Here is a 72,089-nt window from a genome sequence, read left to right as displayed (position 1 = left end):
CATTTTCATTTTTTTTTTCTATTTTGACTTCTAACAAGTTTTTTTCTTTGCTTCAACTTATAAAAATCATTGTTTTAGACGATGCATATGTAGAAAGCCTATTTGGTTCTAGTAGTTACTTTAATAGATTTTTATTTTCTTTTTCTTTCTATAGTGAAGATATTTGCACGTAATGACAGATCACAACCATATTATTAAAATCTTGTGGTAAGAATGAGTTTTGTTCTAGTGCTCGAAAATAATATTTCAAAGATTTTATACGTTCTCCATTACTTGTGTGGATAAGCCTTATATTATAGAGTACATAACTTCGATCATAGGGATAATTTCTAGTCGTATAGCTTCATAATAATTCTACAAAGCTTCCGCATAATTTCCTTTGGATTGAACCGACATCTATTACGGTTATCATTAAATTGAAAGAATCTCCATTCCAGAACCGTACATGAGAATTTCACCTCATATGGCTCCTCCCTTAAGTGCATAATGAGAATAATACATAGAATAAAAAAATAATTTAATGATGAAAATATTCTGATTATAAATTCAGCAATGCTAGTGTTTTTATAAGAAATCTCTAGCCAACCTTCCTGCAAGAGATTCTTTCTTAACATCAAGCCTATTGAGACTAGATTGAAATGATAAGATAACTCCAACAATTTCTTTGTTTTTAATGCCTCCTAATTTACAGGAATTAGTCATTTCAATAGCCTTCAATGGTTATACGGATATCCAAATGAGGTAGGAGATGGATGTTTGTTGTCCCAACCATTCTTTTAGTCCCAAGCCCGCTAAGGAAAGGCTGACTTAAAACAAATTTTTCATGTTGTTGATTCCTAGGTGTAGCGCTTCGTCCTCTATGCTGCCTATTAGGCGCTGGTAGAGTAGGATTGACCCGTAATACAAAACCTCTAGGCGTAACCTTTCGCTTAATACTAGAATCAAGAATTGAAACATAGCATCTGAGGTTTCATTAATCGAGGATACACGATAGAAGAAATTGTTCGATATCCAAACTTCACCTTCAAAAAAAATGTTCTCAAATCATGTGTTTTTCTCCTCGTAAGACTGAGAGAAATGAATATATATAAAATAAAAAAAATCAAATCGCACCATCTCTATAATAGGTAAATACCTTTTTTTCTCCTGAAGTTGTCGAAATTACTCTTAATAAGATATTGACTACAACTGAAAAGGTCTTATCAATAAAATTTCCATTTATACGTGATCTAGGCTTAGGTAGCAATCCATTCTTGAATTCTTATCATTAACTCTCATGGGAAAAAGATCCGACAAAGAACAGAATTGTATAGTATGAAATAACATAAAACCTTATTTATTTATTTTAAGAAAAAAAAAAACAAAAAGATATGAATGCTCTATTCCACTTGTTTCTTTTTGACAAGAATCACTAAGAAATAAGAAATATTTCAATGTGATTCGATATCATACTAATGTAGTAGTATAGGAACTATTTCGATTTCGGTGAAGTTACAAATTAGAAGAACTCGAGAAATTTTGATTGAATCATGATACAAATTACAAAGAAGAAAAAAGATCGAATAATCATTCTATGATGAAAATAGAATAACTGATAGTTTTGTGTACATCATGGGTATACACTATACAATCAAATCTCAATTTGTTTATTAATTTCTATTCTAAAAGAGGGGTAGGTATTTGTTGTTGAGAACTCCAAAACCGAAAAGGAATTTGAAAAATTTTCTGGTATGGAATCATAGTCTATATAATTAGAATTATGATTTAAGAGTAGCCATTAATTATAGTCTAAAAGATATAGACCATCAATCAGTTGATTCATTCTAATACATTGAATTAATCCGTTATAAAAATATCAAAAAAGGAAACGTTGTTTTTACAAACATGAATTGAATTTTTTAAACAATTTTTATGAAAATTTGTATCTTCATCCCGGAGCGTCGAAGGAAAGAAAAATCATTCTTTTCTTTGACGTTGATGAAAATTTTCTAGTTAAAGTTAGAATGGATTGGTCGTACCTAGTCCAATAATGGAATATCAATCAACTTCAAAGATCTAGTCAATATAAGAAAAATATCATCATGACTCCAAGGATCACTAGGAATAGGAGGGGGTGGGTACATACCTTGAAAAAAACGTCTTGACCTTGTTCGTTTGTCCTCCATAGGTGTCTTACAAGGACCTTCCCTTTAATGAATCAACTTGGACCAATAGGTTTGATCCATTCTCTTGGAAGGTAACTCCGTCTCTCGATCCATGAGGTTAGATGCTTCACTCCTTGTCATAATGTGCCCATGACCCATAGGAGTTTGATTAGGTTCCTTCTTTGAGTCAAGTCTTCATCAACCTTGGAATCCTTGAATAAGAAATCATCTAGGCCTTCAAACATATGCCTTTGAGAGGCTTTCCTTGAATCCTTCTTTGGAGGCATTGTCTTAGGAACCTCATTCAACTCAATCCTTGGATCAACATCGTCACAAAGCTCTTTTTCTTGAGCTAAGTTATTATCTTTTTCCTTAGGTTCTTTTTCACCTTCATCCTCGACTTGATTGGGTGGACTTTGTTTTAGTGAAGCTTGGGGTAGTTTAGAGAAGGCATTTTGAGCATGTCCACTCAAGGGAGCTTAAAATTTTAGTGGATTGGAATGAGTGGAGTTAGGGAAGTTTAGACGATCTATCATGTTATCCATACTCTTTGTAAAAGAGCCTTCCATTCTTTAAGTCATAAAGCACACCTTAAGGTCAAGTGAATTTATCTTAGCGTCCATGGAATCAATTTTATGGTTGAAAATTTCAATGGCCTCTAAAATAACACTTGTTGAGTGGTTATCCATGGTTTGTGAAGTTTCTTCTTCTGTAGCCATTGTACCTCTGAAGAAAAACACTCACAAAGACAAAAAACACGTTAGCATTAGAGAAATTAACCTCACAATCTCTCGACGTTCACATATTTGGTTTATCTCTTAATTGGCGTCGCAAATGTTGGTAGATCATTTATACTCCAGTGAGAGTACTTGGAAAAATTGTGGCTTGAGGTTGGCATAGATTCTTGTTTGAAATTCAAAAGAGAAACTCAAAAATAACTAATGTACTTGAATTAAGAAGGTTCAATGAAAACAAAAGAGAAAAGCACACAAGAACCGACAAGAAAGAATCAAACTCTAGAACCAATTAATCAACTAATAAATCAATCATTGGTTGTTAGTTAGTGTTTAAGAATCAAAATATGAAATTAAGAATCATGAAATGAAGTTAGATTGATGGAACATTGCAAAAAGTTTGTTAAAATGGGTAATTTGAGCTTGGAACAAGATGAAGCGGATCGGAAGCAGACTTAGCACATATGGGGGCATCTCCAATGCATAAACTACTATTTTGGGTTGCCCTTAACCTGCTTTAGCAGGTTTGACGCACCTCCAAGGCAGATCAGATAAACAACTTACACAAGGGGTTGTGGTTCCCTTTTGTCCTTTTTTCTTGGAATATTCTTTGGATTTTCAATGATGCTCTTATACTAACACTTTTGTACACTTTTTCTTTATACTCTTTTGATCAAACAATAAATTTTTGATGAAGATTCAACTAGAAGATATGAATCTTCTCAAGAACACCAAGACTAATTTTGAAAATCCAAAATGCACAACTTCTTCGTTTTGACGCGAAATTTCACGAAATTTTAATTGTAGTCTCCCGTCAACATGAGAAACACATTGCAATCATCATTAGCCTTCAAAACATCACCAAAAATTCTAGGTTTTCAAACCCACTAGTATGTTCTTCAACCTTCAAAATTGTAAAAATAGTGATTTTTTCAAACTTCTCCAAATGGCACCATCTTTTAACCCTAAGCTTCGTTCAATGTTGTAAACAATTTTTCAACTTCTTCAACCTCAAATTCAAACCAAATATTTGTAGATATAAGAACCCATTTATTCAAATTTTAAGACAGCATGGTGGGTTCTTCCCAAATGCACTTCCAAACACACTAAGTGACCAAGTTTCAACCTGAATATCGCTAGATGGACTAAATCTAGTGTAGAAATAATAAGGGCTCAAAAATATATTTTTTTAAGGGGGGGGGGGGGGGTTATTCCTTAAAAATATATTTGACACACCTTTTTTTTTTTAGTTTTTGAGATAACAAACTCAAAATTGACTTCATAGAAATAAAATCAAGCTTGGCTCTAATACCAAATGATAATAAAACAAGCAACGGAATCAAAAACTAAACTAGGATATGAAGAAAATAAAGATAAAGATAGATAGACACAATGAATAAATGAATGAATGAATAGCAAACTAAGGGTTTATTAAACCCCTAACCCTCTATTCAATATCACAAAACACCTAACTCTTACGTAGACCTCAAGGGAATTGGATTCCCAAGCAACCCACGTTTCTAAACAAGGTATCAACACAAGCTAATCCAAGCTTGCCTCACACTTTTTTAAGTATACATTCATAATTCATCAAAAACTATCTACTAAATGAAAGAAGGGCCTATTTATAGTCTTGGTTAAATTACTACATCTTATGGGTCCAAAAGTGATCCAGTTGGAAAGAACAAAGCATGGTAGTCATTAAGCATTCACTCAAGCATGCTGGGCGCATATCTCAAGAGCACGTGGGGCTGTTTTGAGCTACTCTAGCAGATCTAGAGCATGTTGGGCCCATCTCCAAAGCGGATGGGGCGTGTGTCCTCTTTCGGGGCATTTCTAGCCCCGTCTTGCTCTCCCTTGGCCTCTTAAACGTATCTTGACCCTTCTTGTAGGTAATTTTCATCCCATTGGCTTATTTATAGCACCAAGGAGTCGTCAAACACCTCGAGATCCATAAGCATCCTATCCAAAACTCCGGAGGCCATTTGAATTGTATCATCATAAGAAAAAATTCTCAGTAGGGAACTTCTTTCCCAAATGGTTTCTATGTCGTGCGAATTCAACTTAGTTAGAACTTGATACATATACCGTAACTTTGATGAAAAAAAATAATATTTTAAGTAAGGTGGCTTTTATTGAATGGGTATGAGTCTTTATTAGTAAAGATCCAATAAATATATATATATATATATATATATATATATATATATATATATATATATTCAATTGGAAATAAGAATATGAAAAAGGTTTAGTAGGGAATGTCTTTTCTGAATGGACCCTATGCAGTTCAAATTCAAATTAGTCAAAAATCAATACGTGTACAACACACTGAACGAGAAATAAAAAATAAAAATGTGACGATCCTCTTCGTAGTTATGAATGACTCCTATGTTTAAAATATCATATCCAAATTCTTCTCGTTTGGAAGTTACAAATTTCAGGCTAGGCTAGATTCGATCGATTTCACAGCGAGATATGGCCTAGAAAAATCTAAAAATAATTTGAACTGGGGGTATTATTATTTGTCTTTTTTATAGTTAGCTAAGATGATAAGGAACCCCTAGAAATTTACGGAATCGAATTTGGGTAAGTAGAACTCTCAAAATTGATCTTAGCGTAGGACATTGTTTGAAATGTCTTAGGTTTAAGGTGTATTGCACAATGTGGGATTTTTGGGCAAATACGGACATTTTTTCCCATTGGTGCCGCTATAGTGGAGGAATTTTCACTACAACGGTGAAATTCACAAATTTATTAAAATGTTTTTTCAAAATAGTTTATTATTCTGAAACTCATTTTGGGGCAAAGAAAGGGCAATTTAGGGCGAAATACACCAAAATTTTTTTCTTGGTTTCGTTAAGATAAGGAATTCATCCCCCGTTAACTTTTATTAGATTGTTAGGTCTTAGAATTATTAATTCACGAAGTTCAAAAAGAATTTTAGGGTGGATTTTGATTAATTACTAGTGTAGGGGAAAATTAAGGAATAAGTTAATGGATTTTGATTATTAACATTTACTTTATCCTTGCATTTCGTTAGTTCACTAATTAATTCATGAAATTGATAGTTTTAGGTGAATTATGATTGAAAAGACCTAGAACGAGAAGTGAATGATAATGAATTTGATCAAGGTGATGGCACTGTAGTTTAATCCGGTGTTAACTACTTTGTAGTATGACTTGTTAGTGCATGTTGTGTGGTATGATCATGGTAAATGATTTTTATGGTAATTATATGATTTTGGTCTACTTGCTAAATGTGGAATATTAAGCATTTTAGAACGTTCTCACGAGCTGTTGGTGGAAACAGGTTGGTAGACACTTGTGTCTGAAATTTTAGTACATGAACGGTAATTATTCCTTGCATGTCATGGCTAGAGGGTGGTTGTATACCCCTTAGCATGTATGTACGAGGGTCAGGTGAGTTTCATGGTTTCATGAGTGAACCGGAGAAATATATTGGTATACATAATAAATTATTATGACTTATTTTTGGCTTGGCTTGGCTTGACTAAATTTGATTTGGTTATAATATGTTGACTTGCTGGTTTGATTCGTAATTGTTTGTTGTTACTTGTTATGTAAGTGTATGTTAAGCAATGATTAACTTATTGTAGTATAACTTAGTTATATGTTTATATTCTTATCTTGAGTTGGCCAAATGACCCTACCAGTACACTGTTGTTCTTGTGTGTTAATACTAGACCTACATTTACTTTTGAGGGTGTAGCGTATATTCCAACGACCCCTATGAGACCTCACAAGTGATTCCAACGATTGACTCCAGATTTTAGGGTGAACAGCATATCCGGCCTACCATGGTTTCTTTCCTTATTGACATAGTTTTCTAGTTCTGAACTTATGTTTTATTTCAGTTTTGGAGTTGCATCTCCTTCTTGACATGCTATTTGTTTTGGTACTGATGACTTTCGGGTCATAGGAATAGTTTTTGCATAAGTATTTTTTTGCCTTCAGTTATACTTATGATTTGATTTTAGATTGGATGACATATTGATAGATTAGTTCTGCTTATTTCTTCTAAGTATGGATTATGGAATTATTATTCGAGATAATTAGTTCTCCTATTGGATGAATAGAGTGGGTGCTACTCATGGCGGATTTAGATTTTGACAAAAACATTCTTAATAAGGAGCATTTTTTTTTTCAGATGGGTCCTATAGGTGCAAATTTAAATTAGTTAGAATTCAATACATGTATCACAGCTTGGATGAGAAATTAAAAAAATTCTTAGTAGAAAGTGAATTTTCCAGATAGACCCTACACAGTGCGAATCTAAACTAATTAAAATCCATTATATATACCGCAAATTAGACGGGAAATAAAAACCCTATGTGGTGTGAATCGAAATTAAATTAAATTGCATCTCGACATCAACACTATTTCATAGAGGTATGTAGACACATAAAATTTATTGGATCAAATTCATATAAAATTTGAATTTGATCCATGTGTTATTGGGTTTAAACTTATTTTGGGCTAAAAAACATAATAAGCCTATTTTATTCTTCATCAAGGCCCATCTCACCATGAAGCCCAAACTCATCAAGTGATGTGGCATCCCAGTCAAATCCAAGACCAATGAGACGCCGCCACATGTACAAATGATGTGAAAATCTCATTCAAATTCAACAACCAGTCAAAAGACACCAAGTGGCAAAGTGACATGTTTCGGCCAATCACAAGAAACTAGGCCTACCCCTAAAACTATAAATAGGGGAGTACCATAACATTTTACAGGAAAAAAAAGAAAAAAAGAGGACATTCTGCAAGCATTGGAGGAAGCCTCTGCATTGACTATACAACTATTCAACGAATTGAATGACGGAGTTCTGCCTAGAGATCAACTCGACAAGACGAAGTGCTATCAGACAATTCCTGGAGATCCAAACACATTTCTAGGAGGCTCAAATCATCCTACATTCAAGAATCACGATGCAAAGACCCTCGAATCACGGAAAAACTTAGGAGAGAAGAATCGAGAGAACAACGGAATTGTACCCGCAAAATTCATTTATATAAAAAAAAAAAATTTAATTTTATTTTATTTTTGCTTGTAGTTAATTTTCAGCGTTAATGAAAATTTGTTGCGAACAAATTGGCACGCCCAGTGGGACCAATTCTGCTCTTCATCTCTTCCTCCTACAAGTCAAAGGAAATCACATATTCAACTACTACAATGGACTTCAGAAAAATCAATGAAGTTTCGTGTAAGAAGTCTACTACTGCCACGTCTAGTGAGATCAAACTTGTTGGCCCCATCAATCGACACAATCTCAATGCTTGTGCTTTGGATGGATCCCAATACTTCACCATTTTGGAGATGACAAAAAAGAGAATCTCAAATTTCGGCAGTAACTACAACCCCTAGGGGAAACTTTGCATCAATTTTATCAGATGAACTGTCTGAAACTAGATGCAACTTTGGAGAATCTAAAAACTTAATGAATTCTCCAACTTCAACGAAGGTCAACACCTTCATGGTTGATGCAATTGACTTGGACGAGAAGTTTGCAATGATGGAGCAAACCATTGAAGCCTTGAAGAAGTTCGTTGATGAGAAAGATCATCAAATCGCCCGAATTATGAGCAAGTTAGATCTCTACAATCCTGGAGAGTCAAATTATAATCTAACACCGCGAGGAAAAGTTGATGGTGAATCTCTCATCAAGATAAGTGACAATTACTGAGATGATCGATCTGCTTCAGTGGCTATTCTAACAGTTCAACAATTGCAAGATATGATTGCAAACACCATCAAGGCACAATATGGCGGTCCGTCACAAAGTTTTATAGGATACTCAAAGCCGTATTCTAAGCGAATCGAGGGGTTACTGATGCCAATTGGATATCAACCGCCAAAGTTTCAACAATATGATGGAAAGGAAAATCCAAGACAACACATCACTCATTTCGTTGAGACTTGTAGCAGTGCTGGTACACATGGCGATCTTCTTTTCAAGCAATTTGTTCGCTCCTTGAAAGGCAATGCTTTTGATTGATACACAGACTTGGAGTTTGGATTAATTGATTGTTGGGAGCAACTAGAAAGTCAGTTCCTAAATCTCTTCTACAGTACCTATCATATGGTCAGCATGATAGAGTTGACAAACACAAGACAAAGTAAAGATGAGCCTATACTGGATTACATAAATCGCTGGAGAATTTTGAGCTTTAATTGCAAGAATCAACTTTCTGAAACTTTCGTGGTTGAAGTTTGCATTCAAGGGATGCGTTGGGGCCTTGTGTTTATCCTCCAAGGAATTAAGCCTCAAACTTTTGAAGAATTAGTTACGCGTGCTCATGACATGAAGCTAAGTATTACAAGCCATAGAATGGCGTCACCTATTTTTGATCCTAGGAAGAAAGTCACAAAATTTGAAGACTCATCTGAAAACCAATTTGGGGAATCTATGACGACAACTGTGAGTTTTACGAAGTCCCCTACAAGACAAAAGTTAAAAGAGGAAACTCCAAAGCTACAAATACGAGAGGTAAAAAATCAACCAACCTTGAAAGAGTTACAAGCAAGGATATATCCTTTTCCCGACTCTGATGTTCCTGAAATTCTTGATGAGTTGTTAGCCAAAGAAGTCATTGAACTTCCTAAGTCAAAGAGACCTGGAAAATTAAACAAAGTCGATGATCCTAAATACTGTAAATTTTACCGCATTGTTGGTCATCACACGATAAAATGCTTCATCCTGAAGGAAAAGATCATGACATTAATGCAAGAGGGAAAGATCATCATTGATGATGGTGATATAGTTGACGCAAATCATGTTAGCACCAAACTGCACCAAATGAAAGGTTCAATTTCAAAAGCTCTACAAGCCATGCGCTCTGTGGAATCACCAAAATTTGAAAAAATCATCATGCTATAATTTGGGAGCTTTGACCCAATTAGGGTTCCAGCCTTGAAGAAAACAATGAACAAATCCATGCAAAATGACTTCTCTAATAGCAAGAAGGGTGATACTTGGACATTGATCGCTCGCAAAAGAAAAAAATGTCAAAAGGCTTTTAAACTCCAACTTTCAAAAGTCGATACAAAATCAAGTGCAAATCTGTTTCAGCCAATGGGTGCAATAAATACCAAACTGAAGTGCAACCATACCCTATTACAAAGGGTTGGAAGGAAAGTTACATTACAAGAATTCTTTCCCAAAATGCTCCTTGCTGCACGAGCTTAAACTGCAAGTAAAAAATGCTCCTTGTTGTACGAACTTAAACTGCAAGTCAAAAATGCTCCTCGATGCACGAGCCTAAACTACAAGCTAAAATGCTCCTCGATACACAAGCCTAAACTGAAAGTCAAGACGCTCCTCGACACACGAGCCTAAACTGCAAGTCAAAACGCTCCTTAAGGCACGAACTTAAACTGCATGTCACTCCTGGCCCGCATGAGTCTAAACTGTGAACGGCTCTAAAAAAAAGAAAGGAAAAGTATGAAGCTTGAATGCATATTTGGAGTCCTTTGAAGATGTCGTCTTGAAGCAAAAGGATTTTTCATTATCTCTCAAGCAATAAAGTCTTCTCAACAAGAAAAAGATTTGTGATACTTTGAATATTGCTCTAGTGTGACCTTCAACATATTGCCGAAGTGATGCGGCCCCAAAACTTGAAATAGATGATGAGATTCATGAAGTATCTAAAATCTGAGGAGAAATAGAATATCACAAGATTTAGGCTACAACTTTGGAAAAGTACTTGAGAAAATATAGAGGTTATATGCTGATGGATTTCACGCTTAATGTAGATCTGTGAGTCTACTTTCCAATGCGAAAAAATAGAACCTGATTCCGATACTTCCACGTCAAGATATGGAATTTATCATGACGCTGCGCAAAGCTGAAATAACCAGTAAACCAAGATTAGAAGGCTGTTTTTGGAGCATATCTGGGACGATTCGGATCCAACCTAATTATGGTTTCTGCGTGAGATGTAACTTTGCGAGTCTACTTTCCAATGCAAAAAATGGAACCTGATTCCGATACTTCCACGTCAAGATATGGAATTTATCGTGACGCTGCGCAAAACTGAAATAACCAGCGAACCAAGATTAGAAGGTTGTTTTTGGAGAAATATCTGGGATGATTCGGATGCAATCTAATTGTGGTTTCCATGTAAGACGTAGCTCCATGAATCTAATTTCCAGTGCATAAAATAGAACCTGATTTTGATACTTCCACGTCAAGATATAGAATTTATCGTGATGATGTGCAAAGCTGATGAAACTTGCAAACCGAGATTAGAAGATCGATTTTAGGGAAATATATGAGACGATTTGGGTGCAATCTGATTGCGATTCTCGCGTAAGACGTAGCTTTACGAGTCTAGTTTTTTTTTAAAAAACGACTCCTAATTTTGATACTCCTACATCAAAATACGGAATTTATCATGACGCTGCGCAAAGCTGATAAGATAGGACATTGAATTCCATTTTTATGAATCAAACAACTCATATTTTTGTTCTCCCATCAGAGAATAAATATTTTTGTAGACGTGTGACTAGTACTTTCTCACCAAAGTCAGAAAAGGCTACTCCCTGTGTCAATATTATCAAGCTGGATGACACCATGTACGTGCTCCTTGAAAAGAATGGGATGCTCTCACTCAAGCCTCTTTATCGCCGAGACCCACGGATGAGATGGACCACATGCTTGCTTTGCAACAATGGACTGTAGACACTCAGAACTTTATCATCACAAGGTCGCAAGAATGACACCAAGTACAAGATCACTAAAGCTAAAATGGAAAACTTTTAGCGTCGTCAAGGATAAAATCAAATCATTCCAAGTCACTTTCTTATCAAACAGTAAGGAAGTAGTGCACTAAATGGTTCAACATCAATCATGTCGACCTTTTTGGTCTAACATCAAGACCATTTGCATAAACCTGCACAAAAAAAATAAAGATGTAACACATCTACAGTACTGACCGGATGAAGCTTCTCGGTTCTATGTGGATTGATGTCAACTATGTGAAACTTCAATCTGTCGATAAGTGTTGGTACCAAAAGTACGATGCTTCAATTTGGCATGATCAACATTGGGAGAAACAAATACCTTTGACATCATGAGAATGGAAACACATTCATGAGTACTTCAAGTCTCGTCGCCAAGTTTCGGCAAGCCTACATGTCGACCAACCTTGAAGTAGGGGGCATATGTAGACACATAAAATTTATTGGATCAAATTCCTATAAAACTTGGATTTGATTCATATGTTATTGGGTTTAAACTTATTTTGGGCTAAAAAAAATAATAAGCCTATTTTATTCTTCATCAAGGTCCATCTTACCTTGAAGCCCAAACTCATCAAGTGACGTGGCATCCTAGTCAAAGCCAAGACCAATGAGATGCCGCCACATGTACAAATAATGTGGAAATCTCATTCAAATTCAACAACTAGTCAAAAGACATCAAGTGACAAAGTGACATGTTTCGGCCAATCACAAGCAACTAGGCCTACCCCTACAACTATAAATAGAGGAGTACCATAACATTCTACAGGAAAAAAAAGAAAAAGGAGGACATTCTGCAAGCATTGGAGGAAGCCTCTGCATTGACTATACAACTATTCAACGAATTGACTAACGGAGTTCTGCCCGAAGATCAACTCGACAAGACGAAGTGCTGTCAGACAATTCCTGGAGATCCAAACACATTTCTAGGAGGCTCAAATCATCCTACATTCGAGAATCACGCTGCAAAGGCCCTCGAATCACGGAAAAACTTAGGAGAGAAGAATCGAGAGAACAACAGAATTGTACCCGCAAAATTCATTTATATAAAATTATTTTTTTTTAATTTTATTTTTGCTTGTAGTTAATTTTCAGCGTTGACGAAAATTTGTTACGAACAAGGTAGATAGACCGTCTCGGAAAGACCCTCAGTTGGATTTAAAATTTTTAGTAGTAACATGTTTTTCAAATGGAAACTATGGTGCGAGTTCAAATTAGTCTATAAGCACACACAAATAAGATAGGAAATAAAAAATAAAATAAAAACTCTAATTTCCAAGTTTCCATGAGATTTCTCAAAATCTAAAACCTTCTTCTATTCTCCATTATTATAGCAAAAAATAGTCTGTAGCCCAAGAAAAAGACGCTCACTCAAATTCACCAAAAGAAAAAAATCATCAGTTTAAGAATAATGGGTCTCTAACCCTAGAATCCTCTCTCATCGAATAAGGTATATACTAATTTGATTAATTCTCTGTTTTTACTGCATTTTCTTCTTGCTATTCTTCGTTTTTTCTCATTTAATTTGATGTTTATTACTCTAATTTCATCTAGTTGTTCGTTCTTTTAACCTTATGGGTTCTTTTTTTGCAATTGATTACTTGCTGTTTCAGTTATTTTTTTGCTTTGGTTGTTTGTTGTCAATTATTTGCTTTTTACCCTTTAACTAGAGGTATTGGGTTCTTGTCCCGGGTTATAGAGTCGGTTTTGTCAGGGAGTACTTTATCCCGGGCTTCAATGCGGGTACCGGATACTGAACACATGTGGGGAAACCAAAAAAAGAAAAATTAGCTGACTTTTTTCTCTCTTTTAACTAGAGGTCTCGGGTTTGAGTCCCCTATAGAGTTGTTTTTTGTCAGGGAGTGGTTTATCCTCTAATGTGGGAATTCCCGGTGCGAATATTGAATTTGGTCGGACACTCGGACTTCAATATGGGTACTGGATACTGGACACATGGTGGGAAACAAAAAAAAAGAAAAGAAAAACTATTTGACTTTTTTTTTCTTAACTAGAGGTCTCGGGTTATATAGTCATTTTTTGTTAGGGAGTGCTTTATCCTCTAACGTGGGAATTTCCGGTGTGAATTTTGAATTTAGTCGAACTTCAATACAGGTACTGGATATTGGACACATGATGGGAAACCAAAAAAAGAAAAACTATTTGACTTTTTTTCCTTAACTAGAGGCCTCGAGTTTGAGTCTCGGGTTCTAAAGTCGTTTTTTGTTAGGGAGTGCTTTATTCTCTAATGTGGGAATTCCCGGTGCGAATATTGAATTTAGTCGGACTTCAATGTAGGTACTGGATACTGGCCACATGGTAGGAATCAAAAAAAGAAAAAGAATTTAACTTTTTTTTCCCTTTAACTAGAGGTCTCGGGTTCGAGGTCTCATGAGTATGGAGTCATCTTTGTTATACTAATTTGATTAATTCTCTGTTTTACTGCATTTCTTTAATTTGATGTTTATTAGTCTTTTTTTTTTTTGATTATTGTGGTGTCTGGCCAGTTTTTGTGCACCTTGACTAAATATTAGTGTAATTTTTATCTGTTCATTCTTTTAGACCCATATGGGTTTTTTTTTTTTGGCAAATTGAATAGTTGCTGTTTCAATTCTTTGGTGCTTTGGTTGTTTGTTGTCAGCAATTTGACTTTTTTTTTCCTTAATTAGAGGTTTCGGATTTGAGTTCCCTATAAAGTCTCTTTGTTAGGGAGTGCTTTACCCTCTAATGTGGGAATTCCGGTGCGAATCTTGAATTTAGTCGGGCTTCAATGTGGGTACGGGATACATGGTGGGAAGCCAAATAAAAAGAAAAACAGTTTGACTCTTTCCCGCTCTAACTAGAGGTCTTCGGGTCCCCATGACCATGAGTAGGGAGTCGTCTTTGTTAGGAATACTTTACTCATTAGAATAATGAGTGTCAAACCCTAGAAACCCCTCTTCATCAAATAAGGTAATACTAATTTGAGTAATTCTCTGTTTTTACTGCATTCTCTTCTTGCTATTCTTTGTTATTTCTCATTTAATTTGATGTTTCTTAGTTTTTTCTTTTGATAATCGTTTTGTCCGGGCTAACTTTTGCGCACCTTGGCTAAATATTAATTTGCGCACCTTGACTAAATATTAATGTAACTTCTATGTATTTGTTCATTCTTTTAGTCCCAGATTGGTTCTTTTTTTGCAATTGACTGGTTGCTGTTTCAGTTTTTTTTTTTTTCTGCTTTTGTTGTTTGTTGTCATCAATTTAACTTTTTTTTTTTTCCTTAACTAGAGGTCTCGGGTTCGAGTATTCCTGGGTATAGAGTTGCTTTTTTATTAGGGAATCTTGAATTTAGTTGGACTCCAATGCGGATGTAGGATACCAAACTTATGGTGGGAAACCAAAGAAAAAGAAAAACAATTTGACTTTTTTTTTTTTCCTTTTTAACTATAGGTATTGAGTTTGAGTCACCATGGGTACGGAGTCACCTTTGTTAGAGAACGCTTTATCTTAATGTAGGACATCAAAACATGAATTCGAATTCAGTCGGGCTCTAATAAGGATACTGCACACCGGGTGGGAACCCCCCAATCCCCAAAAGAAAAAAAACAATTTGGCTTTCTTTTGTCGTTTTTGCCTAAAATTCACATTGGTGTTTTCGTATTTCTTTGTAAGGAGAAGGTTATTTAGCAAGATTAAATTAGAATTCATGATTCAGGGTTGTGTTTGGTTTCTATATGGCATTGTTTGTTCCTTGTGGTTCAATGTTATCAAAAGCGAAATACGCAAAAAACTCTAAAAGCATTTAGCACAAATAAAGTGTGTACATTAATGAAAAAGGTGCTAATAGCGAAAAAATTATAAACGTGTATGCATGGTCCAAGATTATAAGCATGAATAATATATATATATATATATATATATCTGAAAAAAATTATGATAAAGTGAAATATCAATGTGTAGTGTCGCATCTTCAGGTAAGAATAACGCTCATTAGTAAGGAAAAGAAAAGAAGAAGGTTAGCTGCTGTATAAGAAAAGAGAAAGAATAGGGGGCAAGGGGTTAGCTGAAGAAGAAGTCCTTGGGTGGAGGTGGGTTATGGAATAGAGAAGTTTAAGGTGAAGGTCGAAAAGTAAGAAAGAGAACTTCTGAGTAGGGAGAATCTTTTCTGAATAGGTCCTATACGGTGCAAATCTACGTTAGTCAGAATCTAATATGTATACGGCAAATTGGATGGAAAATAAGAAATGCAAAAAGTTATTAGTAAGGAGCGTCTTTTCTGTATGAGCCCTTGCGGTACGAATAGTCAGAATCTAATCTGAACCACATTGGATGAGACAAAAATAATGAAATAATTCTTAATAGGGGGGAGGTCTTTTCCAAATGGGCTTTATGCAATGCGAATTCAAATTAGTCAAAAATCCAATATGCAAATTGTAAATTGGATGAGAAATTTTAAAAAAATGAAAATATTCTTGGTAGAGAGTTCTTTTTTTCTTTGAATGGTCCCTACACAGTGCGGATCCAAATTAGTCAGAATCCAATATATGTACCACAAATTGAATGGGAATAAAAAATGAATTTTTTTTTTGATAGGGAGTGCCTTTTTCAGATAGACCCTATTCAATGTGAATCTTAATTAGTCATAATCCAATATACACAAATTGGATGGTAAATAAATATAAAATAAAGAAAAACTATAATTTCTATGAGATTCTCAAAATATAAAACCTCCTTGTCTTCTATATTATTATTATTTATGGCAAAATACTCTATAACCCAAGAAAAACATACTCACTCAAATTCACCCAAAAAAGGAAAAATCATCAGTTTCAAAATAATGGGTCTCAAACCCTAGATTGCCTCGTCATCGAATAAGGTATGCTAATTGATTCCACTTAAAGTTCTGTGTTTTTACAACATTCTGTTCATGTTATTATTTGTTTTTCCTCATTTAATTTGATGTTTTCTAGTCTAATTTTTATCTATTTGTTCATACTTTTAGATCCAAATGGGTTCTTTTTCTAGCATTAATTAGTTGCGGGTTTTAGTTTTTTTTTTTTCTGCTGTAATGTTTGTTGCCGGCCATTTGACTTTTTTTCCTTAACTAGAGGTCTCGAGTTTGAGTCTTTATAGTGTACAACCACCTTTGTTAGGAAATGCTTTACCTTAATGTGGGACTTCCTGGTTCGAGTTAAGATTTGTTCATGCTTCAATGCGGGTATCGGATACCGAACCCCTGGTGGAAAACCAAAAAAAACAAACATTTTTTTGGGCTAAAATTCACCTTTGTGTTTTTGGATTTTTTTTTTTGAGAAGGTTATGTAGAAAGATTAAATCGATGTTCATGATTCATGATTCTGTTTGGTTTGTATCAACCGTTGTGTGTCTCATTGCAATCCTAGTGTTATAAAGAATGAATAGTGCAACAAATCTCTTAATGCTTTAGTCACAAATAAATAAAGGCGCAAATGGAGAACAAAATGCAACTTTGTATGCGTAGTCCAAGATTAATAATTGTAGGCACGAATAACAAATATACAAACAAAAGAAATTGAAGAAAGTTATGATAACATGAATATCAATTGTTTAGATTGCACTCATTAGGAAGGAAAAAGTGTACCTTAGAGCCGTGATGATGACTCTTGTAGTTTTTTGTTCTATCACTATATTTGTAGTTTTTGTTCTTGGATTCTTGTTGATATATGTTGTTTCGGGTAGATTCTTGTAGTATTATATTGTGGTAGTATTGTCCTATCACTATATGTTGGTGTGTTACTCCTTATTGCCTTTTGTATGCTTTTTTACATTTTTTTTTTTTGGATTGTATTTGTCTTGAGCCGAGGGTTTACCGAAAACAACCTCTCTAACTTCACCTTTGAGGTAGTGGTACGAACTGCATACACTCTATCCTCCTCAGATCTCACTGTGTGGAAATACACTGGATATATTATTGTTGTTGTACTTGAGCCGAGGGTCTATTGGAAACAACCTCTCTACTTCTTTGGAGGTAGCGGTATAGACTACGTACACTTTACCCTCACCAGACCCCACTTTGTGGAAATACACTGGGTTTGTTGTTGTTGTTGTATATTGTTGTTGTTGTAGAGCCATGATGAAAAAAGGCAGCCCAATGCCTTAAATTCCTGTGGATCGCACGGTTCTACCACAAGGGTCTATTGTACACAACCTTACCTTGCATTTCCTTACGAGACTGTTTTGTGACGACATTGAAATGCCCATAAAATGACGGGAAGTTCTCAAACATTTTGCGCCTCGCTTTAGCCTTCAGGGCTTAAGCGCACCTTTGACAACAATTTTTTTTTTTTTTTGTGGCTAAAATTCACCATCGTTTTTTTTCTTTAATTTCTTCAGAAGGGTATGTAAAAAGCGCAAAACAAAACAAAACTCAAACTTTTTTAGCAACAATAAAGGGTGTGCATTAATGAAAAAAGGCACAAATGGAGAAAAATATACAAATTTGTATGTGTAGTCCAAGAAGATTAATAATCATAAGAACGAGTAACAAATATACGGACAAAGAAATTGAAAAAAAAATTATGACAAAGTGAAATTCAATTGTTTAGATTGCATTCATTAGCAAGGAAAAGAATGCCTTAAAGCCTTGATGACTGTTAAAGAAGAGAAAAAGTCCCACATTGGCGGTTAATAAGATGGGTGGTCTCTCTATAAGGCTTGGACAATCCTCCTCTCTCAGAGCTAGCTTTTGGGATGTGAGTTAGACCCAAGACCTAATTTTATATGGTAACAGAGTAGGACCCATGTCATCCAATGTTTCCCACGTTGATGGTTAATGAGATGTGTGATCTCTTTATAAGGTTTGGGCAATTCTCCTCTCTTTGAGCTTGCTTTTGGGGTGTGAGTTAGGCCCAAGACCTAATTTTACAATGACAACACTGAAATGCGCATAAAGCGAGGCGAAACGCTCAACACGTTTTGCGTTTTGCTTCGGGGCTTAAGTGCGCCTTTGCCAATACTGTTGCAGTCTAGCTGTGGATGTAAAAGTTTTATCTTGAAGCAGAACAAGAACTCTTAGAACCCAACAAAGGCTAGAAGCTTGTTATTGTCGTCGTTGTCCTTCTTTGTAGTTGCAAAAAAATAGCATTTAGTTGTCGTTTGGTTACATGTATTAAATGAAGCACTTTTTGGAAATTAAAGAATTTTATTAATTACGAAGTGAAGCTATACAAAACTAGGTTTGGCTTTCTCCAGGAAAACATCCTATACCAATATGTGGCAAAAAGAGTGGACCCTTTAGAGGGTTCAAGTGGATAGAAATAACTCTAATTTCCATGCGATTCTCAAAATCTAAAACTGTCTTCTGTTGTTTACTATATATTGCAAAATAACAGACACACTATCAGTCAAATTCACCCAAAAATTTCACTTTTAGAATGGTCTGAATACCTAGAAACCCTCTTCATCGAATGAGGTATACAGATTGGTTCCCCTATAAATTCTGTGTTTTGTGTTTTCTCTTCATGCTATTCGTTGTTGTTCCTCATTTAATTTGATGTTTACTAGTCTGATTTATCTTTTAGCTCATTCTTGTAGCCCTAAAAAGGTCCTCTTTTGGCATTTTAGTTGTGGTTTGAGTTTTCTGCTTTGGTTGTTTGTTGTTAACTATTTGGCTTTTTTTTTCAGTTTTTTTGGCTAAAATTCACCTTCATGTTTTTGGAATTTTTTTTGGGTTAAATAACAAGATTAAAATGGAATTATTGCTTCAGGGTTGTGTTTGGTTTCTATCCGCTGTTGTTTGTTTCCTCGAGTCAAAGGCGCAAAAAAACTCTTAAGGCCTTAAGCACAATAAAAAATGTGAGCCTTAATGAAAAAAGGTGTAAATAGAGAAATATGTTTCCGTAGTACAAGATTAATACTCATGAGCACAAATAACAAAAATATGGACAAAGAAATAGAAAATAATTATGATAGGATTGACTCATTATAAAGGAAAAGTATGCCTTAAAGCCTTAATGACGACACAGAAATGGCTGTAAAGTGAGTCAAAGTGCTCAACATGTTTTGCATCTCGCTTCAGGGCTTAAGTGCATCTTTGACAACACTATTGCAGTCTAGATGTGGATGTAAAGGTTTTATTTGAAGCAAAGCAAAGACTCTTAGAACCCAGCAAAGTCTAGAAGCTTGTTCTTGTACTTACTTTTTTTTTTTAAATAACATTTAGGCGTCGTTTGGTTACATGTATTAATTGAAATATTATTGATACTACATTCTACTTTAACAATTTTTGTAAACAACAACATACATAGTGTATCCTCACATAATGAGGTCTGAGGAGGGTAAAGTGTACTCAGTTCGTACCCAATACCACTACCTTAGAGGTGAGATAGAGAGGCTGTTTTCGGTAGACCCTCGACTCAGAAAATACAGTCCGAAAAAGATGTAATAAAGGTACAAGAGACAATAAGGAGTAATACAACAACAAATAGTAACAAAGCAGTACTACCGCAAAATAATACTACATCCACCCGAAACAACATATATCAACAAGTATTCAAAGAACAAGAAACTACTAGCGTAACCCTACGACTTTAACAATTTTTGTCCTCATACTAAATTCCACTTTTAACAATCAGTGGTTGCTTTTCTAATCATTGTATTGATAATACATGTATCAGTTATGTAGTACTTGGCGTATTATTTTATGCCAAAATTGATGTTGAATAACAATGCACATATAAAGAATACATCTACTAGAAGTAGAGCAAGTAACCGATAAGCATCCTTTGTATTATAACTCGGTTACTTGTTATAATACTTATGAACTACTTATTAGAAGATACCATATTTATTTACTCATTTTTATCACTTTCATACAATATTTTGAATTCCTTTCTAAAAGTATTTTTTTGAGGTAAAAAAACTGGTTTATCATGCGCTAAACATTTTTAACTACATGTGTTAATAAACCTTTGTTTTTTTGATAAAGTAGCTGGTATTATTAGAAAATACAAACGCTTATCCAATGAAAAGAAGAACGAATTGTCTCGAAAGGATGGTGTATTGGTTGAGAAATAGGAATAACAACTTGGAGCCCCTGGTTTTGGTCTAGTGGTATGAGCGACACATGTGATGTGTGGGTTATGCACATGGTATAATTTAGAATCGTGCTGCAGACACAAGTTCATGAGTAGAGAAGGGTAGAGTGGCAGACCCATTATCCACTTAGTTTCGACCGTGTTCTATTAGTCTTCGGGAATTTCTCCCTTGTTAAAAAAAGATAACATGGAAATCTCAAAGTCTAAATCCTGACTATAACACATGGTCAGACCCTCTCTATTTCAATTTTGGTGCGTTGAATTTCCTTGAGACTTGTGCTTGTGGGCCGAATGAATTGCCCAACGAATTAGTCAAAGTGCATTTTAGTTGGCTTGGATGCCATTCATATAAAAAAGATTCAGATTTTAGTATGATTAACCAAGCGTCCATGAAAAATTCAATCGTTAGTGTTTATTATTTTTCAAATAATAATTATTGTATTCTAATCCTACTTAATTTATATGTGAACCAGACAACCTGTTTCCTTTTAATCAAGTATAAAATTATATTAAAAGGGCAAGAAACAAGCCCGTACACAAAAAAGTAGAAAGCCTCATAAAAAGAAATGATATTCTATGAAAGACACCCAATCTTCCATACATATAGTAACCTCGAGGATGCTTCAAAAGAAATAAGGGATAAAATAATATTCTAGGGCTGTGCGAATTAATGGATAAATCAATATCCTGAATCAATAATTAGATTATTAGATTAGTAGTTTGGGCTATTGGTTTAACATTTTGGCTATCAGTTTGCTGTTCTATGTTATTGGGTTAGGGATTTGGTTCTAGGTTTAACCACCCAGGGTGAACCGATTATTCGATAGTATTTATTAAATTATAATAATTTTACCTTTCATTATATAAAGTATCTTAGCAAGAAGATGAATCGGTGTCAATGAAAAGTGATGGGAATGTTATTTTCAAATCTAAATTAAAGTGGGTTGCTGTAGTTGGCTAGTTCTATCGGCTCTGTCTTATCACCTATTTTTTCTAGCTAAACAGTCTTATGACGTGAAATTTTTCGTGATGATTAACCCAATAATCAAACCGATAACGATCGATAATCGATTAACTGGTGACCAATTAATGATATCTTAACGGTTCTTTAACGGTTTTATCATGTCTACAAACCGACAAACCAATAAGTTGAACCAATAACTTTCAAAATCGAACCGTACCGATCGATATTTAGCCCTAAAATATTCCTTAAATATACTAAATCCTTCTCTGACCCATCAAAAAAGTTCTTAGTCTCTCTCTCCATATGGTCCATATTAGTGCTATAGCACCAACATCCATGCCCTTGCTTCTTTTTTTCCGTCTACTAAAGGTCCAACTGAACATTGTTTTCTTGTATTGTGCCTGCCCGCCTAACATCTACTCAAAGTCCAAATCATTTCAAAATTTTCCTCCACAGGCAAGGTGTTGTTCGACGATGTAAGAGGAGGTGATTCATAGCTTCTCCTTGAGTTTTTACTCGTGAAACATGAAATACCAATTGACACAAGTAATCTTCCTTTCTTCCAAATCTCTATCGCCAAGTTTCACCCCTTCCTCAACAAGCCATGTAAAAAAGCACCAATTGACCAGCTGAGCAAAAACACCAACTGACACAACTAATCTTCCTTTTCCTCCAAATCTCTACCGTTAAGTTTCACCCCTTCCTCAACTAACCGAGCATAAAAACACTCCTTCCAAAGTGTCGTAAGGATCCATATCGAGATATATGGAAAGGTCAACTCTAACCTATTTGGGAGCTTCTCATAATATGATTAATAAAAAAATGCCATTATTTCCTTTCCTCTAGCTCCATACATCATGGCTATTCGGTGTAGTGTTTGGTAGTCATGGGCGGCTCGACATAATTGGAGGCCTAAAGTGAATTTTAAATAGAGGCCTAAAATTTTAACAAATCTCATATTTATTTTCATTTGAAGTCTATTTTTCAACATTTTTAGATGCAAAATAATTGCTTAACTTTTTTTTTTTTTTTTATAATTGATTGATTTTTTTTTTCCAAATAATTTCTTTTAATTGCTAATTTTAGGTAAACTTTATCAATGTTAATATTGAAAAACATCCTTCCACTAAGGCAATCATTACATGAACTTTTAACATAATTCTGTAAGCAATACATTGACAAATTTTAGATAAAAATAATAGAGTTACAACGATAAAAATTGATTCAAGAAGTTGATAATTTGATATACCCCTTCTTTAATATGCTTGTGGCATTGCTTCAAAACCTGAGAAGAAACCTAAAAATAATTTGCAATTCACTTTGTTCTACAGTTTTTGACTATTGACCATTCTCTTAACAAAGTATACTCTAACTTATCTTAGATTTGAAGAAACAAAATACAAAAGGAGTTAAAGAGAATAAAATAATGTGAGTGTAGGTGGACAAAATGTAAGAAGGCAAAATAACATTTTCTTGATTTCTTCTATTTGAAAAAGGTTAAAGAGAATAAAAATAATAATAATTTTTTTAAGGAAATATTGTACTCCCTACGTCCCAATTTATGTGAGTGAGTTTGACTTGGCATGAAGAATTTGTGGTCTAAAATAAATCTAAGAAATTTGTGTTGGCTATAAATAGGGCTGCAATTGGGTAGGTTGGGTCAAATTTGGGCGGGTCAAGATAACAAGGTCAAGACCCAACCTGACCCAAATTTGTTTGGGTCAAACTATATTGGGTCAAAACGAGTTAGATAGCGGGTTATAACCTAACCCACCCAATTTTTACTAAGATTTAAATGCTTTATTTGATCTTTTAATTTTCTTAGTACCGAATAAAACTATTTTTTCTTTATTATGGCTATATATTACATTTAATAAAAAAAAATCTTTGTAAAACATTTTAATAAGAAGCCTTAAAAATCAATTTGAGTTACATATCAACTCAATTTTTAATGGTTTGGGTTGAAATGGATTGAGCTAATAAATGGGCGGGTCAATAACCAATCCAAACTTGAACGGGTTGGGGGGGTTGAATTTGATTTTGCCACTCCTAGCTATAAATCATTTCATAAAGGATAAAATTGGTGTTATAAGGTCAAATTGTTACTAAATATACAAAACGTGTCATTCTTTTTGGGACTGGCTATAAAGGAAAGTACAACAACAACAAACCCAGTGTATTCCCACATAGTGAGGACTGACTATAAAGGAAAGTGAGTCATATAAATAAGGACAGAGGGTGTATTTTTTATCGTAAATAATAAATTTTCTATTAGAAAAAATGACACATATTTTACTCTTTGGTAAAAATTTGCTCCCCCCTCGCCCCGCCAAATCTTGCAGATTCCTCCTAAACCTCTTAGAGGAGCTAAGTGTCTCAGACTCTCCAAAAATATTGCCGCACCCATGTCGGATCCTTCAAAAATACACTATTTTTAGATGATTCGACACGCACCTAAAGACATTTTTGAAGAGACTCCATAATTTTTTCTTTATTGGTAATGGTGGTGCCTGGGCTAGCTTGTGTGCACCTCAATTATGTCGTGGGGTATCTACGACCTCCCAATAGAACATGTACTGGGTAACTTTGTCCATCAAAGTGTAGACGTATGGGAAGAAATCAACTAGTGTTTTTTGCCTTGGCTGGGACTTAAATCCTCATGGTTCTTCTCGGACTTTATTGACTACTAGTCCACACCATTGGTTGCCAAAGTATTAATTAGTGTCGGAATGAAATAGAAGCAAAATAGATATAGAAAACTCTTATAGTTGACTGCAACTAGTTTGGAATTAAGGCATTTTAATTGTTGTATTTCCTTTCAATTTTGGAGTTCATAGGTACTTTCAACTATACTGAGGTCCAAAGATTGACAAGTTTTACGTAGGAATTCCTCATAGGTAGAGACTACGCTTTATTAGACCTCCTTGTGATATGGCTCTTACTTTCTGTGGCTCAATTCCCTATGAATGTTATGATCAAAAGGAAGTGTAAAAGCTAAAAAGGTTCCTGAAAATGCTGTACTTTGAGTTGAGGTATACCATAAGACAACTTCGGGAATTATGCTACATCTTATTTGTTTATCTTGGTAGAAATTGGCTCCCTTGGAGTATCTAAGGGGAATGTATTGTTTTTTTTTTCTTTGGGAGGGGGGGAGGGGGGAAGGAAGATAATTACTCAGATAAAGCTTCAAACATGGTATCCTTAATTTCTATTTTCATTCATAGTTTAAGTTCTCTCATTAGTTCTTTTGTACTATTTCTAGCTTTTTGAAGTGCTTGGTAGATGACTTTTGTTTGTTTTCTTTTGATCGTTCTCTTATGTTATTGATTTATTTTGCTAGTGACTAGGATTGAGCTATAACTGTTGCGAGAGCGGATACTGTTGGTAGTGGTTTGATCTACAAGGCATAACAATAAGAAGTACGAATTTCATCAAGTCAGAAAACTTTCGCTTTATTACTACTCAAGGACAGCTTGGATGGAAAACAAAATACTCCCATCTTCATCTGGAGGCTACGGCATTGATTCCTTTGGGACAAGTTTGAGTAAAAGGATATCTAGGCCAGTTGATTTGCCTGAATTTTCATGGCCTCCAGAACCTAGATTAGAAGAGAATGGTCCTCTCTTATCCACCACAGAAGAAAATACTCGGGACTCAACTGTAAACCAATCAAATTCTGCCAAAATGGTTGCTCTTGGAGATTGTTTCCAGCACGATCAATTTAATTATCAGAACAGTACTGAAGGATATAAATTCCCTAGTAATAGGAACCCCCAAGAAAATGGAGTTGATGGTATAAACCCTAACCCTTTATGCATGCAGTTGCAAGCTACACAGCACCAGCATCCACATTGGAAATCTGATGTCCCAACTGGGGAGATGCCCGAGTCACTAAATTGGGTATCAAAGACAAGTAACATGCCTGCACAAGCTGACACTGGGAGATCCTCTTCAAAATCCGATAATTCGTATACTGAAAAATCTCAGCTTCATTCTTATCAGGGAGATTTGGTTTCTGGAAACCCTGCTGTCAAATCTTGGATGCCAATGGAAATGCATAATGTTTCCACTGGAGTTGTGAGAGAGGTTGGAACAGTTGAGCAGATCTTTTCTCAGCACCATGCGTCATATGCCTCTTCTCATGGAAGAAGTTTTCCTGAAGAAGCCAATAGATTTGGGAATCCTTGTGTTTTGGAACAAAGTCTTCAGTGTTCAAACAGGACTGGAAGTAATAACCCCTCATATGGAGACATTCTCTCAGGGGTCTTGGCTTTGACTAACCAAAAGGTTGGTGGAAAGTCATTGCATAATGAGGCTCAGAGTTCCGTTGGTTCTTTTGATATTCGTGTAGACAATTTACTTGAAAGTAGAGGAAGAAGTGACGTGGAAGCTGATAAGAAAAAGGACCTGGAAGCAATAGATAAGCAGAACATCAAAAGTTCTTTGACAGATGACCTTTCCTCTAAACATGGCCACTCTCCATCAAATTGTGTTCAACATGTTGAGTCATATAAGTCAAACCGTAGTTCTCACAGATTAGATGAGAAGAGTAGGTCACGGTCTAGTAAAATGTCTCCTGCGGCTGAAAAGCTATGGGATGGATCTCTTCAGCTAAATGCATCTGTTACCGTGTCTGTGGTGGCTTTCTTCAAAAGGTCTTTCCATTTACTCTTTTGTTTTGGTTATCAACATTTGCTTACAACTTTTAAAAAACTGCAAGCTACCTTAGAAGTAACACTGTTTCTCCTTTATAATATTGAGGGGTTGTCTTTTTAGATTAATTTTGGCAAATTAAATATTAAAGATTCTCCACTTTCTTGGTTAAATAATGTCTGAAATGCTTCTCTTTTGCATGTTGATCTAGAGTAAAATTCCTGATGGAACTTATTGTTTTCAATGTTCTGCAGTTGCATTTCTACATTGCTTCCTGACTGCATTTCGTTTTGATGAACTTTCCAACCCAAAAGCCAGACTTTAACATATAACACAATTTTCAATAGTTCACCCCTCTTAGAATTTGATTTATATTAGAATCATGGCACGGTTGATACATGTTATATATGTATAAAATAATATTCTGCTGTTGTTCACTTCAGGCATAGATAACTAAATTCAAAGTGGAATGACATCTTAGAAAAAAAATTAAGAAAAATAAGCAATAAAAGAAAAGAAAGAAATAATGGGTTAAAAAGCAGAGTGGGAAAGTGGACTCTCCAAAAAAGATATGCTAGGAGATTGGGACTAATTTATTGTTTAGAGTTTTAGGAGAGACAAAAGCTAGGGTTTGGCGTTTAACAAGCTCTTCCTAAGCTCATGTGGATTCTGACCAACTAAACTTTTGCTGATATATACTGTGGACCTACCCAAGCATAATTTAGTTAGCTGATTCCAAAATGATTTTGCATGAAGCGGAAGCTTCTGGAATGTTGAGATTAGAAGCTGGAGTTGAGAACTTGCTTCTGTTAATCAGTGATGCATAAGCAAAAAGGAAGCTTGAGATCTGGACATATTTTGGAAGGTAAAAAAGAACTAATAAAGTGCCAGGCAAGTGGATTTTTGAGGACGTTGAATACATGCTGAGATGTGGAAGGGATTTTTAACTTATAGGGTAAGATTGAAGAGAGAGATTTTGAATCGGGGAGAACAAATAAAGAAGAGAGCATGAATAGAAAAAGAGAACGATTAAGTCGAAGAAATGCTATCATTCATAATAGCAGCAGAAGAATTACTGGAATCGAAGAAAAATCAGATTTGGATAAGAATTAATAAGGGCTGGTAAAAAGAAAATAAAGGAGAGGGGGAGTAAGGAAGAGAGTTGGAAAATTTCTCTACTCTATTAATGATCTATAGCATCATCCTATGTTTCGCAAAACAGTAGTTAATCTAGGTAATAAATACTAAAATCTGAGGATCATTGATCACCTTTGCTTCAACCCCTCTACGACTTTCTCAGGCTTGATGTTGTCTAGTATGTCAATTAATTTGGGCCTGGTAGACACCACGAAAAGTTTATGTAGGTGATAAGACTACTTAATAATTAAGAAAGTTTATACCTCAAAAAGAAAAAAAAAATGAAAACAGAACCTAGTCAATTGCAGGTGACAACTAATCTATTTGTATCCAATTCTTTGAAACACAGAAACCTCTTTGGTCTTGGTAATTGAAAAGCGTAAGAAAAAACTTGTAATTAATTATTTCAGGCCTCACTGTTTTAACTATAGCTGATTTGCTTGAGACCAGTCCTCAAAACTCTGACTGTAAAAGTTGATTGAACCGAATGAAATCAGCTGCTTTTCCCAACTTTCTGAAAGTGTCCCTGCATGATCCGGTTTGATTGAACCAAAAATAATCAGCCGCTTCTTTTGCAATTTTCTTTGAACTCCTTCAAGATTCAGTTTTTTCGTCAACAAAGAGAATTGCCTCATTCAGAAGGAACAACTTTGGGTTGGGACCTAATCTCACAATGTTTTTATCTTATCTAATCTTTCCTTGTTATATATCGTAATAATTGTAATGAAATACTAGTAGATAGAGAGATAATAAGAAAGGAGCATGACACCCTCTTAGTAGGACAATAAAGTCTTTATGTGGTCTTATCGGTGAGTTGATGAGCTTCGTAATATTTGAAGGTCAGAAAATGTTTTGCTGCCTAACATTTCTTCACACAAGGTGACGCAGACCAATATACTTCATATTTTGTGCGCACTTGTTCCCTGCAAGAATCTTGTATCAACTGAAAATGTTTTTCGTGCCTCAAGTCAGATACACAATATCTTTCATCCCAATCCGCTATAATGCACACTTTTCAAAAACAATGTAGTCCTGCTTCCTCAGTTTCAATTTATGTGCTTATTTTCTTTTTAGTCTGTTTAAAAATGTATGACATTTTTACGGATATTTTGGTATATTATACACATCTTTAGTTTAAGAACACATGATTCGAGAACCTTCCTCAAACTCCATGCATAATCAAACTAAGACACATAAAATGAAAGGGAGGAAGGATAATATATGAACTACATGTTGAACACTATCCATCTGAGGTTGACTCAAGCTTATATGTATATGGTGCTAATTTTGGATAATTTATGTATACTTTTTTTGACAAGGTAATAATTTTATTCTTGAATTAAAAAACCCCATATACAAGTCGTACAAAAGAAATCATCCATACACAAAGGCACCTCATGGGTAATACTGAAAGTACACTAGAAACGAAAGACATTTTGCGATTTACAAAATCATTCTCAACACCCTCAAAAGCTATCATGTTCCTCTATTTCTACAGAACCCACATAGTGGGTTATGGAGCAACATCCTGTGCTCTCGATCTTCTCTCTTTGAAGGCCCAGCTATGCAATACCTCTTTCATTGTTCACAACATCACCCATTGTATTATGAACCAATTAGGACCATTGACCATAAATGCGTAGTGACCTGATAATGCACCAAGAGATGATCTGCATCTTCACTTGAACATTTGCACGTGAAGCATCAATTGACGTATGTGATTCTCCTTTTTATATTTTCTACTGTCAGCATCACTCTCCTTCCTACCAGCCACACAAAGAAATACACCTTGGCACCCTGGGAGTCCAAATAGAAAGATGTGGGAAATCCAATTCCCCTCTCCAACACACACTGGTAATGTAATAATATGATTTAACAGTGAACATACCATTCCTACCCTCTCGCTTTCTCCAAACATCAGAAGTATCATACTATGCCCTCTGCCTCTATGGTAGATCAACTAGGTGAGGATTCTTTCTTGATCTCAAATGACAATGCACTCTGTATATACAATAAATCAACCAGGATGACTTATGATTACTTACTGCAATTTAAATATTCCGACTGAAAAAAATATTGTTGACTGTGCGATTGTCTCATCTAAAACACGTGAAATTTCTTTTTGATAATTGGTGGGGTGAGATTCGAATGAAGTACCTTTGCCTTCTTTGAGACCAAGTGAAACAATGTGACCATCTAACTTGAATCTTAAGTTGTTATTCAGCAATTATGTTTTCTTTAATGAGTCATTTTTTTTTTGACACCGGTAACTTTGTATATTTCTCCAAAAGCTGTACATAGATATATACGTCAACTCCATGGATATTTAAGTTTACAATTTGTGTGAATATAGATAGAAAGTGATTTATGCATCCACACTTATTATGATTACTATCTCTTTTACTAGATCAAGAACCGTTAATTTTTTGAAATTTTTCTCTCTTCTTCATCAATGTCCAATTTATAATTTTCAAGAACCCATCTTTGTATCTCTAATTTTCAGGACTTTGAACCAAATGTTATATATACCCCTCGTAAAACCCAACTAAACCCTCATAATTTCTTCTTATTCCTTCAATTTAATCATCCCCAATGTCAGTTTTTTCTTCAATCATTACTTTGGGATTTATTTTTTGCTTCATCCAAAGCGGAAAAGCACCACTCTCATTCATCCAACTCCGACGACGTCGTTGAGCTACCCCTTTTCCCTCTTTCTCCTGTTCTCTTCCCTAGTTCACCTAACTCCCGCTGCAAATCTTTGAGTTCTGTTTCTGTCCTCTTCAGACCTTTGTTTCAACATTGTTTACTTCAAAAAAGAAAAGGAAAAAAAGGCTGGAAAGGGGAATAGGAAAGAGTATAATTAAATAAAGAAAAATAATTTTTTTATTAAAAAAAAGTACTATTACGTGGCGAAGTGCGTGCACTTCACCACCTCGTATAGATTTGGGTATGAGTTTTTGAGGAGGTATATATTTCACTTTTAAAAAGTTTAGGGGGGTAATAGGACCCTCGTGAAGTATAGGTGTGTAGTTGGAAATTCGGTAATAGGTTGGGAGGGCATTTGACTAATTTCTCTTTAGTAAAATAAGCACTTTTGGGAAAAAATAAGCTTGACCAAACGTGCTATAAGTTGTAGAAACACAGTCTGCAGTAAGGTTATCACTCACCATTCAAGTGTGTAGCTTGAGCACTTGGTCCACAAGCATTCAATACACATCCTTCAGTCAATATAACCACACAGCATTGGTTATCAAAACAGAATATAACCACACAGTATCTATCTAATGTCAATTTTTCGAGAATAGCATCGTCATATCCCTCTTTGCCGTTTATTTTGATCTGAAGTAATGTATTAAAAGAATCCCACGTTTCATTTTACATTCAAAACACAGCTCTAAAATTTTTTGTTGGTTTTCCTGGAAAATTATTTTCCATGCCTCTTACAATTGAAAGATATCTGGCCCCTTTGAGTTTGATAGTTGGTCAGTCAGTCATAAAATCATACAAATCTCAATGTTTAAATATGGAACTATTTTAAGGTACATCACATATTCCAGTTCATCATGAGTGCAGTTAAGAGAAAAGGGAAAAAAAGAAATTGTGTCAGTGCCTCAAAGGGATGTGTATTAAGAGCTTGCGTATCTGGTCTTTTATATTGGAGAGATCCCTAGAATTCCTGTATGGCGCCTTTATTCATATGAAAAACACGCTGAGCTTACTTCTAAATTGTCCACCTGAGTAGATTTGGGAATTATCACACTCTTCTATTGTAGGTAGTGGCTCATGGTTATTTCATTCATCATGTGCGTTCAAATTAATTCAAAATGTTCTTGAATTGTGTCTATTTGACTCAATGTAGTTAACTTAATTCTAAATGCTGACAGATTTCCTTAGATATATTTACTCTTTAGTCTTTACGGACTGTTTATATGATGGCTCTTTCAGTATGAAGTATGGCAGGCATTTTCTCTGTATTCAGGAAAGATTCGCATCTTTCATGGTTACCTATTTAATAACGTTATTTAGCTGCCGCTACTATTGTGCATAATCTATCTGGCTTTTCACTTTCCATGCTTTTGTTCATTATTTGACTTGCTCTTGCACTGATCCTCTTCACATGCAATGCTGATAGATCTATTTCTGTTCACTTGATTTGTAGCATTTAGACCTGCATGCATGACAAGCTGTTTTCTATCTCTTCTTTGATGATTTTTGTAGTCCACTGAAGTCATATTTTGTTGATCCGATGAATGATAAATTTTATGTAGTGGTGAGAAGTTGCTTGATCTCAAGTGGTCTGAATTTGTAGAAGTTAAAGGCAGAGTAAGATTAGATGCATTCGAAAAATTCATCCAAGATCTTCCTCGTTCACGCAATCGGGGACTAATGGTAAGACTTGTTATCTTTGTTCTGTTACTTAAATTGGGCACTTCAATGCTGAGAGTTAACATGATTCATTTGTGATAGATGCCTGTAAATTTTTCAAAAAGAAAAAAAAGAAAGAAAATATGCACTTTCCTTTAAAATTTCAGCTGAAAAGGAGAAACATGAAATGGTTAATAGAAAATTGGAAGAAGACATGAAACATTACTTTTAATATGGGATGCCTTTCACTCGTCTATGATTACTCACTTCCTCCCTTGTTATTGAAAAGAAAAAAGAGAAGAAATCACCTTATTGGCTGGCTGCCTAAGCTTGGTTTTCCAAAAATTGTAGCTCACTTGTTGCTGACACTTATCTCTACAAATGTTCTTAAGTTCTTGAGACTGATGAAATACAATACTCGACCCTGCTTGGTACTGAGGTTTAGTTATTGTTGTAAAAGAGGACGATTATCTTCTGGAAAATATTTTTCTAAAAAGCTTTTACACTTATTTACACAACCAACATTAGGATATAGCTTTTGTTGATGAATATTTCCCTAGAAACTTCTTATGGCATAAAAGTTAGGGCATTGATCCAGTCCTATATATCCATGTGCTTTCTTAGCCAAATATTAAAGTATCTGCTATAGAATTAGGTGTATATTCTGGAATTGGAAAAGAGGGAAAAGAATGTTAATCATTCAGAGTTTTTTGACTTAATTAACATGTCTTATATTTTAAATTTGAAAGCATGCTTATTGTTTTACTGGTGATTCTGCTGATTTAAGCAATCATGTTAGTTTGTCTCTCAATGGATTGAAAATGTCTTTCAGTATATTCTTTATGATTGGAGAATGTTTCTCAATATTTTTCTCCAGTATAGGAGGGTTTTAAATAGCCAACTTATAACAGAAAATCAACATTATTTACAATTCAAACTACCAAGAATATCTCAATTACTAAACAAACTATAATAGTTTGAATTTTAAATTCATCCAAAAGCTAAACAATTTATTTTGCTAAAAATTACTACATTAACTAAAAGCAAAATTCAACACTCCTCGTTTGTTTTAGTTACTTCAATTTAAAAAGTGCTCCTCCTCAATTTTTTTTTTTTTTCTTGAGATTTAATACTGTTGTATTCCTCAACTTCAAGGAATGCTGGCCACCTCCAAAAAATGTTACAGGACAGAAAGATTAGACTCTTAACTTTACAGAGGTCCTAAAAAGTCTACCAACTCATCTACTTCCTCTATACAGTTTCCTTTACACCAAAAAAATAAAGACACTAAGCAGTTCGATTTCACATCATGAATACACTTAATCTTGTCTTCAAAGCATCTCCCATTTCTCTCCTGCCAGATTGTCCATCATATACATGAAGGTATTATCTTCCACCATTTTTTCTGGCTCTTACTCCCCCCTCTTCTAATCCAGCAACTCAGATCAATGGTATGCTCTGACATTGTCCATTCAGTCTTTGTGAGATTAAAGAACAGATTCCAGAGTTGTGAAGTGAACTTGCAATTCAGAAAAAGATGGTCATTTGTCTCCCCAGTTTCATTGCACAAACAATATCTAGTCACCACAATTCTTCCCTCTTTTGTAGCACTTCATGAGTAAGACATGCCTTCTTCACTACTAGCCAGGTGAAACACTTCACTTTCCTAAGTGCCACGTTTTTCCAGATATTCTTCCATATCCTTAGATCATCACCTTGCATCACTCTGTGCTCCTTATAGACTCTATTCACAGAGAATATGCCATCCACTGTGTGTCTCCATTGCAATGTATCAGGTTCCAGGACAGTTCCAGTGAAGGCCTCCACTTCATTTAATAATCTCGTGACTCTGTCCACTTCCCAGGCATTAATATGTCTTCTAAAGTTGAAGTTCCACCCTTGAGTTGACCAACTCTCCTATATAGTTGCTTCAGGATTAGTGCTTAGACCCCTAAGATCAGGATAAGTTCCTTGCAATGGAGTTTTCCCTATCCAGTTATCTTTTCAGAACATGGTCTTGATGCCATCTCCTACCTTTATTCTGGATTTACCCTTCAAACTTGGCCATAAGGATCTGATTGTCTCCCATACCATAAGTACAATTCACCTCATTGGAGCACCATGGGCTAATCTAACCAAATTGATGAGTGATGACCTCCTTTCACAAGGTTGATTCTTCGTCATTGAACCTCTATAACCTTTATAACCTCTTTACTCAGCTGTGCCATTTCCCGTTTCACCAGATTGTAGCCTTCCCCTTCTTTGCTACCTTTCCATAAAAATTCTCTTCTCAGCGTAGTCAACTTTTTAACCACACTTGCAGGAATAGGAAACAGAGACATCACATATGTAGGTTAGGAGTCCAACACTGAATTTCTTAGTGTGAGCCTTCCCCCTAATGATAGGTATTGAGCTTTCCATTGGGCCAATCTCTTTTCAACTTTCTCCACAATGTTGTCCCAAATTTCCACATCCTTGTGCCTTTTGCCTAGAGGCGTGCCTAGATACATAGTTGGCAGGTTATCTCTCCACACCCAAGTATACTAGCTAAAGCCTGGATGTTGGCCACTTCTTTGATAGGGAAAATATTACTTTTTCTCCGGTTCACCTTCAGTCCAGACATAGCTTCGAAAACCACTAGCATGACTCTGTTGTAACTAACTTGTTCCTCTTCAGCTTCACAAAAAATTAGTGTCATCGACATATAGCAACAACAACAACATACCCAGTGTATTCCCACATAGTGGGGTCTGAGGAAGGTAGAGTGTACGCAGACCAAACCACTACCTTAGGTGAAGTAGAGAGGTTGTTTCCGATAGACCCCGGCTTAGGACCGATAACAGTATACCAAACACAAAAGATAAGTGCATATAAACTAGTACAGTGTGCAAAATAAACTAACAGTATAACAAACACCACAGATAAGTGGATATAAACTAGTACGGTATGCAAAATAGCCACACGATAATACTACAACCACAACACCACGAACACGAAACTTCATACACAAAAGAACGCTCCCCTACTATTACCGACGCATTTCCACCCTCTAACCCTCTACCCTAATCCGCGTTCTCTACATCTTCCTATCAAGGGTCATGTCCTCCGTAAGCTGTAACGGCTCCATATCATGCCTAATCACCTCCCTCCAATATTTCTTCAGTCTACTCTTCCCCGCCTAAAACCATCTATAGTATTTTCTCACACCTTCGCACTGGAGCATCAGATCCTCTCCTCATCACGTGCCCGAACCAACGTAACCTCATTTCTCGCATCTTGTCCTCCACCGAGGCAACTCCCACCTTCTCCCGAATGATCTCATTCCTCACCCTATCTTTCTTGGTATGTCCACACATTCATCGCAACATTCTTATCTTCGCCATCTTCAACTTTTGGATGTGGGAGTTCTTAACGGGCCAACACTCCGCTCCATACAACATAGCGGACCGGACTATCCTTTAATCTTCGAGGACACCTTCTTATCACATAAAACTCCCGAAGTGAGCTTCCATTTCAATCACCCTGCCCCAATACGATGTGTGATATCCTTGTCAATCTCACCATTGCCCAGAATCATAGACCCCAGATACTTGAAACTCTTCCTCTTTTGAATGGCCTGAGAGTCCAGCTTCACAACCACTCCAGCCTCCTGCAACACATTACTAAACTTGCACTCCAAGTACTCCGTTTTGGTTCTACTTAACCAAAATCCTTTAGACTCAAGCGTCTGTCTGTAAATCTCCAACTTATCATTAACTCCACACCGAGTCTCGTCAATCAGTACCACATCATCTACAAATAACATACACCAAGGCACCTCTCCTCGAATATGTCGCGTCAAAACATCCATTACCAAGGCAAATAAAAATGGGCTAAGAGTCGATTCCTGATGCAACCCTATCAAAACTGGAAAGTGCTCTGAATCTCCACCTACCGCCCTCACACGAGTCTTCACACTATTGTACACATCCTGAATTGACCTAGTGTACGCCACGAACACCCCTCTATCCTCCAAGCACCTCCATAGAATCTCTGTGGGAACTCTGTCATATGCCTTCTCAAGATCAATAAACACCATGTGCAAGTCCGTCCTCTCTCGAAACTGCTCCACTAATCTCCTCACAAGGTGAATGGCCTCAGTGGTCGAGCGACCTAGCATGAAACCGAACTGATTCTCAACAACTTAATACCTCTATAGTTGTTGCAACTCTGGATGTCTCCCTTGTTCTTATACACTGGAATCATGGTACTCCACCTCATATGACATATTCCCGTCATCTCCTATTTTGAAACCTCTCACCCAATTATTTTGAAGTGATGTTCTTACCATACTACTGAACCCCTCCATGGCTAAAATAAACAAAAAGGGAGATGAAGGATCCCCTTGCCTGAGTCCCCTCTCTGAAGGAGAAAAAACAAGTTCTCCACTTGCGCTGCATTCATACTCTGTCTTCCTTTTACAAAAGCCATTTGATGCATGTTGACCAAGCTGGCAATCACTCTCTTCAGTCTTTCTACTAATACTTTGGCAATTATCTTATACACTCCGGAGATCAGATTGGTCTAAAATCTTTTAATTTCACTGCTCCTGTCTTTTTAGGGATAAGGGCTACATAAGTGACATTCAAGCACCTTTAAAACACCTGATGATCTTGGAAATACTGCACTGTGCCCATGATGTTCTGGTTAACCAACTTCCAGAATATATGGAAAAAATTCATCCTGGTGCCTTATCAATGGCACATGTTTTGATGCTCTTCCATAGCTCTTCCTCCTCGAACCTTCTTTGTAACCACATTTGATCTTCTATGGAGATCACAGCTGCTCCTCGGAGATTAAAATCAGGTCTCCATTCTTCATTTTCCTTATATAGATCCTGATAGTAACTCTGAATTGCACTTTTAATTGTTGTCTGTGATGACTTGTCCCTCCATTTCCAGTGAATTTATTGAGTTAAACCTCTTGTGTGCATTAGCCATTCTGTGAAAGAACTTTGTTCTTACCCCCATTTTTCAGCCATTGTATGCTTGATCTCTGCCTCCAAGCTATTTACTCCTTTTTTACCACCTCTTCAAATTCCATAGCCAAATGATATTTTTGAACTAGCTCATCATCAGTGAGGTTTCTGTGTTCCTGTAGTGATTCCCATATCCTAACTGCTGCAATCTCTTCTTTTTTTCGCTTCCAGTTGCACCTGTTGCTTCTGCTCCACTGCATTAGCTCCTTTTTAAGGAGCTTTAGCTTGTTTGCTAGGATGAAAGCGGGTCTGCCCGGCTTGGGAAAGAAGTCCACCATGCTTTAACCTTGTCTTTAGAACCTTCCACTTCTTGCCACCAATTTTCGAATTTAAAATAGGACTTCTTGAAATCGCAATCCCAATATGTTAGAAGAAAAGGACTGTGGTCTGACCCTAATCTTGGTAACAAAGTCTGTTTAACCTGTAAGAAGGAATCCTCCCAATCAGCGAGTATGGGAACCTATTGATCCTCGAAGCACTACTGTGATTTTCCCACCTCCTCCAAGTGTATGATCCTCCAAATAAAGGAGGATCTACCAGTTCCAGATCATTAATGCTCTCAGAAAATTCTGTCATTGTTCCTGAAATTCTGTGACAATTTGCTCTCTCTGCCACAAACATAGTGACATTAAATTCACCATACACCACCCAAGGTCTCTCACAATTGCTTTTGCTAGTTGCCATTTCACTCCACCTATGTTGCTCGGACTCTTCAAAATGTCAACTGGTATGTGTCGGACTCTCCAAAAGTAATGTATTTTTGGAGAATCTGACACAGGTGCGGCATCGAAAGTGAAGAGTCCGCACAACTTAGCTCTCCACGGCTCTCTTCTAATCTCCCTATTACAATTTGCATAAACAGCACTAAGAAGCCATGTAAGATCCTGATTTGTGCGTGTGAATTTACAAGTGATCATTGTTCCAGCAACCTCAACTAGCTCTCCCATCCATTCCCTTTTATCCCACATTGTTAAAATCCCTCCACTACTACCATAGCCTCTAGATGTTCTTCCCCCACCTATCTATTAGTCCACATTTCCATTAACAGATTCTTGACCTCCCCTTCTATTTTTGTTTGTAAAAGAACATAAATGTTCGCACCCAACTGATGAACTAACTGTTTTACCAATCTCCTTTTATCCACACCATTTAACCCCCTAATGTTTCAAGATACAATTTTGACTTTCATTGATCACCAATTGGTGGCCTTCTCCCCTTTCTCAATTCACTCCTTGGATCCTCATTCTTATACTAAACTTCAAAGATTAGGTTCCTAACCTCTTCTGGAACCAATTGATTATTATTGCTGCTTGTCTTTGGTACCCAATTTTAAAGTCATCACCTTGTTCCTTTATCAAATTCATATATGGCACATGATGGACCAGGTTCAATCTTCTCAGCATTTGCCTTCTTTGGTGTATATTCTCCATAAATTGACAAAAAAGCACAAATTGTGACTCCTCTAGGTGCTGCTCTTGAAGTGCATTAACTTTTAATTGTTCCGACCTTGATATTTTTTATTTCAATTGTATTTCCCATGTACATCATCAGTGGTGTGCGATGGGAGCTTGCCTTCCCTTTACCCTGTTTTGTGTGAGGGCTGGAACTCCTGGTTCGTCTAAGCTCCTCCCAAGTCGAGGACGAGGGACGAGGGACGTGCTCGGCCATTTTCTGTTCTTTGTTCTCTTTTCCCTGAACTTGCACCAAATTATCTCGTTCGGATTCGTTTTCATCCGACACATTTCCTGCACACATAAAACACGTAATAAGTTCAAAACATAGAAAATAACGATGTAACAACACAATTATGCATAAGACATGAGATGATAATGTGATAAAAATATATACTTTTAGCCGAATTTCAGGTACGGTTACAAGGTCTAAATTGGAAATCAAACACTCATAAGATGAAGGTGATGCACCGTTGGCTATTGACAATGTTATGAGAGAGCGTGATAGATACAAACATGGGACAGGTAAAAGATATCCGGTAAAAATTTTACCCAGGCCGGTATAATCTGTATAGATGTGTAGCCTATCCCATGTAATCCCCTATAATTAGGGATTTTAGATAACAACAACAACAACAACAACAAACCCAGTGTATTCCCACTTAGTGGGGTCTGGGGGGGTAAGATGTACGCAGTCCATACCTCTACCTCTAAAGAAGTAGAAAGGCTGTTTCCGATAGACCCCCGGCTCAAGTCACGAGATACCACACAAACTCATAGTAAAGCACAGAACTAGATTACATAACCTAAATACGGCACCCATAAGTATTAGAAAACAGAGGAAAGCACACAGATTCGTAATAAAACATGGAACACGGAATCATAACAAGAATAAAACCCCCACCAAGTAATTCCCTACACTAGCGACCCAAACCGGCCCTAGTCTTCTGCCCTAATTCGCGTCCTCCAGACCTTCCTATCTAGGGTCATGTCCTCGGTGAGCTGTAACTGCTCCATGTCCCGCCTAATCACCTCACCCCAGTACTTCTTCGGCCTACCCCTACCCCGCCTAAAACCATCCAACGCTAGCCTCTCACACCTACGAACCGGAGCATCCATGCCCCTCCTCTTCACGTGTCCGAACCATCTCAATCGGGCTTCCCGCATCTTGCACTCCACTGGAGTCACACCAACCTTCTCCCGGATAGTCTCATTCCGAACTCTATCCCCTCTAGTCAGCCCACACATCCAGCGCAACATCCGCATTTCTGCCACCTTCATTTTTTGGATGTGGGAGTTCTTAACTGGCCAACACTCCGCTCCATACAACATGGCCGGACGGACTACCACCCTGTAGAATTTGCCTTTCAGCTTGGGCGGCACCTTCTTATCACACAACACCCCCGACGCGAGCTTCCACTTCATCCATCCCGCCCCAATATGGTGCGAGACATCCTCGTCAATCTCACCGTTACTCTGGATCACGGACCCGAGATACTTGAAACTATCCCTCTTACATACCTCCTGTGATTCCAGCTTCACTACTACCTCATTCTCCCGCCTCACGTCATTAAACTTGCATTCCACATACTCTGTCTTGCTTTTGCTTACCCTGAACCCTTTAGACTCAAGAGTTTGCCTCCACACCTCTAATTTGTCATTCACCCTCGAGTCTCATCTATCAGAACTACATCGTCTGCAAAAAGCATACACCAAGGCACCTCCCCTTGAATACGCTGCGTCAACACATCCATCACCAACGCAAACAAAAAGGGACTAAGAGTAGATCCCTGATGCAATCCTGTCAAGACAGTGAAATGCTCTGAGTCTCCTCCCGCCTCCTCACCTGAGTTTTCGCTCCATCATACATATCCTTAATTGTTCTGATATATGCCAGCGGTACTCCACTCACCTCCAAGCATCTCCAAAGCACCTCCCTGGGGACTTTGTCGTAAGCCTTCTCCAGGTCGATAAATACCATGTGCAGGTCCTTCTTCCTTTCCCTATACTGTTCCACCAACCTCCGCACCAGGTGAATTGCCTCCGTCGTCGAGCGGCCAGGCATAAATCCAAACTGGTTTTCGGAAATAGACACTATCCGTCTCAGCCTCACCTCGACCACTCTCTCCCAAATCTTCATAGAGTGACTCAATAACTTAATCCCCCTATAGTTATTACAACTCTGGATGTCACCCTTATTCTTATAGAGAGGGATCATGGTACTCCACCTCCAAGCCTCGGGCATCTTTGCCGTCTTGAAGATTTCATTAAACAATCGAGTCAACCACCTTACTCCAGCCTCTCCAACGAACTTCTAAAACTCCACCGGTATCTCGTCCGGCCTCGTCGCCCTACCCCTTCGCATCCTGCGAACAGCCTCTCTAACCTCTTCTACCTTAAAACGTCTACAATAGCTAAAATCCCGACACTCCTCTGAGTGCTCCAGTTCCACTAACACAATAGCTCTATCCCCTTCGTCATTCAAGAGCCTATGAAAGTACGACTGCCATCTATTCTTAATGTGGCCGTCCTCCACCAACACTCTACCGTCCTCCTCCTTAATGCACCTCACCTGATCGAGGTCACGACCCTTCCTCTCCCTAGCCTTAGCGAGTCTAAACAACTTTTTCTCCCCTCCTTTCCCCTGTAACCCTGCATACAAGCTCTCAAAAGCGGCCGTCTTAGCTGCCGTGACTGCTGACTTAGCCTCCTTCCTGTTTACCCGCTTCTCTTCTTCGTCCTTACTCTCAACCAATTTAGCATACGCCCCTTTCTTGGTCCCCACTTTCTCTCCACCTCTTCATTCCACCACCAATCCCCCCGATGATGCCCGGCCCGGCCCCTAGAAACACCCAACACCTCTCTTGCATTCTCCCTGATGCACCTAGCCGCCCTATCCCACATACTATCCACGTTCCCCCTACACTCCCACACCCCCATTCCCGCCAACTTCTCCCTTATCTCCCACGCATTCACTGGCGTCCAAGCCGCCCCACTTAATTCTAGGTCTACACTCCTTACTCCTCCTCTTTCTATTCTTCTTTATACCCAGATCCATAACCAAGATCCTATGCTGGGTCGAAAGATTCTCACTCGGGATGACCTTACAGTCCTTACACAACGCCCTATCCCCTTTCCTAAGCAACAAAAAGTCAATCTGGGTCCTGGCTATTGCGCTTCGAAATGTGATCAGGTGATCGTCCTTCTTCGGGAAGCCCGAGTTCACCACCACCAGCCCAAAGGACCTCGCAAACTCCAATAGAGTAGCCCCCTTTTCATTTCTCTCCCCAAAACCAAAACCACCATGCACATCACCAAAGCCTCCTGGTAACGCCCCGATGTGCCCGTTGAAGTCTCCTGCTACAACAATCTTCTCCGAGCTAGGCACGCCTCTCACCACCTCCTCCAACGCCTCCCAAAACCGCATCTTCTCCTCCCTCTCCGATCCCACTTGCGGCGCATAGGCACTACACACGTTCAGGGTAAACCCCCGAATGACCAACTTAATAGTCATCAACCTATCGTTGATCCTCTTCACCTCTACTACCTGACTTCTAAGCTCTTCATCTACTAAGATGCCAACTCCATTCCTACGCCTCTCGCTCCCAGAGTACCACAGCTTGTAACCAACCACCTCCCTAGCCTTAGACCCTACCCACTTGGTCTCTTGAACACACGCAAGATTGATCCTCCTCTTCCTAAGAATCTTCACAAGCTCTATGGACTTACCCTGAAGGGTTCCTATATTCCAAGACCCAACCCTCAGCCTACCATCACTATCCACACGCCCTCCACTACCCCCCCCGCGGCCAAACCTTGGCCTCCCTCCCACTCCCGCCCTTTCCTCATCCCCCGCCCCCACCCCGGCCCCACGCCCCAACCCCCTCGGACATGACCCTATCCAACCATTACCGCCCACAGCCACAACTAGACGAAAGTATAAGAAAATATCAAGATATAAACGATGGTAGTAGCAAAGCAGCAGCAAGAAATACAAGGCTCACACAAATTCAAAGGAATAATCCAGGAAATAGACAGGAGACAAACAAGAAACCAGAAACAAGACAAAAACAAGGACAAACAAGACGGAAACAAGCAACAAACTAAACAAACTAAACGACAAAATAAAGAAAAAAAGTTCAACGAAACCAAAACTGAAAAGAAGTGGCTAAATATTAAAGTAAAGATGTCACCGGTATGCCTGTGTGCTGCTGGTTAAGACAATATCGATGTCGGAATAGCTGCCGAAGCGTCGCCGGCGTCTTCGTACCCACTTGCTTTGACCGGTGCTACCCCCTTACACTTCGCCGCAGCCGAGGAGTCGAGCCGAAGGGAGCCCTAGTCCCGCCGGCGATAGCAGTGACGGGAAGAGAAAGGGAAAGAGGGGGGAGAGAAGGGGGATAGGGAGATCTGGGGAGAGTACCCTTACCTGTTTCCAGCGCGCCTACTCCGTCTCCGGTGTCGGCCGGCCGGTGGTGGTCAGTGAACGAAGTGTACCCGAAAAAGAAGAAGATTCTCCCCGAAAAGTGTTCGTCTTATTTCTCGTTCGGAGGAGCGGGGGTCTGGCTCGCGTGGCTTCCGGCGTGGGGGATGGTCGCCATTGACTGGTGGCGCTGGAAGCTGGGTTGGTTAGCCGCTGCTGGTGGCGGCGGAGATTTCTCCGGTGGTTGAGGCGGCTAGTCGCTGGGGTCGTTCGGTATTAGAGAGTGGAAGTGAAGGGAAGTGTACCTATTAATTACCAAGAATGTGCTGATCGATCCTTGGCTATAAATGGACGAAACGCTGAACAAATTGCTTCGGAATGGTTACCTGTAAGAAAAATGACCTGTCATAATGGCCATCATAATGAAGCATGGTGATTGGCTATCACCGGTAAAGATGTCAATTCGCTGGGACTGTCAGTGGAAGTAGAAATTATGTTGCCTGGAATAGTCATGAAAATGAGCCAAGGAAAGAATTGTTAATCATGAACAGATAGAAAGATTTGATTGGGCAGATATTATAAGGTCACTCTAGTGGGCTCAAGCTACTTAAATTTCTGCCCAAATCATAGAAGTCTTGATATCTTGTGGATAGAAGAAATCTGATTGGTCCTTGCAAAAGAAGAAAATTGTTGATAAAAGGAGGAGGCTGAGAAAATCTGTGATAGAGAAGAAGAAATGAAGAAAAATGGTTGAGAAATGATGAAGAAGGGGAGAGCTTACGTTTTCAAAAGAATTGATTTAATTTTTTTTTTAAAAAAGTAAAAACTTTGTTGATCAGCTCATATAGCCGTTACATATGCCATGTGGGCGAAATTTATGAGAAAATGAAGTTATGAGCCTAGAAGCGATTGTATGCAAACACTTGGTCTAGACAGCGTCGAGGTCTGTTTCGATAAAACATTTGGTAATAGTTTAGATAGGGAACTCGAAGAATCGGAATATTTTAGGTGTGGCTTTTGACCCTTCAGTCAATAAAATAGGTGTTTTGACTAAACTACCCTTAATTAGCTACTATCTAATTAATATGGTTTCTTGATTACATAAGACTCACTTATTCAAATAAGGGTGAACTTGGAAGAAAATAAATAATTCCCTCTTGATTATATAAGTGGATGCTTACTTTGAACCAAAATACAAAGGCTAAATGGACAAATATTTTGGACCTGAGGGAGTATTAGGTAAGGAAGGTCAGTTCTATCATTCCTTTCAGAGAATAGATCCTCAATAGCTCACAGATTAGGAATTCTTCCCCTTATGGAGAAAGCTCGAAGAGCTTCCCATAAGAAAAGTCAGTTCTATCATTCCTTTCATTCCTTTCAGAGAATAGATCCTCAATAGCTCACAGATTAGGAATTCTTCCCCTTATGGAGAAAGCTCGAAGAGCTTCCCTTCATTCATTACTAAGCCAAGGTCCCAAGTTTCCGAGTCAGTTTGCACTTTTTCTACCCTAGCTTTTTCGGAATTCAATAGTAATTGCATATCAGGTCTGTAATGTCGAATCTACAGTTAGACTTAAATATTTTATATCGCATAATAGTTCATTTTTTTCTTTCTATCTCTTGAGGTAGGGGTAAGGTTTATGCACACTCTACCCTCTCCAAACTCCACTTTGCGGGACGACACTGGGTATGTTGTTGTTATTGTTGTAATAATTCTCCATGCTTTTGTAAAACCTTCCACAGATAAAAGCCAGATACTTAAGTGGAGAATGATTGAGAGGCAGGTCCATCATTTACCAAGTCGAACCATTCGCCTTTATGCTAGGGGATTTCTTGGTTACTAGAAAAAATAAAAATAAAATTCTACATGCTTTTGGTGTCCAGTCTCTCCCCACCTTGTAGAAAGGCTTTTTTTGAGAAAGGTAACTTTGTATTCACACCAAAAAACTCATCAGGTAAGACTGATGAGGTGGGATTTACAACCCCCTGGGGGTATCATGCAGAATCAAAACCCAAAAAAAACTTTACAATTGTCCTATGAAATCCACTAGACTTTCTACCTCCCCCACCATATCTTGTTTACCCCAAAAATACAGCAAACACAGACTTTTCATCTTGATCTTCTGAATGCTGCTAGCTTGTCCATCATGGGATCTTTCATTACTTCCCATCCAAAGTGACCGCCTTGTTGAAAGGGGCTTTACAAGTCCTTAAGTGGAAAAACCCTAATATTTGTTGTATCAAGGCACAATAAGGGTATTTCAGAATTATATGTTCCAGTGATCGGATGTTCAGATATATTGGCAGTATTGGTCTGATTTATATTGACAGGTGGTTGTAACTCTTATGGAATTATAATGTTCAGATTCTTAATATTTAAGCTATCTGAGTGAATAAGTTTTAGGTTTTTCATTACTGAGGAAAAAGTTTTCTTCATCGATGTATTATTTTGGTTCGTATTAAGTAAATCGTCTTGTGTTCAGGTAATTTCTATTTGCTTAAAGGAGGGAGCTTCTGAAAAAGGACTCAAGGGCATGAAAGAGGTAAATGCTATCCCTACCACTAAATGAAGCATATTGATTTTGTAAATGTTCCCATGCTTAAGGTGGCGTTGTCTCCATTAGGTTGCAAATGGATATATAAAAAGTGAGAGAGTTGGGTTTGCACACCTCTCTCCAGGTGTTGATGTTTACCTTTGTCCTCGAAGCGATGCAATTATCACTATTCTTGCAAAATATGGTTTCTTCAAGGGAATGGCAGCTGTGGAAGGGAAATCTGAGTTGATGATTGGTTGTGTTATATGGCGAAAGAATCGAACAGCTTTGACTTCTGTTGCTAAAAAGTCCGAGGACAAAGCTAATGTTTTGCAGGAGCAGCTTCAAAAGTCACCATCTGATTCTTCTACGTCGCAAGGTGGGGGACAAGGTTCTCTATCTGTGCCAGCAGTCAAGAACTCAAACCCACCTGCTCCATTCAGCTCTTTGTCAACTCTTGAACAAGCAAATGTCACTGATGACAAGAGTATTGATATTGATTCCGCAAGCAGGACAACCTTTACAGCTTCAGCTGTGAAGTCACCCGCTTTGCAGCAAAAAGAATCTGAACTTTCCAGCTCACATCTTTGGGGATCTAAGGGACACTTGCCGGGCAGTGAAGCTTCTTGTGTCCATCAGTCAAATGCTGAACCACCCAAGGAAACCATGGACCTCCCAAAACCTGTAACATCATTGCTACCCAATGCATCAAAACGAAAAATGGCATTTTCAGATGATGATGATCTCCCTGAATTTGACTTTGGAACTGCTAGTGGAATATCTTCAAGTTCCCATCGTTCCGATAGATCCATTCTTGGCAATTGGCTTCAACTTTCTGGAAGTAGGAATTTAGATATGTCTAAACAGCCAACCAGACCTGCGGCACCTTCAGTTTCCACGAGTGTTCCTAGGTCAGTAATATCGGTCAGTCAAGGTATGCCCCTTGCTAGAAATGTTAATGACCATGGTCAATTGGTCAATGCGTCTAGGCAAATGGAAGAAAAGACTAGCAGCCAAAGTCATCCTATTCCAGTGGCAATGACTGTTTGCACCTCTGGTTCACTGATGGTTCCATTTGATAGCTCGGGTAAGAAGAACTTATTTTGTGATGATGATATGCCTGAATGGTTTCCGCCAGATGTCCAGAACAAAAGAACAAATGAACCACCAACAATATTACACCGTGAATCTTCAGACCAAACCTCAAGAATGTTGCCGCCTCTTCCTACAGGACCAGTCTTTCCTTATCCATCCTCCGCCACAATCCATAACAGTTTTTCTGTACAACCATCTCCTCCACTCCATCATCTGCCTGCCAACTCCAAAGTGCCACCCCCCATACCCTCTCAAGATGGTCCTAGTTATTTGACAGGATTCACCTTTAATCCAGTGCCAACACCCCACTCTAATTCCCTTGCTGCTTCAAGTGTATTGCATCCTGCTGATAAAAGAGTAAGGAGGTCTTGATCTTAGCTTGTAAACTCAATCAACAGTAAAATGCTTCTTCGATAACTATTCAGCGACATTCCAAAGCTGTACATACACATGGATAGCTGGTCAGGTTCGTGAATAGAGGAGTAAATTGACAGTCTAAGTTGGTTTCTTTTTCCTTTTTCCTTCATGTGAAGTAGTGTTCCTACAGTACAGTCAAACAGAAGATAGTTGTTGTGAACAGCCTTTTCTGCATCTTATACTTGGTTCGTCTGGTTGACTTAAATAGCGGTGTTATTGATTTTCTTAATTTCTTTCTCTGGTCCCAAGGCCCTTTATATCGTTTATGAAGAGTCCAAGCAACATAGTTCTTTTTTCGGGTCCCAAGCCCCTGTATATCATTCATATCTTATCTGTGTTGTAGAAGGCTAAGGTGCTTAATAGTGCTGGTTTGTAAGAAACTGGAAAAAGTAGTGTTTGTCTTGTTCACCCTGTAACTCATATTGACTCGTTTTCCATGACTAGTGAGGGTTTTATTCATTTCACAAGATAATTGGACAAAGTCATGTTTCCTATTTCCAAAGCCAAGTGATCATATGTGCATTTCCTGTGCATCTAGGTATGTCTAGTACATTTTTGCTAAAGGCAGCATGAAAAGCACCTATATTGTAAATACATAAGAGGAAGGACAACTAAACTACTATATTACTATTAACACCTCAAACTTAAAACTACAACTGTGTATTATCCTATGTTGCTCGGACTCTTCAAAAATGTCAGGGGTGCCTGTAGGATTCTCCAAAAGTAGTGTATTTTTGAGGAATCTGACCCAGGTGCGGCATTGAAATTGAAGAGTCTGCGCGACTTAGGTATTATGAGATGACGGCTATTCAATTAGATGTTGAAATCTGTGTGCCTCATTGATTATTGATGTGGGTTTAAAATGCCCACCTAATTGATCAAGGGCTGGCAAATTGGCAACAAGCACTTCCTCCCCTCTTTGTGTGTAAAAGCTTGTTGGTGCCCGCGCCTGCAGCAACGCCTCTGGAGCCGCCTTTCTTTAGGTTAATTTGCTTTAGCTTGAGTGTTCCTTTGACTCTGATCTTTAATTGAAGTATAGCATCATGATAACTCTTTCAGAAATTCAGCTATTGATTCTGTGATATCTATAGGACGTGGCCAGAATTAATTGTTGGGGACAGACGGACTAGTAAAACACAGAGAATTATCGATCAACAAGATTAAAATGGAATATGTGTTCATGTAGCTATTTGGCATATGGTTATTTGGACTTTTACTCACTAAGTTTCCATCCGTTAAGATTCATTTTGTTAACTTTATTGGAAAAAAAAATCTAAAAAACTATGCAATATCAATACAATGTTTGGTCTTGGTAATGAAGTGTTACCTTACAAATAGAACGTTTGGTTTTCGAGATGACATAAAATGATGCATGCATAACTTATGCAAGAATTTATGTATTATCTTAATAAGAGTACATTGGGAAAAAAATTTAAGGATTTATGACTATATAGCTACACTCTTGCACGTGCTTAATAAGTTCAGCATCAAAGAAAGAGAAACCACTAGAGGAAAAAAAATCTTTGAACAAAAAACACCGACGACTCTTGCTTGCATTTTGATGCTCTAAAAACTTTCTTTCTTGTTGGCAAGAAGTCCTTCGAACTAATAAGCATTGATTAAATCCGTAGTTACTCGTTTTTTTTTAAATTGAGTGTGGCCATCGATTCACAAGCAGGTTAAAAATAGATGGTTAGAATCTCCGATTGAGAAGTGAACTCTCAAATCAGCTTCAAGTTGCAAGGGTGACATATTCTGCAGAAGATGGGGACAGATAATTCAGGGGTATGTCTACAAAGTATATCAAATCTTCAGCACCTATGATTGCCTTGTAAGGATAGAATCATGGTGAGAAGACGAGAATTGAGTTATGATTGATGAAAGTCTATTATGTATTAAGTAGTAAAAAGAGTCTTAATTGACTTTCATCGCCTTTCACTCAAAAATTCCTCAAAGAAAGTAAAGTAGTAAGTCTGTTTGCGCATAGCCTACTATCTCAGTTATTCTCCTTTCCTTGTCGAGGGGAATGAAAATCAAAACTTCAACACCTATCATCGCTTTGTGTTGAAGAACGAAAAAAGTCCCATATTAGTGGTTAATGAAATGGATGATCTCTTTGTGAGAAGACGAGAATTGAGTTATGATTGATGAAAGTCTAGTATGTATTAAGTAGTAAAAAGAGTCTTAATTGACTTTCATTGCCTTTCACTCAAAAATTCCTCAAAGAAAGCAAAGTAGTAAGTCTGTTTGCTCATAGCTTACTATCTCAGTTATTCTTCTTTCCTTGTCGAGGGGGATGAAAATCAAAACTTCAACACCTATCATCGCTTTGTGTTGAAGAACGAAAAAAGTCCCATATTAGTGGTTAATGAAATGGGTGATCTCTTTATAAGGCTTGGCCAATCCTCTTACTTTGAGCTTAGCTTTTGCTGTGTGAGTTAGGTCCAGGACCTAATTTTACACTTTGTAATCATGGTGAGAAGATGGGAATTCCGTTATGATTGATGAAAGTCTAGTATGTATTAAGTTGTAAAAGAGTCTCAATCGAATTTCATCGCCCTTCACTCAAAAATTTCCTTAAAGAAAGAAAGTTAGTCTATGCATAGCATGCTATCTAAGTTTTTCGTCCTTTCCTTATATGATAAGTTGAAGGGGAATGGAAATCAAAACTTCAACACCTGTGGTCGCGTTGTAAGAATCGAATCATGATTGGGTGATAGGAAATCCTCTGTCATAAAAGCTCACTTCTGCTCAGGTACTATCTTTATGTTAAGAGTCTCACATCGGAAAAGAGATGGAAAATTGATCTCCTTATATGGAAATCCTCCCCTTACGAGCTAGCTTTTGGGGTTGAGTTAGGCCCAAGATCCATTCTTTACATGGTATTAGAGATAGACTCATCCTAATTTTTTGTTTACCGATGTTGGACTCCCATATTATATTCTCCACGCTCCATTTAACGAGGTCTGGGCGTGTGGGAGAGTTTTAAAGAGTCTCACACCGGAAAGGGATGAGAAATTGGTCTCTTTATATGGACTTGGGAAATCCTCCCCTCACGAGCTTACTTTTGGGCTTGAGTTAGGCTCAAGATCCATTTTTAACTTTGGTATTTGAGACAAACTCATCCCAATTCTTTGTTTACTGATGTTGAGCCCCCATATTATATTGTCCACGCTCCAGTTAACGAGGCCTGGACATGCGGAGGAGTGTTAAGAGTCCCACATCGAAAAAGGAATTGGAAGTTGGTCTCCTTATAAGGATTTGGGCAATCCTCCCATCATCAGTTAGCCTTTTGGAGTTGAGTTTGGCCCAAGATCCATTTTTTACACTCTTATCTCCATAATGTTTGAAGGGGTGGATATAGACCTCAAGTGGTGCTTCACTGGAGTTTATGGGCCACACTCCACTTGGGCTAGATTAGAATTTTGGGCGGGAGTTATCTGCAGTCAAAGGTTTATGGAATGATCAATGGGTGGTATGGTATGGGCTATTTCAATATGTGCAGTTATGAACATGAAAGATTCAAACGATCAATGGGTGGTATGGTATGGGCTATTTCAATATGTGCAGTTATGAACATGAAAGATTCAATTGCATAAGTAGGGTCAAGAGCATTGTACCTATTTCTCCGTTCGTACCAGTACACAGTGGTAGTAGCAGCACCATTCCGTAGTTTCTTGTCCTACGATTTCTGCTGCTCCTCGTGGTTTCCTGAGCTTCGGTTATCGCATTATTTGACTATTGTTACCGTTTCTTGTTTTTTAATGCTATGTCATGCTTTCCTTCTTGTTGTTATATCTTCTTTATTTTTGTATTTGTCTTTTTCAAACTGCTTTGATGTGTGTTACTTGAGCCAAGAGTCTTTTAGAAACAACTTCTCTACCTCAACGAGGTACGAATAAGGTCTGTGTACGGTCTATCCTCCTTAGACCCCATGCTATGGATGCATGGAAGTAAAATGAATTAAGTTTTTAATTATATTTTAAGTAGGTTTCTTTATTGTTCTAGAATAGGATTTATGTGTCCTAGTTTCATACGGATTACAGTTAGGTTTATGTTTCCTACTTTTATAAGCATTAGACTGTATAGAATAGGGTTTTATGTTTCCTACTTTCATAAGAATTAGATTATTGATGTAACATGACTCCTATTTAAAGGGGTTTTTGGAGAATAATCAATAAGTCGTATTTCAACAAAAAACAAGAGATTGGAGTTCTCTCTTCCATTGAACTCTAAGGTTTCAGCCTCCCTTTAACGAGCGGAAGAGATTGGAGTTCTCTTTTCCATTGAACTCTAAGGTTTTAGCATCCCTTTAACGAGCTGAATTTATATATCGCCCTGTGAATCAATCCTTCCCTAAAGATCCATAACATCCCACCTATGGAATTTAACTGTATATGTTGTTGTAAGAAGGTCTTAGAGCTCCGAGGAGCTTCTCTAACTTCATTTAGGACATGGAATTGAATGATTTTCCATTACAAGGAGCTCTACACCTGATTTAGGGGAGAAGAATCTGTTCAAGCTTCCAGAAATTCAGATTCCTAATCTCTAATGAATGGAATGACCCTTTTGGCTCAATAAATCAACTCTCTCCCAAAGGTTATCTTATATCATAGATCAATTGTGCTAGAAAGTAGTGACTGGTCTACAAATCTATTTTATTTTAAATCTGAAAACATGTGGCTACCACATGAAGGCGTCAGTGAGAAAATTACAGAATGGTGACCAAGTTATATGGTGAATGGCACCCCTGAATTTATCCTTTCTCAAATACTAAAACACCTAAAGAAAGACTGCCATTTGGATTATGTAATGCTCCAGTTGCAGTTCAGAGGTGCATGATAGCGATATTTTTTGGCATGATAGAGGACTTTGAGTAGGTGTTCATGGATGATTAATCTATATTTGGGAAGCCATTCGAGGAACGCCTAGATCATCTGCATCAAGTGTTGGAGCGATGTGAAGAAATAAATTTGGTTCTTAATTCGGAAAAGTGCCTTTTGGAACAAAAAAGTCTTTTAAGTTAGGAAAAGTAGGAACATGCAGTGGAATGTACCCCTTCTTAAGGTAGTGTTGTCTCCATTAGGTTGCAAAAGGATATATAAAAGGTGAGAGAGTTGGGTTTGCACACCTCTCTCCAGGTGTTGATGTCTACCTTTGTCCTCGAAGCGAGGCAATTACCACCATTCTTGCGAAATATGGTTTCTTCTAGGGAATGGCAGCTGTGGAAGGGAACTCTCAGTTGATTATTGGTTGTGTTGTATGGCGGAAAAGTCGAACAGCATTGACTTCTGTTGCTAAAAAGTCTGAGGACAAAGCTAATGTTTTGCAGGAGCAGCTTCAAAAGTCATCGTCTGATTATTCTACGTTGCAAGGTGGGAGCCAAGTTTCTTCATCTGTGCCATCAGTCGAGAACTCAAACCCATCTGCCCCACTCAGCTCTTTGTCAACTCTTGAACAAGCAAATGTCACTGATGACAAGAATTTTTTTTTCTTTTTTATAAACTGGTTACTGATGACAAGAATATTGGTATTGATTCCGCAAGGAGGACAACCTTAACAACTTCAGGCGTGAAGTACCCCCCTTTTCAGCAAAAAGAATCCCAACTTTCCAGCTCGCACCTTTGGGGATCTAAGGGGCACTTGTTGAGCAGTGAAGCTTCTTGTGTCCATCAGTCTAATACTGAACCATCCAAGGAAACCATGTACCTCCCAAAACAACAACAACAAACCCAGTATATTCCCACGTAGCGGGGTCTGGGGAGGGTAGATTGTACGCAGTCCATACCAATACCTCTAAAGAAGTAGAGAGGCTGTTTCTGAAAACATGTAAAATAATTGCTGCCCAATGCATCAAAACGAAAAATGGTATTTTCGGATGATGGTAATCTCCCTGAATTTGACTTTGGAACTGCTAGTGGAATATCTTCAAGTTCCCATCGTTCTGATGGATCTATTCTTGGCAATAGGCTTCAACTTTCTGGAAGTAGAATTTTAGATACGTCTAAACAGCCAACCAGACCTGTGGCTCCTTCAGTTTCTGTGAGTATTCCTAGGTCAGTAATATAGGTCGGTAAAGACATGCCCCTAGCTAGAAATGTTAATGACCATGGTCAACTCATCACTGCTTCTAGGCAAATGGAAGAAAAGCTTAAAAGCCAAAGTCACGCTATTCCAGTGGCAGGTACTGTTTGCGCCTCTGGTTCACCGATGGCGCAGTTTGATAGCTTGGGTAAGAAGAACTGATTTTGTGATGATGATATGCCTGAATGGTTGCTGCCAGATGTCCAGAATGAAAGAACAAATGAACCACCAAAAATGGTTGCTGCCAGATGTCCAGAATGAAAGAACAAATGAACCACCAAAAACCTTACCCCGTGAATCTTCAGACCTAACCTCAAGAATGTTGCCGCCTCTTCCTACAGGATGAGTGTTTCCTTATCCATCATCCGCCACAATCCATAACAGTTTTTCTTTACAACCATCTCCTCCACTCTTATCATCTGCCTACCAATTCCAAAAGTGCCACCCCCTGTACACTCTCAAGATGGTCCTAGTTATTTGACAGGATTCACCTTTAATCCAGCTCCAAGGCCACAGTCTAGTTCCCTTGCTGCTGCAAGTCCATTTCAGCCAGCCGATAAAAGAGTAAGGAGGGCTTGATACTAGCTTGTAAACTCAATCAACAGTAAAATGCTGCTTCAGAAATTAATCAGCGACATTCCAAAGCAGTACATATACATGGATAGCTGGTGAGGTGTTCATGGATAGAGGAATAAACTGAGAGTCTACAGTTGGTATTCTTTTTTTCTCTTTCCTTCATGTGGAGTAGTGTTCCTACAGTACAGTCAAACAGTGGATAATTGTTGCGAACAGGTTTTTCTGCATCTTAAACTTGGTTCATTTAGCCGACTTAAATAGCTGTGTTATTTTCTTAATTTCTTTTTCCGGTACCAAGCCCCTGTATCATTTATGAAGAGTCCAAGCAACATAGTTTCGGGTCCCCAATATCATCCATATCTTATCTGTGTTGTAGATGACTAAGGTGCTTAGTAGTATTGGTATGTAAGAAACTGGAAACAAGTAGTGGTTGTCTTGTACTCTTGTTTACCCTGTAACTCCTATCGACTCGTTTTCCATGACTAGTGAGGATTGTATTCATTTCAGAAGATAATTGGACAAAATCATATTTCCTGTTTCCAAAGCCAGGTGATTGTATGTGCATTTCCTTGTGGATCTAGGTGTATCTAGTACATTTTCTCTTGAGGCAGCATGAAAAGCATGTATATCGTAATACATAGGAGGTAGGACGACTAAGCAACTATGCTGCTATTGGCACCCCAAACTAAAAAAATTATAACTATGTATTATGAGATAATGGCTATTCAAGTAGCTTTTGAAATCTGTGAGCCTCGTTGATTATTAATGTAGGTTTAGAATGCCCACCTAATTGATCAAGGACTGGCAAGTTGGCAACACGCACTTCCTCCCCTCTTTGTGACTTGTGTAGAAAAGTTTGTCGGTGCTAGTGCCTGCAGCAGCGCCTCTGGAGCCACCTTGCTTAAGGTGCATTTGCTTTAGCTTGAGTGCCCTTGACTCGATCTTTAATTGAAGTATAGCATTATTATAACTCTTTCAGAAATTCAGCTATAGATTCTATGATTTCTATTGGACGTGGTCAGAATTAATTATTGGAAACAGATCGGTAAAATACAGAGAATTCTCAATCAACAAGATCAAAATGTAATGTATTTTATCTAGCTATTGGGCATATGGTTATATGGACTTGGTTACTGCACTAAGTTTCCATCTCTTGAGATTCATTTTGTTTCCTTTATTGAAAAAAAAAATCTAACATAAAACTATGCAATATTAATACACTGTTTTATTTTGGTAATGAAGCGTTACATTACAAATATAACATTTGGTTTTCGGGATGACATAAAATGTTACATGCATAACGTATGCAAGAATTATGTATTATCTTGTACGTTACAGAATGTGTAATAAGAGTACATTGGCAAAAAAAATTAGGATTTATGACTATATAGATACATGCTTGGATGTACTTAATAAGTTCTGCATAAAAGAAAGAGAAACCACTAAGGAGAAAAAATCTTTGAACAAAAAACACAGATGCCTCTCTTGCCAGCATTTTGATGGGGCCAAAAAACTTTCTTTCTAGTTGGTGAGAAGTCCTATAAACTAATCGGGATTCGATGAAGGCCATAATTACTTGTTTTTTTGTTAATTGATTGTGGTCATCTATTCACAAGCAGGTTAAAAATCGATGATGAGAATCTCCAATGGATTTGGTGAGCTCTCAAATCAGCTTCAAGTTGCAAGATTAACATATGCAGAAGATGGAGAATTCAGGAGTATTGTCTGCAAAGTATATCAAAATTTCAACAACTATGGTCGCCTGGTAAGGATCGAATCATGGTGAGAAAACGAGAATTGAGTTATGATTGATGAAAGTGTAGTATGTTTGATCCTAAGTTCACAAAGAAATGCCTTAGTTTCACATGTGTGGAGTTCTCAAGGACAGAACCTGATGTTCAGGAGAGCCCTGAATGACTGGGAAGTGGCAGAGATTGTTAGTCTTCTTCAGATATATTAAACCAGCTCCCTGGGGTGACTAATGGAGCAGATAAGCCAGCCTGGTTGATACATAGTAGCGGGGCACTCACAGTAAAATCTTGCTATTCGGGAAGGAACAATAGTCGTTCTCCTACAGTTAACTGGTCTTGAAAACAAATCTGGAGAGTCAGAAGCCCACTGAAAGCTTCTTGTTTTGTTTCTAACTCATGAAGTGCTACAGGAAAGAGGTACGCTGATTTGCTCAAGGTGTTTTTTTAATGTTCAAGATGCAGAGTTCAATAGCCACCTGTTCTTGCACTGTAAGGTCAGTTGCGTAATTTCAAGATCCACTTTGAAGCTTCTCACAAGTGAAGACTGATAAGCATTCCAGCTTGTGTATGGTGGACAATATGGAAGGAAAGGAATGCCAGATATTTTAAAGGCAAAAGCAGCAACATCCAGAAGATTCATTGCCTAAATTTACTTCATTTTTGGTGTAAACAAGATTTGTTTGGGGGTGGAGGGATACATTAGCACCAGTTAATTTCATAGTTAAGTTATAAAGCTTTCTCTGTTTCTGCACTCCTCTTTCAGGAAGTTCCACATAGTATGTAGGTTGTATCATGTATGATCCCCTCGCACATTTCTTGGACAATCAGATTTGTGAATACGCAGTTACCCTTGATTCAAGAAAGTGTGGATGTATTAAGTAGTAAAAATAGCCTCAATTGGCTTTCATTGTCCTTCACGCAAAAATTCCTCAAAGAAAGCAAGTAGCAAGTCAGTCTGCACTTAGCATACTAGCTAAATTATTTGTCCTTTCCTTGTATGATCAGTCAGGATGGGAATGAAATCAAATCGGCAACATCTATGATCGCTTCGTAAGGATCGAAGATCATAGTGGAGTGATGGGAAACCTCTGTGATAAAAGCTCACTTTTGCTCAGTAGGGTACTTACTCTTGTCTCCCTAATGTTTGAAGAAGTGGACATAGACCTCAGGTGGTGCTTCACTGGAGTTTATAGGCCACTCCAATAGGGAGGAGTTACCTGCAGTCAGAGTTTATGGAATGATCAATGAGTGGTACAGGGTGATTTCACTGTGTAGTTACGAACATGATAGATTTAATTGCATAAGGTCAAGAGCACTGCACCTATTTCTCCTCTCATACCAGTAGTAGCAGGATTATTCTCGTAATTTATCGGCCTACGATTTATGTCACTCCCCGCTGTTTTCCGAGCTTCGGAGGTTATCGTATTATTTAACTATTGTTACTGTTTGTTGTTTTCTGAATCGTATGTAATGCTTTCTCTATTATTTACTATGTCTTTTATTTTGTGTTCTTTTTCAAGTTACTTTGATGTGCGACTGTGCGTTACTTGAGCGGAGGATATTTCAGAACAGCCTCTCTACCTCCACGGACTACTACGAAGTAGAAGGTCTACGTATACTTTACTCTCCCAGACTCCACTTGTGAGATTATACTGGTTCTTTGCTGTTGCAAGGTCAAGAGCTATGAGGAGCTTCTCTAGCTTCATTAGGACATGGAATTGATTAATCTCCCAACAAGGAGCTTACTACACCTGGTTTAGAGGAGAAGAATCTACTCAAGCTTCCAGAAGTTCAGATTCCTAATCTCTAATGGATGGAGTGACACTTTGGCTCTATATATCAACTTGCACTCCAAATAATAATCTTAGATCACAGATCAATTGTGCTGGAAAGTAGTGAGTGGTCTATAAATCCATCTCGACATGTGGCTGCAACATGATGACTTCAGTGAGAAGACTACAGAACGGTGACTTGAGTTATATGGTGAATGGTACACCTGAATTTTTTCTTTCTCAAAAACTAAAACACTAGAAGTAGAAGGAAAGCTAAAGCTTTGGAGGAGTTTCTGTTATTACAGAAAGCAGTAGGAGGTATGCGTCAGACTGAATGGAATTCACAATGGCCTTATACCAAAAGGCCTATGGGATACCATTAAGCAAGATAACTTATTGCAACATGATGGCTTCAATGAGTCCATCAACCACCTATCCCTTCTCACTGTCCAGTGACTACAGATATCTGGAATATGTTCCTCAAGTATCTGTTAGCTCTATGGTTTTGTATTACTTCTAACTATAAAATGAGTTGACAAACTCTGCATTTGTAATCTCTATTCATCTTCTCGATGCTTTTCTGATTTCTTCGTTTTAAAAAGAAAAAGAAAAAAAAAAGTCATAATGCACCAAAAAAGTTTTTTTAACGCATTAACATTTTTTTTTTTTTTTCTTAAACTCCACCACCATAACTAACTGGTGGATTTACAGATCTAAACAAATAAAAGCGAACAAAAAACAGTAGTGGTAAATCATGTACAATATCAATAAAGTGACAATCAAACCAACAAGAAAAATTCCATTTTCTGCCAATTCTGGCACCAAGGAGATCAGTTATATGACATGTAAACTGATCCCTCAATTTCTTCTTTTCTTTTTCTTTTTTTCTTCGTTTTTTGCTTTTGGGATAGGGGGTAGGGGGAAGGAGAGGGGGCTTGTTTTGACTTATTTTCCAAGACATCCACAAAATCTACAAGGTAATAGATATATAAGAGGGTGTACTAAAAGGAACATTTACGGATTTTAGAGGTATCAATTGGTGGCCAAACTGTCTGAATCAATGTCATCGACAGTGAGCCAGTCACTGGATTCATCACCTTCAGAATCTTTATCCCGGTGAATCGATTGGCCAGCCTTCTGCTGACTACCTTGAGCTTTAGAGTTCTCATTTAGTTGAATCCATTCATGGGATTCACTAGATGAGGAAACTTTCTTTCTGTGTGGGGGCTTGCTTCCTTGCAGTCTATCTGATAGATCGGTATCATCGTCCTCAAGATCACTGAAAGAAACATCATCCTCGTTCTTGTCAGCATATGAGGTGGTATTCTTGGTCTTTTCTTCGTCTAATGGCTCTTGACGTTTCTCCCCATGCAAACTATCTTTATCTTGAGAGGCATTTGCAGTCTCTGAAATATTTTTCTCCTCCAATTTACTTTCGGACACTTGCTGTCCACTGATTTCAACATCCTTCTCAGACGCATCAACAGTCTCAGAATCCTTAGATGCTTCTGGCTGCGAGTCCTTCTTACTTTGCAACTGCTGCAGAAGTGTCTCCCTTACTTCAACAACCTACAGTCAAATTAAGTTGAAAGAGATGATCATGTCATCGTGAATTTTCATTCAGAAAAGGTCAACAAAAGAGAACCAAGTGCAAGTAAGAGAAACGGGAAAACAAATACGACCAAGAGAACTGACTGCATCTCCACCACTGAACAACACGATACCTCAACTGCACCCCCACCCCTGCCACAAACCAAGGCTAGGAAGATGAGAAGAAATCACCTAGCATATTATTCTCTCATGGGATTTGAACTTGAGACCTCATGGTTCTCAACCCACTTCATTGACCACTAGGCCACACCCTTGGGTGCTACTTTAGCCTTTTTGTCTTGTTTTAACATTCCTACTAATATTATTTATTTGGAGAGTCAACGAAGATTTAATTTTTTTCTCATTGAGTATTTGCTTTTATTTGTGATGGACCTCGTGGCAATTTTTGTATAGGAAACTTTATTCCCTTTTTTCCGGGTCATAAAACTTAGTGTCAAAAGGATAAACTACAATGAACCAACTTAAAGTTTTAAGAGATAATTACTACACTAAAGCTTTCGTAGAAGGAAAATAAAGAAACAAAATCATCTCTTAAAGTGTAGAACAATAATATATTAGAAAACAAGGATAATAGAAAATATGACAACTAAAACAATAAAACATCAAATCACTAGTCTGCAGTAACATAATCAAGTACGGAGAAGACACCGTTTCTTATAAGTTCGATGCAAAAGAAACTAGGCATGGGTGAAGTAAGTTGTAGTGCTTTCACTTGGAGCTGGATTACTCATGAACTCCCCCATATTACCTCAGGTTCAGACTAGCTCGAGTTAGTCATCATCCCGCTGGTGCTTTTGGCTTCACGGATTGGGAATACGTAGGAGGATCTTGAATGAGTCTGGAAAGATTCAAACTAAATTTTCAGCAACCTATTCTATTGTGGTACTTAAGGTTTTTTCAGGAAACTAATGAAGCTAGTATGCAGATAAACCAAAAACAGTGGTCATGTTTTCACAATTCTATCTGTATAGTGGCAGGCACCTCTTTGGTACCTTAAATAGTTTTCACTTAACTAGCTTAACTACAGATCCTAAGGGATCTGAGATACTCGGACTAAATTTGAGCCAGGGACTTTCTAAGTTGCACCCAGAAAAAATTCAGCTTCATTCAACTTGTAGCCATAGCCGCAATAAGACAAGTAATTCACTGGCTGACTGTGTAGGGAAATGAGAGAAATAAGACTCAGATTTCTCAGTGCAATCAATTCCAGGAAATTAGGTGATTCCTAAGGTTCTAGCAGAATGGTGTAACAAGGAAATGATCTGAAGTTCTCTCTCCCCAACTTCGACCACCACAAACACAGCCCCCCCGCCCCCAACCCCCAACCCCAACCCCAAAAAGAAATGCACACACGCAAAAAAGGGGAACAATTAAGAGAAAAAACGAAAAAGAAATGTTTTATAAATCTAATAGAACTCATCACACTTCTGCAATGGCAGCTTCAACAGAAATCTATTCCCTAGTGGCCATGTAAACTTCCATTCTCTCATTATAGAAATTGCTGGATTCAGAGCATCACAGAGAAACTAAGAGTACAATTAATTCAACTTGCATCAATGAACCTGTAGTTTGATTGTTCAGTAAATATATGTGATGCAGTAGCAATACTTTAGAGCTACAGCTGGAATGATGACCCAATCAAAATTGTAATCCTTAAAGCATGTAAATGGAACGATGACCTAATCAAAATTGTAATCCTTAAAACACGTAAAATATGAGTCAAGAACATTCCACAGAGCATACAGTTTTTAATCTACAGGATTGAGATTTTTCCCAATTTAATAATGTCCTGTCTGCTCACAAATTTATAAAAGAATTCTGGCCAAAACAATGTCATTCAATATATTAACTTATCAAAGAGAAACTTGCCTCGGGAGTTGACAACATCTCCAAGTCATTTCCATTCAACCTTGGAAGCAATAAAACAAAATAGATCATCCAAAATTGCCCATCAGATAATTCATGGCAAACCTTCTGCCTCAAGGACTCAAGTCCGGGCACAAACTGCACAATGGATGCCACATGTTCTTTCTGACTATCAGACATGGAAAAATCTGCAAGAAAATTAGATAACCATCAACCAGAGGCCACAAGAAACACGAAGAATAGTAGTGCAAACAAGGCCTAATCAAGGAACTACTACTTTTAATTGACACATGAAGTATGTGTAAGCCTCCAGAAGTGGACAAAACTTGGAAAAACAAGAAAGCAAATTCACAGCTATTTATGCTACATACACTTTCTACATTTTTTTTTTGATAAAGTTCCTACACTAACAAAGTCTTTTTTAGGAAGTGCACAGAGCAACATAGAATTGTTCAACAAATTAATTCAAGATAAATACAAATAGGACCAAAAAAATTATTTCAAAATAGTGTATCATAATAAGCGAATTAAATAACTAGAAGTTGAAGATAACATCCTCTTCAGGAAGAACTACTCCGAGGAAAACCAATGCTTGCACTCCAAGCAGAGAAAAGAACTGCAAATGCACTTTTTAATCACCCACAGGATGCCAGTCATTATTAGATGAACATGAATGCATGAAGCACCAATATAAACAATCATATTAAGAAACTTCATGTGGTCAATGAAGAGGGTTGCGAACCATGAGATCTCAGGTTCAAAGTAGAAAGCCCCAAGGGGCGCTATATTACACACCCTTTCAAGGGTGGCTGCTTCTAGGGCTTTGATTACCAAGGAGTAGAGGCATTCAGCAGAGACAAACTCTAGGTGATTTCTTTTCATCTGTCCTGGCCTTAGTCGGCAAAGTTACTTGGTGCCTGTTGGTGAAAGGTGGCAGGTATCCCGTGGAATTAATCGAGGTGTGTGCAAGCTTGACCGAACACCACGGTTATAAAAAAAAAATATCAGGTCTTACAAATATCCCGTAACCATCAATTATTTGTAACTTTATTGCCCACTGGCAATCACAAATTCACTAATTACATTTTAATTTTTTTATCTTTTTTATTTCCGCTCTTCTACTCTGAAGGCATAAAGAACTAGCAAACACAGTCTAGCTTTTGTTTTCCCTTTAAACCTGTCAAGTTGCAGTTTCACATTTAATTATCGTGTTATTGTGATCCTCAATAATGAAACCACTACCAAAACAGATAAAGAAAAGAATCTTAGAGAAAAGAGTAGTGTGCATGAAAAAACCACTTGGTTTGCTGATACACATGAAAGGTTATTGATGAATAAACCATAAAGACTTTCAACTTACGAAGTTGTTGCATGCTACAATCTACCAATGCATTCTGTCAGGTAGACATGCAAAGTAACTTAACTGACAAACTTCTTAGATCAAAACAAAATATCTTCAGCCCCAAAAATTAGTTAAAAGAAAAAATTGGCCAGCGAAAAGGAAGCAAAGATATAGAATTCATATTCATGATTTGAAATCAATAGCATTGATGGTGTCTGGATGGGAGAGGGTTATTGTCAAAAATTCAGCAGCTAATAGTTTAGGTCTATTAATTAACCAAAAAATTTCCTTTTCTTGTTTATCTAGGGGAGGCAGCTAGCAGGCGGCAGTCCCACTATGGGAATGGAATCCCATAGGTTTGCTTAATCATTTTTCTATTCCTCAATGTATAAATTCCCCTACTAACCATATGTGAGTATTGTATACGTTACGCCCAATTTCGTTGCTTGAATGTTATTTAAAGTATATATGCAAATCATCTATACGCCTATCTTGCTTGGGACTGAGACATAATAGTTGTTGCTGTACATAAAGCATTCTCTAAATAAGGTAACGGCGACATCTGAAAGTGACTAAAAACCATACCACACTTTTCCTCTTAAATCATGAACAAAATCATAGGCTTGAAAAAAATGAATACCTTACTATAATCTTACATTCTGTGAAATACACACCCCCAACCCCAAGAGTAAACGAACAACATAATATTGGAAGCCAACAACTAAAATAAGTGTTCAACTACCAAGGATCAACCACCATCACTATTAAATCATTATAAAGTATGTCACAACTATTGCAACTCTTGGTGACAATGAAGCACTATAATATACCAAATACAGCACCCCAATGGTAAAATTGTAACCAACAGGAAACAGTTTGCGTCCTTTGCCTACAAAGATTCTTCTCGTCCATATATACATCTCTGTGAGATTCATAGAACACTATTTAGAATTGGAATGAAATGGACCTGAATAGAACAGAACTAATGCAGAAGATCTTGTAATCACCACCAAATGTTTTGGAATTGAGGCATATGTTAATTGATTTCACCAAACAATTTGGGATGAGAGTTGCGGAAATGAGACATTGAGGTCGATGTGTGGGCATAATAGGAGAGATAAGATTAGGAATGAAGATATTCGGGATAAGGTAGGAGTGGCCTTCGTGGTGAACAAGATGAGGGAAAAGAGAAGGAGATGGTTCGGGCATATGAAGAGGAGATGCGCACAATGAGGTGTGAGAGATTGGCTATCGTGGGTTTAAGGAAAGGTGTAGGTCAAAGAAGTATTGAGAAGGGGTAATTAGACAGGATATGACACATCTTCAGATTACCAAGGACATGACCTTAGATAGGAGGATATGGAGGTCCCAAATTAGGGTAGAAGGTTAGTATGTAGTTGAATGTGCTTTCTTGCTGGATAGGCTTGGTGGTAGTTTGGTGCTCCATACCTATTTCTCCTTTCACACCGATAGTAGTAGCATTATTCTCATAGTTTCTTATACTATGATTACTGTTACTACCTACTGTTTCTTGTGCTTCAGTTATCGTATTATTTGGTTGTTGTTACTGTTTCTTGTTTTCTAAATGTTATGTAATGCCTTCCCTATTATTTGCAGTGTCCGCTTTACTTCTGCATGTTCTTTCTCAAACTGCTTTGATATGCATTACTTGAGCCAAGAGTATTTTGGAAACAGTTATTCTACCTCCACAAGGTAGGGGGTAAGGTCCGGATACAGTCTGACCTCACCAGATACCACCTTGGGACTACACCGGATATATTGTTGTTGTGTCTAGCAAAACAAACACAAAAGGTTGTCCCAAAGGCATGGATAAGCGGCTGACACAGATGTTTACCCCATAGGCTGCTAGCTGGATTAATCGAGGTGCAAGCTGTCACCCAACCAATGTCATTAAAAAAGCAGTCAAAAATTGCACCTTTAACAATCTATAGTGGACAAGTGGGTGCAAACCTTGAAAACTATGGTTCAAAGCCCAGCTTACAAAGAGTTTTTTCAATTTGCCTAAGCCTTGATGGCTAGATTTACCCGGTAGTTTTGCTGGTGGGAGACCAAGGTGGATCAAGCTAACCAAGACCTCCATTACAACAACAACAAGAACAACATACCCGGTATGATCCCAAAAAATAAGGTCTGAGGGTAGAGTGTACGCTGACCTTACCCTGCCTCAGAGGTAGAAAGGTTGTTTCCACTAGACCCTCAGCTCAAGGGAAAGAAATAGCCAAAAGCAAATATTAGTAAGCTAACCAAGAGCACCATTATCAAATTTTAAAAAATGTCCCACATGGGTCTAAGGAGGAGTGTAAGCAGAGCTTACCACTACCACTATTTGCAAAAAAACCCCAACTCAAGACAAAAACAAACTAGAAAAAGACGCAACGGAAATACAAGAGACAATATAAGTAACAAAAACAAAACAGTCGCAAAATAGTACTACAATAAAATAATGCTACAATCGAACTACACGAAACAATAGACAATAACATAAATGAAAGAACAAAAAACTACAAGAGTAGTCCTACAACTACAAGGTCAACAAGATAATGCATTCCTATCAACTAGTATGGAGTGCACTTCTACCTACTAACCTTCTACCCTAACGCGCTCCTCCACACCTTTCTATCTAATGCCATGTCCTAGTTATACATACAGCAACTATAAACCACTAATCCACGATTACCAAAAAAAATTATCTCAAAGAAACTACTCATCAAGTAATAGTACTCTTATAGCTTAGTTAGTGAAATAAACCAACATATTTAGAGAATGCAATCCTATCTACTAGTATGGAGTGCACTCCTACCTACTAACCTTCTATCCTAATTCGTGTCCTTCACACCTTTCTATTTAAGGTCATATCCTAGTTACACATTCGGCAACTATACACCACTACCCCCACGATTATCAAAAAAAAATATCTCGAAGAAACTACTCATCAAGTAATAGTACTCTTATAGCTCAGTTAGTGAAATAAACCAACACATTTAGTGAATGCACTCCTATCTACTAGTATGGAGTGCACTCCTACCTACTAACCTTCTATCCTAATTCATTTCCTTCACACCTTTCTAAGGTCATATCCTAGTTACACATTCAGCAACTATAAACCACTAACCCCACGATTATCAAAAAAAATATCCCGAAGAAACTACTCATCAAGTAATAGTACTCTTATAGCTCAGTTGGTGAAATAAACCAACACATTTAGTGAATGCACTTGTATCTACTTGTACGGAGCTAAGTTGCACAGACTCTTCATTATTGATGCCGCACTCGTGTCGGATTCTTCAAAAATACACTAATTTTGGCGAATCCAACACGCACACATTGACATTTTTGATGAGTCCGAGCAACATAGGTATGGAGTGCACTCCTACCTAATAATCTTCTAATCTAATTCGTGTCTTTCACACCTTTCTATCTAAGGTCATATCCTAGTTACACATTTGGCAACTATAAACCACTAACCCCACAATTATAAAAAAAAATATCTCGAAGAAAATACTCATCAAGTAATAGTACTCTTATAGCTCGGTTAGTGAAATAAACCAACATATTTAAAGAATGCATCGTATCTACTAGTATGGAGTGCACTCCTACCTACTAAACTTCTACCCTAATTCGTGTACTCCACATGGAGTGCACTCCTACCTACTAATCTTCACTCTAATTCGTTTCCTCCACACATTCCTATCTACTAGTATGGAGCGCACTCCTATCTACTAACCTTCTAACCTAATTCGTGTCCTCCACGCCTTCCTATCTACTAGTATGGAGTGCACTCCTACCCACTAACCTTCTACCCTAATTCGTGTCCTCCACACCTTACTATCTAAGATCATGTCCTAGCTACATATTCAGCAAGTGATCACCACTCAAAGAAACTAATCGTCATCGAGTAATAATACTCCTATAACACATAGTCAAGTGAACTAAAACGACATATTTAGAATTTACCACTAGGTAAAGAGATCGGAAAATCAGTCCACAACTGATCCCGCTGCGAAATTGTACTAACAAAATCCACAACATCATCCGTCACACCAACAATCTCCTCCTCTTCCTCCTCCTCCTCCTCCTCATCATCATATTCATTTTTTTCACGATCATTTACCTCATTATCACCGAAATGCAACAAATTCGAAGCCAATTTCGAAATCTCAGAAACACTCGATTTCAAGCTATCTCCGATTTCCACTAAATCGCTTTTGATTCCGATGAATTTCTCCGATTGTTGCTCCGACTGAGTTGACGGCGGCGGCGGCGACGGAGGAGTGAGAAAGGAGGCGACGCCGCGGAGATGGTGGGTGAATGTTTGGGAAATGGCGGAGAAGTCTTCCTTTATGCTTGAAAAATTGGGATCGGAATCGGAGGGTTTTTCGCCGTCGTAGACGGCGGTGGCCGTGGCGGCAGCGGCGCCGTCGTCGTCGTTGGATTTGAAAGGATTTAGAAGGGGGAGAGAGAACCAAGATGACATTTTTTTTTTCTCTTTCTTCAATTTGGTATATTTCGCTCTCTTATTATTGGTAATTCCTTTTTCCTCCTTTTAAAAACGCCTTTTTTCCTATTTATATATTTTAATTGCACTTGAGTCGAGCACTTCTCTCAATGAAGCAGTATGATAAGATTTGCGTTGTGCTGAACTTCTGGAATTTTAGTAAATATGTTTTGTTTGAAAGAAAAGATATTAGGAAAAAGTCATTATTTTCACCTTATACTATACACATAAAAAGTTTAAGTCATATTTAAATTATATAAATGGCCTATTACACATTTTAATTATATAAAAGTGATATTATTACCTTTCCACGACCCTCATTCTAAGGCGCGTATGTTACACTTATTTTAGGCGCGTTCAGCCTATTAAATAACAAAAGTAAATGGCTAAAAACATTAAGGAAAAAGGCATTGTTTCCACTCCAAACTATAGTCGAAAAGTCGAATCCACACCTAAACTATATAAGTGACCTATTACGCACCTTAACTATAAAAAAGTAATACTTTTTACTGACATGGTGCTGACGTGGCAGCGCGTGTAAAACACTATACCACATGTGAGTGGTGGTAGCCTGACAGGGTGTAAATAGTTTTACTTTTTTATAGTTTAGGTGTGTAATAGGTCACTAGTATAGTTTAGGTGTGGCTTCGACTTTTCGGGTATAGTTTGGGATGAAAACGATGTCTTTTCCCAAGATATTATAAGTGAATGTTTGATTATAAAAATTATGAAGTTTGAAGAAATAAATGATGAAATGATTTCTCGATGCAATTTTATTGCACTTGAGCACTCGTAGCAACCTCTCTATTTTCATGAGGTAGGGATAAAGTATACATACACTCTATCCTCCTCATATTCTATTTGTGGAATTTCAATGAGTGTGTTATTGTTGTTGTTTGAAAGAAAGATGTTATAAGTGGATGTTTGATCATAAAAATTGTGAAATTTGAAGAAGAAAAATGATGTAAATGGTATTTTGAAATTGGAGTTGTGATTGTATATAAATATTTATTTGAGTTACATTTGAAATTTTAGGAGCGATTTGAAGCGAAAATAACATTCTGGAGTTTCTTAAACTTGAAATTTAAAACAATTTTGCGATAAAAAAAGTACGAAAATAATGAAAATGGTATTTGTAAATTATAGTTGTGTGTGTAAATGAATACATATTAGAGTTATATTTGAATCTTCGTGATTGATTTGAAGTGAAAATATCTTTTAAAAATTTTTGAAGTTTAAAAAATTGTAACAATTTTGTGGTCAAACAAGCACTTAAGTAAATTGTTTTACTGAAATTAATTATTTATAATTTTGATGAAGAAAAAAATTATAAGATAATTTTTATATTACTTTGGATTAATCTTATGTAAAAAGGATTATACAATTTAACAAGGATTATACAATTTAACAAGAATATTTATAATTCATTTTGTTCATATGAGAGAGCTTAGCTTATTAGAGTTACAATAGTAGAATATACATAATATGTATGACACAAAAATGAGGGTCATTATGGCGCTTGTTGCAGCGTACCTTGACAAGTAAGTCTATCACTCAAACCGATATGAATAGAGAAAAAGATAGAAATACCCCAAGGTAAGGCTTCTAGAATGAAGCCGAACCATATAGATAGTCATAACAATGCAGAAAGAACTTATCCAGAATACCAATCATGCCCAAAACCAGGTGTCAATAGTGTAAGACTACTAATACAATTCAAGAGTCAAATACATCGGAAAAATAACCACAAAGGAATAATAACTGTCTCCGAATACTAATAAAGACATAACTAGTATAGAAAGATAGAGGTGAACTTCGGACGCATGAATGTCCAACCGCTACCTTAGAAGCTCCAACAATCGCCCGAATTAAGTAAGCTGAGGCGCACTCGAGCTAAGACCTGCATGAAAGGGTGCAGTAGGCATGAGTATGGTCCACTTGTACTCAGTAGGTATCATAGGCCGACCAAGCAAAATGGTAAATAAAGCATACAAAATATACACTAGGGGCACGTCACCTGCAATAAAAAATGTCCCACAACGGTAGCCCAAACCGCTTTCACTAATAGTTCTAGAATATCTCACATATATTACAAAAACACACCAAGATACAAAACACAAGTATACATTATGTCACATATAGTAGAACAAGAGAGAACATGTAGATACAAGATCATTAAATACAAGTAAAGGAAAGTAAGACAAATGTATCACAAAAGCATCACAAAAGACAATAAAGCCAACGCTCTCCTTGGAAAAAGAACAAGTACTTGAGCTTTTGAAAGCTCGCCTCACAAGCATCGGACCACTGAAAAGAAATCTTCTTCTGAGTCAACTTGATCGATGGAGCTACAATGGAAGAGAAACCCTAAACAAAACACTAATAACACCCGGCCAAGCTAATAAAACTCAGAATCTCGATGGGCGAAGTAGGTCTAGCCCAATCACGAACCACTGCAACTTTAGTTAGATCAACCATAATACCTTCCTTAGTCACCATATGACCGAAGAAAGAAACAGACTCTAACTAAAACTCGTATTTAGAGAACTTAGCATAAGACTTCTCATCCCTCAATCTCTAAAACACAATCCACATGCACTAGTTTTGAAAAGGGATGAACTATGTATTTCAGAAATTTCTCAGGAAACATGTGCTAGTTTTCTTTGATGATATCTTGGTTTACAGTAGAACTATTGAGGAACATGTGGTACATCTAAGGTCTGTATTTGAAGAGATGAACAAGCATCATTTATTTTCCAAGAGGAGCAAGTGTTTCTTTAGAGTTCAGAAAATTGAGAACCTTAGCCACTTTATTTCATCAGAGGGAGTGTCAACAGATCGTCAGAAAATTAAAGCAGTGGGGAGGTGGCCTATTCCATCTACTCTTAAATAATTAAAAGGGTTCTTGGGATTGGATGGTTACTACAGAAAGTTCATACAAGGGTTCGGTGTGATCAACAAACCTTTAAATGATTTAACCAAGAAGAACAACTTTCAATGGTCATCCATAGCCCAAAAAGCTTTTGATCACTTGAAGGAGGCATTGACACAAACTCATGTTCTTGCTTTGCCTGATGTCAACAAGGCATTTGTTGGAGAGACTGATGCTAGTGGATTTGGAGTAGGCATTGTACTTATGCAAGAAGGGCATCCAATTGCTTTTATAAGCAAAGCTTTGTCCCCTAAGCACGGTGCACTATCAGTATATGACAGAGAATTATTAGTAATTATTCAAGGCATCACTAAGTGGTCTCAATACGTATTAGGGCAAAGGTTTATAATAAGGACTGATCAAAAGGCTCTGAAGTTCCTTATGGAGCAAAAGCTACAAATTAATTCACAGCTGTTATGGTTGACCAAGCTAATTCCTTTTGACTACTATATAGAGTACAAAAGAGGAGTTGATAATAAAGTGGCTAATGCCTTGTCAAGAGTCACTGGAGCTGAGTTGCTAGCCTTCTTTATTTCACCTACAAATACTGATCTGTTTCAAGCTGTTGTAGCTAGTTGCGATACTGATGTTGATCTGCAAAAGCTCATTACAGACTTACAACAGAATCTTACAACTCACAAGCAATTCACCTGGAGTCAAGGTCAACTAAGAAGGAAAGGTAGGTTAGTGGTTGGCAGGGATCCAGATTTGAGAAAAGAGATCATATCATTATGGCATGCTAGCCCTCAAGGTGGTCACTCAGGTGTTGAAGCTACATTAAGGAGACTACTTACACTTTTTTATTGGAAGAACATAAGAGAGGAGGTGAAGAAATTCATTCAAGACTATGACGTTTGCCAAAAGAACAAGTCTGATTTAACTGTATATCTTGGTCTTTTACAACCTCTACTTATCCCTGATGTGGTATGGTCTCAAATTAGCATGGATTTTATTGATGGGTTACCTAAGTCTCATAGTTATGAGGTGATTCTAGTGGTAGTGGACAGACTCAGTAAGTATGGGCATTTTCTTCCACTCAAGCATCCTTATACAACTCAAACTGTTGCCAAAGCTTTCATGGATAATGTTGTGAATTTGCATGGATTGCCTGATACTATCACCAGTGACAGGGATGTTGTTTTCATCAGTTCTTTCTGGCAGGAATTATTCACATTACAAGGTGTTAAGTTGCATACATCTTTAGCATATCACTCCCAATCTGATGGTCAAACTGAAGTTTTAAACAGATGTTTAGAGATGTACTTAAGATGCTACTGCAATAAGGATGCATCGAACTGGTTTTCTTGTATCGTATGGCTGAGTATTGGTATAATACCTCTCATCATTCAGCTATTCAGACAGCCCTCCACTACTACATTTGTCTTACCTTTCTGGTGAATTAGCTTCAGCTGAAGTTGATAACAACCTGCTGAATAGAGAGCTCAAACTTCAGTTGCTTAAGCACCACCTTACCAGAGCTCAGATAAGAATGAAACAACTGGCTGATACTCATAGAACTGATAGGAATTCTGAGGTAGGAGACTAGGTTTACTTCAAGGTTCATCCCTACAAGCAGGTTACTATCACTAATCATGCCTCACACAAGCCAGTTGCTAAGTTTTATAGACCTTTTCAGATCATTAAAAGAGTTGGTCTGGTTGCCTACACTCTTTTACTAGCTGAGTCTGTCAAGATACATCCTACTGTCCATGTTTCTCTGTTAAAGAAATGCTATGAGTTGGCTCCACAGATCTCCTATCCTCCTACGGTTGACTTGGCAAATTCTTATTGTCCTGAACCTGAGCTAGTCTTACAAAGAAGGATGGTAAAGAAAGGGAATAAGGCTGCTGCACAAGTGTTGATCAAGTGGACTGGTCTATTTGCTGATATTGCTACTTGAGAATTTGCTAGTGTACTGAAGACTAGGTTTTCTTTGTTTGATTCTTGAGGTCAAGGATCTTTTGTATGGGGGGAGTACTGATACACAATATTCACAAGTAGGAAATTGTAATATACCAAGCAATTAGCTAACAGTGTGGTTGCTACAGTGTAGTTAGTTAGACAGTTAGTTAAGCAGTTATAACTAACTCTACTAGCTGAGCTGATTGGGTAGTGAATTCATGAGCTCTATATAAACATGTAATCACATTCATTTCATATATAGAAATATAGAAATTACTTTCTTCCCTCTAAATCTGTTCTCTATCTTCTTCTTTTTAACCGTGTCTCTCGAGTTAGTTACTCCTGAGACAGTATTTTCGATCCTCGAGTCCATTGAACACTATCGAGTAGAATCTAGTGTCACTTCACTTTTAATCTCAAAATATTTAGGGTGTAACTCTCAAAAGGCAAGATGAAAAATGAGCAAAATGGGCCAAAAAGGTGAAAAATCTGATATATATTGCAGATTTTTTTGCAATAACTGGTGCTGTCTTTTTTTCTAAGTCGAAATGAACTTCGACGGGGTGCCTGGGGTTCGTTCGGAGTTTGATTTATGCAAACGAACTATGCAACCACACTAAATTCGACGTTCCATACTCGATGGCTCTACCAGATTTTCCAGAAAAGTTCGTTTTCACAAAATTGACCCCCAAAATCCAAAATTATAATTTTCTAAATCGAGGGTCGAAATGAGATTTAAAAGCCGTAAAATCATACCAAACATGCCAACACACTAAAATCGATATTCTGGACCTGTTGGCGAAGTTGGATTTTTCATACGAGGTCGTTTCGACCAAAAGTGGATCCCACACCCAACTTTCCATTGAAATGAGCTCGGGTGCACCAGGACCCGAACCCAAGGTCTACCTAGCCTAAAATCGATATTCCAGAGCTGCTAGCGCAATTCGTTCAGCCATCCATCGCATAGATCAAAAGATATCCAC

At 37.6% G+C, this 72,089-nt stretch overlaps 2 protein-coding genes across 8 annotated transcripts; one reads left to right on the top strand and one right to left on the bottom strand.

Moving 5' to 3' along the window:
- The first annotated feature begins 12,836 nt into the window (after nucleotides 1–12,836).
- Nucleotides 12,837–56,053, top strand: LOC107877741. 7 transcript variants are annotated; one of them, XR_007042640.1, is made up of 7 exons: nucleotides 12,886–13,095; nucleotides 25,003–26,317; nucleotides 31,721–31,841; nucleotides 45,192–45,251; nucleotides 45,333–46,803; nucleotides 54,186–54,320; nucleotides 55,034–56,053. XR_007042640.1 is itself a non-coding variant. In XM_047393445.1 (5 exons), the coding sequence occupies exons 2-5, from the start codon at nucleotides 25,140–25,142 to the stop codon at nucleotides 46,707–46,709; spliced, it is 2,736 nt and encodes a 911-aa protein (XP_047249401.1). In that variant the 5' UTR covers nucleotides 12,837–13,095; nucleotides 25,003–25,139; the 3' UTR covers nucleotides 46,710–56,053. The 7 variants fall into 7 exon arrangements, 2 of the variants coding, with proteins under 2 accessions (XP_047249401.1, XP_047249402.1); XR_001676488.2 differs by lacking the exon at nucleotides 54,186–54,320; XR_007042641.1 differs by having other exon boundaries at nucleotides 45,333–54,320.
- A 1,626-nt stretch (nucleotides 56,054–57,679) lies between these two features.
- On the bottom strand, nucleotides 57,680–66,408 carry LOC107877742 (stress response protein NST1). Its single transcript, XM_016724448.2, has 3 exons — nucleotides 65,732–66,408; nucleotides 60,418–60,602; nucleotides 57,680–58,506 (listed from the first exon to the last, which is right to left on the bottom strand). Exons 1-3 carry the CDS (start codon nucleotides 66,249–66,251, stop codon nucleotides 57,970–57,972), a joined length of 1,242 nt encoding a protein of 413 aa, XP_016579934.1. The 5' UTR covers nucleotides 66,252–66,408; the 3' UTR covers nucleotides 57,680–57,969.
- Between the last annotated feature and the right edge of the window lie 5,681 nt (nucleotides 66,409–72,089).

The sequence above is a fragment of the Capsicum annuum genome, chromosome 7, assembly GCF_002878395.1.
Source record: "Capsicum annuum cultivar UCD-10X-F1 chromosome 7, UCD10Xv1.1, whole genome shotgun sequence".
NCBI classification, from domain to species: domain Eukaryota; kingdom Viridiplantae; phylum Streptophyta; class Magnoliopsida; order Solanales; family Solanaceae; genus Capsicum; species Capsicum annuum.
The sequence above is the reverse complement of the archived record's forward strand: the minus strand, read 5'-3'. Positions and strand labels throughout refer to the sequence as shown.

Coding starts and splice junctions, on each gene's coding strand:
- LOC107877742 (XM_016724448.2), bottom strand. CDS start 66,251: ATGTCATCTTGGTTCTCTCTCCCCCTTCTAAATCCTTTCAAATCCAAC. Junction 60,603..65,731: donor TCCGATCTCTTTACCTAGTG/GTAAATTCTAAA, acceptor ATTTTCTTGCAG/ATTTTTCCATGTCTGATAGT. Junction 58,507..60,417: donor AGATGTTGTCAACTCCCGAG/GCAAGTTTCTCT, acceptor ATTTGACTGTAG/GTTGTTGAAGTAAGGGAGAC.
- LOC107877741 (XM_047393445.1), top strand. CDS start 25,140: ATGGAAAACAAAATACTCCCATCTTCATCTGGAGGCTACGGCATTGAT. Junction 31,842..45,191: donor CACGCAATCGGGGACTAATG/GTAAGACTTGTT, acceptor TCTTGTGTTCAG/GTAATTTCTATTTGCTTAAA. Junction 45,252..45,332: donor GACTCAAGGGCATGAAAGAG/GTAAATGCTATC, acceptor TGTCTCCATTAG/GTTGCAAATGGATATATAAA.